A 72,089-nucleotide genomic window follows, 5' to 3' on the forward strand; every position below is an offset into this window, starting at 1 on the left:
CAATTTATTTATAGAGTGTGATATAAAAATTTGAGTATTTATAAGTAAATATTAAAATTTTAATAATACTAATATTTTTTATATATAATTATCTGTAAAATATTGTTGAGAAGTTATAAAAGATACATATAATTTAGTTGTTATGCCCATATTTCGAGCAACAATATAATCATGACACGTGTAAAAAGAGGTGGATAATAACCCGTTCGCAGTTGAAAGAATGTAGAATGTTGGTTAACTCGCTTTAGAGAATGCTGGTTACAGACGTGTTTATGTCTTTCCTCAATTAATTAAAGACGAGTAAAAATGCCAACTTTCATTAGACAAACCAGTGAGATTAAACAACTGGCAGAAGATGTATATCTCAGGAGATACACAGTACAGAATAATCAAGAAAGATGATATGTGAGTTAAATGAAATAGTATGAAGGTTCCCATGCTAAGGAGCACAAAAAATACAATCTTAAAAGCTTAAAACTTATACAAGAAGTTTCCTAGCTTCATCATGGACTGCCAACGCAAGAAGAATGATCCAACAATTGTCTCGCATAAATCGTCTTGTCACCATAATGCACGAGGCAAACAACAAGTATATCCTCTCGACAAAATAATTATTATAGATAAGGATAGAAAAGGGTTACCAGCAGTTAATTCATTTATCCCATATGTTGTAATTGTAAATATAAAACGTGGGGATAATTCACGCTTTATGAATAATTTTTTTAGACAATGCCAAAGGAAAAAACTGTCAGATGAGAAATCATATTAATAAGGGCAAAACTTATAGTGCATGGGGGGCCAAATTGATTTAGGGATCACCCTATAAGAAATTCACCATTTATTGCTTTCCTTAAATTGTGTACTCTGTAACACAAAACACTTAGAAATAATAATAAATATTTGTAGACTACGTAGATTTAACTACGAAACTACGTAAATATCTTTTGTCAGCCTTATTATTATTTATTAATACTTTAATAGTTTTATCAAATTTATTATTTTAATTCACAAAAATGTCTTATTTATTGTTAACAAAATTCTGAGTTAATAATTTAGTGCTTTTATTGAGAGCCATTTTTCTAAAATATAACCTCTAGAAAAACGCATCTCCCAAGAAAAATATAATTTTTTCCTTAATGGAAAACACTCAACAAGATGAGAATGTCAGGCAAGAAAAGACAGTGCATTGTCTAGGGAAATAACCTAAAGGAACTCATACCCATGAAAGACCAAACTAAGGAAGGGAGCCTACCTAGAGAAATTTTGAAAGGGATTTTAATGAGGAAGAGATTCTAGAGAGAAGGAATTTAGATGCTTATGACCCCACAAGGTACGTCCCAATTGTGGAGTTAAAAAATTGCCAACTTTGGTGAAGACTCGCTGAGTCGAACTAAAGAAATGAGTGGTTGCTGCCACAAGAACAATTCCAAACGATGCACCAATTGTTCAAGAGGAACAACCTTTTAGACGATCGCGAGGAAGACCCCGTGGGTCGCGAGCAAGAAGGGCACAAGGACCCAATATCACAGAACATGAACCAAACAACCCTTCTCGCCCTCAGGAGCAACAACGAGAGGAGATGAGGGAGGTTCATGTTGATAGAGAAGGTTTGCAAAATCAAAGTGCCACCACTTCTAAGGAAACGCGACCACACGGCCAGCAGTCATCTCATGGAAATCATGAAAAATGTAAACGAGCAACCACCTAATCGATTTGCTTGTCCTCCACGTCCACATCATGGACCCAGAAGGAATGAAAGGGATGGTATGTATACCTATCTAAGCAGGGACGGAGTTATAAATGTATGTGAAAGACGAATACCAACTTGTGATGAACTTCAAGGGTCTCAATCAAACACGGCCAAAAGTGGGTCGAGAAGGAGCTAAGGGCAAAGTCAATCATGTAGATCATGCACATGGGAAAATCCACCGCGAGGAGAGAGAACTCATCGTCATGAATATCGCAATGAATGAGAAAGCGTTAGCAACTTGCAAATTTATCAATCAGAAAGTGTTTCACCAAGTCTATCGGTGAGCAATTACGATGAAAGGCAAGAGCGATGCCAGGATGTGCATAGACTTGGCCTTCGAGAGTAATTGAATCAAAGATGTCTTGACTCGTTACCAACTTATTCTGGAATAGGCACTGTTAAAGAGGATCAATTAACGATGAGACAATGTTGTAGCGTAAAGCTAAAAGAAAGAGCAACGACTCGTCAATTAATGGTATAATAACTAAGGAAGTCAATGAAAGAAAAATTGAAGATTTGGACCCAAGGATTATTGATGAACAATCACAACTTGGGCCTGTGGAAGAGTTGGAAGAGGTGATACTAGATCCCAACGACCTATCAAGATAGTGAAAATTGGTAAAGGGTTGGGGGAAGAATTGAAGTAGCGATTAATTTGCTTTTTAAAGGCAAACCAAGATCAATTTTCCAAGAGCCATTCAAATACAATTGGGATTAACCTAAGTGTCATTTGTCATCATCTTAACATGGATTCTCATTATCCACCAAGGCAACAAAAGAGACGTCTTCTAGACTCAGAACCAAATCCTTTAAAAGAAGAGGTTAGTAAGTTGTTGACTAATAACTTCATTGAGCTTGGGTTTCAAACCTAGTCTTGGTCTCAAAAACAAACGGCATATGGAGAGCTTGTATAGTCTTCTCTGACCTAAATAAAGCGTGCCTAGAATATTGTTTCCCTTTGCACAGGATCGATCAGCTTGTCGATGTCACAGGCTGGCACAAACTCATATTATTTATGGACGCATATTCTAGGTATAACCAGATAAGAATGCACATCGATGATCAAGAACATATAAGCTTTATAACTAGCATGGGGCTTTATTGATATAAAATCATGCCATTTGGATTAAAAACAGCGGAGTAACTTACCAACGTCTCGTAAATGGAATGTTCGAACATCAGATTGGCCAAAATATAGAAGTTTATGTTGACAATATGTTGGTAAAATACATGAGAGAAAAGATCATGTAGTTGATCTTACAGAGTGTTTCTCAGTTCTGAGAAAATATAAATGAAGTTGAATCCAAAAAAATGTTCATTCGAGGTGTCTTCTAGAAAATTCTTAGGTTTCATAGTGAATGTGAGAGGAATTGAAGCAAAACTTAAGAAGATAAAAGCTCTACTCAACATGCCTTTGCTAAAGTAACTGAAAGAAGTCCAATCATTAACCAAAAAAATGGTTTCATTAAATAGGTTCATCTCGAAATCAACAGATAAGTGTCTACTATTTTTCAACGTGTTTTGAGACAATAAAATGTTTGAATGGACAAAAGAATGCATTGAGGCATTATAGAGCATTAAGAGACACTTATCAACTCCACCGGTATTGTCAAAATTGGTAATTGTCAAGATCTTATTTCTATACTTATCAGTATCAGAAAATACAATTAGCACAATATTAGTACGAGAAGAGGAAAGGCCCAATTACCAGTATATTAAGTAAGTAAACGTTTATTGGGATAGAATCTAGATATCCAACCCTCGAAAAACTCACACTAAGTTTGGTCCATGCCTCAAGGAGACTTAGACCATATTTTCAAGCACACCTAATCCATGTTTTAACAAATCAACCATTAAGGCAAGTTCTCTCAAAACCCGATGTCGTGGGACGATTGATAAAATGGTCAACTGAACTAGGACTGTTTGATGTATCTTATCACCCGCGAGCAGCCATCAAAGGGAAAGCCTTGTCAGATTTCTTAATTTAAGGGATAAATATTAGAAAAAAAAATAAAAGAGATTCAAAATAAAAAATTTTGGAAATTATTCGTTGATGGCTCGTCCAATGGCAATGGCTCGGGGACATGTGTAATACTGGTATAACCTAAAAACTTTAGGTTTCATTATGCGCTAAGGTTTCAATTTCCAGCTTCAAACAACAAGGCAAAATTCGAAGCGATTCTAACAGGTTTAACGATACCTAAAGTCATACAAGAAAACCTAGTTTTACTGGCGCAATTGGTCAATTGCGCCGACAAAAGTTGTCAGAATAAATGAAATGCTGATATTGGATTCAGCAATAAATTTTACCGGAACAATTTGCGCCGGCAAAAGGTGCTTAATACCGGCGTATTATTACATATGCGCCGGTGAAAGATCAACAATGAACCGCCAAATGGCGCGAACACATTTCCACTTATGTAATAGTTTGCGCCGGTAAAAGTTAGGAAATTTTGGTGGGAATCTTGACCGCCCACGTGAAATTTTGGGGCGAAAAAATCTCGCGTGGAAAGTGGTGGTAGGTGGGATTACTTTTACTGCGCCGGTAAAAGTTTTTAACGAAACGGTGCGTTAGGGTTTAGGGTTATATGACCACTTTTACCGGCGCAATTCAATGTGCCGGTAAAAGTGTTCATATATTCCCCTTCGAGCAGCAGACCCAATTTCCCTTTTTTTTTTAAAAAAAAAATTCTCTCTAATCCTCCTTCATCCCTCTCTTTCAATCTCACTCATTCTCACTCAATCTCACTCAATCTCTCTCATTACTCTCAAAATGTTTGATTTTTTTTTGGAAAAAAAATCACCACCGTCGGCCACCACCACTGACCACCCGAAGCCCCACCTCCTCTAATTTGTGTAAGGTATTTTTTAATTTTGTGATTTTAATTTTTTTTATAATGTTTATATATAGGTATGGATTAGTGTAATAATGTGTATGTATATGTGTTTATTAGTGTATGGATGTGTATATGTATGTATTTTTGTATGTATGTGTATGTATGTTAATGTGGGTATAAATGTATATATGTGTATAAATATATGTATGTATGTATAAGTATGTGTATATATGTGGGATTATGTATATATGTGTATGTATGTATGTGTATGTGGATGTGGGTGTATGTATATATGTATGCATTTATTTGTTTGTGTATGTTGGTGTATGTATATATATATATGTATATGTGTATGTGGGTGTATGTATATATATGTATATGTGTATGTGTATGTGGGTGTATGTATATATATGTATATGTGTATATATGTGTATGTGAAAGTATATGTAAATATGTGTATATAAGTATGTGTTTATGTGTGTGTGTGTATGTATGTATATGTGTGTATGTATGTGTATGTGTATGTGTATATATGTAAGTTTAAGTGTAAGTGTAAGTGTAAGTGTATGTATATATATATTTATGTGTGTATATGTATGTTCATATTTTAATTGGGTTTTATTTTTATGAAATTAGGTCCTTTTTACTGGCCCGAAGCACCGCTTCCTGCTTGTTGTTGTCACTTTTGGACTGCTTCAGGTTTATTTTTTTTTCTTTATATTAGTATTGTAAATTTAATAGTTTTGTTATAAGTTAGTATGCCTATACATGTTAGTGAAGTAGGTTCTGTGATAAAATTTACTGCAGTCTGATCGGTGGTGTGATTTATTGTTTTTCATATGTTGTTATGGAATGTTTGTTTGTGCTATTCATAGGTTTTGAAAATTTTGGGTTTACGCTTTTTAAGCCGTTATGCTGCCCAAATTTTGGTAGATAGTTAAATAATGTAATTTTTTTATGTAAATAAATTAAATAAAAATTTATTAGATAATATATATCATAAAATGTCAAAAGTATGCAAAAAAAAAAAATTATTTTAAATTTATAAACTTTATAATCTTTAATTTAAATAAATAGAATATAAAAATATAAATTAGTATATATTAAAAAATATAATAAGTAATCAAAATATTTGTTTTATTTTAAAAAATTTGTAATCTTTAATTTAAATAAATAAAATTGAAAATTATAAATTAGTATATATTATAAAATATAATAGGTATCCGGTAGGTATCCGTAAGTTCTTGAAAAAAGAAATCTGGGACACAATCATCGAGTTGTGAATGTATTTCAAACAATTATGCTCAAGAACACTTAATGTTTCGGATTTAGAAAAAATGCAAACAAATATTCTAATTATTTTGTGCAAGTTAGAAACATTTTTTTGTAACGCCCCAATATTTGACCTTATTTTACAAAATACTATTTTTGATGCATTAATTAAAAAGATTCAAAGATGTTTGGAAAAACACAGTGGGTTTTACAATAAATATGCAAAAAGGTGAATGATCATTCATATTAAAAAACAAAATAAGTAGTTGAGTCCAAAAAAAAATAAATTTGTAACATCCCACTGAGCTCAGATTACTTTACTATAAAGAAAAAAAAACAAAACCAAGGCTCCACCGGCGTTCTAGACTGTTTGCTCGTCCATAGCCCCTCGCAGTATACATACCAGAACTGACCCAACTCTTCAACAAATCGTCTTAGTCATGCTCACATTCCTCCCAATGCCTCTATTAGATCTTTAGCCTTAACTACTATTGGGTTCTCTGGAACATCAACCATTTGTGGGTCAGCGGAACACACATCCTTAGCCCCCACCTCTACTAGTCGTTCCTTTCACATTGATTCTAACTGATCTTCTAGTTGCATGTGTGAGCTCTTAAAAGAAATGTTGATTTAATAGAAACAAAAGAGTTCAATTATAGGGAGAGAAGATTCCATGAATATATCTAAACTTAATGTTGTCAAGCTTAACTAGTAATATTCTATTTATCAAACAAAGTCTTATGAATTCCTAATATAATTTATTCTAAATTTTCAAGAAAGGAACACTGTCCTTCCTAGTTTCAATTCAAGACAATAAAGAAAAATAAAACCTATTCATATTCTTCATAAAAAGTGTAATCAATCATAACAGGTAATATACTCTTAATTTCTCTAAGCACCCACTACAGATGAGGCACTAATTCTAGGAAACATATTTTAACAAAAATCTATGCATCACATATAAAACTATTAATGGCAATACTAAGCATATTAGAACTAACACTTACGTTATAGTGAGAGGGATCTTTTCAGTCTTCTGTATGTATAATGTGAGTATCCTTCGGGCTAAGGAACGATCGGCTCTGATACCAACTGTAACGCCCCAATATTTTGCCTTATTTTACAAAATACTATTTTGTAAAATAAGGTAAAATATTGGGGCGTTACATTTTTCCACCGACTTTCTTCGACATAATGGTTCACGTAGTTATGCATCTCCCTAAAGAAGTTATACTAGGTGGACCGGTGCAGTACAGGTGGATGTATCCCATTGAGCGGTCAATGTCTGTGTACAAGCAATATGTCAGGAATCGTGCCCGTCCGGAAGGCTCTATTGCTGAATCTTTTGTGGTTAATGAGGCATTAACATTTTGCTCAATGTACTTCCGAGAAGTGGAAACTCGATTCAACCGTCCTGACCGGAACAATGACATTGTCCAAAATATGCCAACTCGACAATTTTCTGTATTCAAACATGTTGGCCGACCCCTCGGTATGAGGACAGTCGACACCTTACCCATGCAAAGCAAGCGTAAGGCGGAGTGGTACATTTTGAACAATTGCACAGAGGTTGAGTCGTATATCAAGTAAGTGTAAATTCCATAAACACAAACACACAATAGTCGACTTCATCTAAAAAATTCTTAACTTACTAAGTGCATTATATTATATAGTGAGCACAAGGAGTTGCTTCAAGCAAGGGATGTAGGCAATATTGAAAAAGTGCAAGAGACTGAGTTCCCTGAATGGTTCAAAACTCGAGTAAGCATTGTTGCCTCTCAATACTCATAATCTTGTTCTCAATAACTGTTCAACTTTTCTTAATTTAATATTTTTCCTGAAATGTAGATTAATGAACTACGGTTGAGCAACCAGGGTGCAGTGTCAGATGAGTTGTATGCTATTGCTAACCCAGCGAATGCAGCAATTTATTTTTATCCAAGGTGCATAGTAAACGGTATTAAATTTTTGGTCAAGGAAAGGGATGATAACCGCAAAACATAAAATAGCAGTGTTATGGTGCCCGGTGAAGATGGACAAAATTTTTACGGCACACTTGAAAAAATTATGGAGTTCACTTATTTAAAAGACTGCAGTGTTCTCTTATTTTTGTGTAAGTGGTTTGACACTAATGGGAGTAGAATGGATAGTGACGGTGTTATTACTAGCATTTGCGTCAACCGAGAGTGGTACCAAAATGAACCGTTCATACTTACATCTCAAGCAAAATTGATCTATTACATTCCTTATTTAATAAACGGTAAAGACTGGCTGATTGTAAATGAGTACATACCATGAAATGTTTGGGACTTCCCTGACACTGATGGGGAGACACCCTTTGTACAGGAAAACAATTCAGCTGAAACCGAGTTCGTTGTCCAACTTCCACAATTGGATGATGTTGATTATATTCGCCATGATGTCGACCCAACTGAAGTTGTAAACATCCATCGTGTGAATTCATAGCCTCAACAATTAGATGATTTCATTGTCGATGATGACAACGAGGGTCTAAATACTGAAGAAGACAACTCCTTAGAATTAGAGAGTGACAGTGATGATAATGCTGTATATGAAACTGATGATGAGGATGATGAGTTGTAATTGAAATAGTGTTTTAAATAAAATAAAAATTACAACCCTTCTTCTTTAATATGTTTTGAATATGTTAGTTTATTTTAAATAAACAATATGTGTTGTATATGTAGTATGTCTACACCAGGTGGCAGCAGTTCGAAAAAGAAAGGGATCAGAGGTAAATACAAAGGCAAGAATGTTGAGGAGGAGCTCTCCAAAATACAATCTGCCAAGTTACAGATTGAGTTGCATGCAGAGACTGGCACCCCCGTTGGCAAAAACGGAAAAATATTCAATAATATGGCTAAATGGATGACTCGGATGTCTATCCCCATCAATAAATTCAAATGGAAAGATGTCAGTAGAGCTGACATCAATGCACTCTGGGATAGACTTGAGGTATGTTGTAATATTTTTTTTTTAATTTTTAAATTACTATACTCTTATTAAATTGTAATTAATGTATTAATGTGTAACTTTTTGCAGACCAAGTTTGTCCTCCCACGAGATAACCCTACATTCGTAGACTACGGTGAGTACGAGATGTCAAAGGGTTTACGTGACTGGAGGGCAGACTGTAAGAAAAAGTTGATACAAAACATTGAGGAGCTTGGACAGGAGAGGGCCGACATGTCACCTCCTGAGGGAGTAACTCAGGAGGTTGGAGTGACTGCATCGCTTACTGGAGCACAGACAAACAAAATCTACATTTTTTAAAATTTCTAATTTTAGTAATATTTAATTTATATAGTCAATAATAAATAATTAATTGTTAGAAAAATTATTAATTTCAGGCGAGAGCAGCGAAAAATAAAGAAAGTCGGGGTAAGATGAAACTTCAAGGAGGCTGGGGCTCGAAGCCTATTGTTTCACATGTTGTCGAGGGGGTAAGTTTATATATTACTATCATTCATTTAATTTTTTCTAGTAAAATAACAATTCTAATATATTTTCTCTTGAAAATAAGAGAAAATAGGCTAACCCCGACACAGGAGAACTACCAACTGCGGTGGAAACTTTTCAAAAGTTCCACCATAAAGGCAACAATTGGCGCAACGAGTTCGCACAACAAGCTTACGTAAGTTTACATTTTAATTCAATTTTTATTTATTTCTTTCAATTTATTTTGTATTAAAATTAACCATATAACTTATTTGTTTGTTTTAGGAGCAAATGGTTGAAATAGCGGCAGCTCAACCAGCGCCCACTGAAGATGAGCCCAATGAGCCTGCTGTCGATCCGACACAGTACCCCCGAGACTTACCTGTTATGACGCAAGTACTCGGGGAACGATTGTGACAGTCAGTAGTCCCGTGATCCGTAAGGGGAAACACCGGGTAAGCTGTGCAATCCCACACCGCCTGGGGAAGGTCAAGTGGGATGATTCTGAGACTGTGTAGGTATGGGACTACACAGTTAAAGAGAGCTTAAATGGATTGATTGGTACTACCTATATCAACAAGGTGCATCTTGTTTTTCGGTAGCCCATCTCGAAAGAACTCCACAGTTAAGCGTGCTTGGCCTGGAGCAATTTCAAGGATGGGTGACCTCCTGGGAAGTTTTCTCAGGAAGCGTGCGAGTGAGGACAAAGCACGCTGGAAACACTCGTGTTGGTCTGTAGGGTCAGTCATCAGCCCATGATGCAGCCAGAGTGACATACTCGTGTATAAGAGCCATTATTTCCGTGGGTGTAAGGACCCAATGGAGGCTTGAAGCGGGGATGTTACAAATGGTATCAGAGCCTTGACCCAGCCGGAAGTGTGGTCGACGAGGACGTCGGACCCCGTAAGGGGGGGTGATTGTGACAGTCAGTAGTCCCGTGATCCGTAAGGGGAAACACTGGGTAAGCTGTGCAATCCCACACCGCCTGGGGAAGGTCAAGTGGGATGATTCTGAGACTGTGTAGGTATGGGACTACACAGTTAAAGAGAGCTTAAATGGATTGATTGGTACTACCTATATCAACAAGGTGCATCTTGTTTTTCGGTAGCCCATCTCGAAAGAACTCCACAGTTAAGCGTGCTTGGCCTGGAGCAATTTCAAGGATGGGTGACCTCCTGGGAAGTTTTCTCAGGAAGCGTGCGAGTGAGGACAAAGCACGCTGGAAACACTCGTGTTGGTCTGTAGGGTCAGTCATCAGCCCATGATGCAGCCAGAGTGACATACTCGTGTATAAGAGCCATTATTTCAGTTACCCAATTTACATATTTTAATTTGATTATCAAATCCTAAATACATAATTATACTAATTTTTGTTCATTTTATTTTGTAAATTGAAATTATCATCAAAATTGATAACTAGAAATATACAATATTTAACAATTTGTTTTATTCCACATTAAAATAGTTTATGTATTTAGATTTATTTAATGCAATATTACATACTTGTACCATATATAAACTACATATATTAAAGAGTTTGGGGCACCAACCTGGGTTAGAAATTATTTAGAAATGAAAGAGCAGCCCTATTTTTCTGACTAATTGACAATAAAAAATAAAGGAAGATCGAAGAAGATTATTTGGTATTGATGAGACCACGTTGTATGGGAAAGTGGGTCCATTATTATTATTATTCTTTTTGGAAACTTTTACTTTATTTAAATTTAAATTTTATCCTTATTCACATATTAGTGATGTGTAGGTGTGTCAACTATCAATTTTGACCACATCTAAGTTTAGTTTCAGAGAAAGTGAAGTGAGCCTAAGTCCTAACACCTATCCTATACCATTGACCATTATTTCATTAGGGCAACAATGGTGTTGCTTATTTTCTAAAACAGGTGTGACCATCTCTTAATATAGCTACAATTTGCAACCATATATATATTTGCATACACATATGGCCCGCTTGGTACGCAGGATTGGACTGGATTGGACTGAAAAGGATTGGACTGGACTGGACAAGATTGGATTATGCTGACACTACTACAAATATATTATATATCTTCGGTTTTCATATAGAAAAAAAATAAAAACCGAAGATAGATATTGATACAATCATTTTTCATCAATTTTTGGTTCCCACTCAACTAAAATTTAACTTTATCTTCAGTTTTTTCAAAAAAGCGAAGATAAAATGGAGGATGGCGTAACGCGAAAATAATTGAAGACCTATGTCTTCGGTTATAAGGGAATAACCGAAATTAAAGGTATTACTTAATATATATGCTGAAACTGACCCTTTTGTCTTCCTAGCTCAAACCCTCGTATTAAGAAACCGCCGTTCCTCAACATCCCCAAAGCCCAAACACCGCCATTCCTCTCTCGTACTCAAGGACCATCTCCTTTTCTCCATCATCGGCTTCTCTCTACGGTCCTGTTCTTCTTGCAACAACCACTGACAGACCATTGGACCCTGCAATCTCCGGCATTCCATAGGGTCCTAAGAACCCAGTCCCAACCCCGTGTAGCTTCGGTCTTCCTTTGCTCCAATCCTTCTAGCTCCTGCCGCATGATTTCCAAAATGTAAGATATTATTATTGTTATTATTATTATTATTATTATTATCATCAGTTCCCTTTCGTTTTCTCTCTCATCCCTGTGTGGAAACCCCCATCAGCGTCACCCAAACCCTGAAACCCCCATCGCCCAACTCCTAAACCACCCTATTGCTCTCTCTCAAGAGAGAAGTTGTAATAATTGTTTGCATAAGTAGAGACTAATGACAAATAATTAAATCTTAATTGTGTTATATAATTAAATTGATTTTTTATTTCAAATTAAACGTTACAATGAATTTATAATTATTTTAAAAAAAAGTACTCTATATTCAAATTTAAAAAATAAATACAAATAAATAAATAAAAAATGAGCAACCTTACGTCTTCGGTTATTTTGTATTAACCGAAGTTGTAAGTGACCCTATGTCTTCGGTTATTACATAATAACCGAAGAGATAGGTCATATTTATCTTCGGCTTTTTTGTAATAACCGAAGACGTAGGGTCTTCCCCCCTTGCAAAAGTGGTATTAGGCTCCACCTATGTCTTCGCTTATTACCTAATAACCGAAGACATAGGTCCCACTTATGTCTTCGGTATTTTCGTAACATATGTCATCGCCTCAAATGACTTCGCTAATTATTATATATAAAAACCGAAGAGAAACTGACATAAAAACCGAAGAGAAAGGTGCTTTTTCTAGTAGTGTGAAAGTAATCCCGTGTTTAGTTTAAGAATGGACTGGACTATTTTATTTATTTCCTTTTAGAAAAAAAAAAACTTAAATTAAATAAAAACATATAATAATAAATTAAAATTAAAATATATAATAATAAATAAATATAAATAAATAATTCGTAGCAAAAAAAAATAATATATCATATATAATTAAGAATATATCATAAATATATAATCAAATATTTTGTCATATTTTTTATTTAATAAATAATTAAAATAGTAAAACAAAAATACTTGAATAATATAAAATTGTTTATCTTAAACACTAATTTAATATAAATATTAATATTTTAAAATATTTATATAAATTTTTTAGTAATTTAAAAATAATATATAATTTTATTGTCATATTTTTTTTTCTTAGAATCAATTTAAGTAACTATTATTTAATTAATAATATTCTAAATTTTAAAAACTTATGTATAATAATTCAAAATTATACATTTTCACTAATTTTAATGAATAAGTTTTTGATAAAAAAAAATGTATAAATAAATGTGTGATAATTATTTCCTTTAAATTCTAATTAAATTTAAAATACATTAATAAAATTTAAATTAAAAAAACGATAAAAAAAAAATCTCACCTGCATGGGATTATTTATCCCACCCTGCTGGATGGGATAAATAATCCCAGACAGAAGAGGTTAACTGGATTAGTTATCCAGACTTCTAACATGCCCAAACACTGGATTGGACAAATTAGCCTATCTAATCCAATCCAGTGCTGCGTACCAAACGGGCAGTATTATCCCGTATTACACAGCAGTAGTGCATTTACTCTTAATTAATATGATGTGACCAGGTCAAATACCACGTTAAATACTACTTTATATTTATCTAAATATCTAGTTATATGTGAAACGTGAGTAGTAACCACTCATCAATTATAACTTTTTACTAAGATAAGATTGAGTAACCACCATCCTATTCCTATAAATAGGAGTTCACTCAAAGAGAAAAGGGAGAGGCAATTCTGATTTACAGAAACTTTACCGAATTGTAAACACAACCAAAACTCAAAAATAATATGGACTCGTGGAGTATGTAGATTTTAACTACAAAACCACGTAAAAATATATGGTATTTATTTATTATTTTTGTCTCTTCTTTTCTTGAATTTATTCTTCAATTAATAATCTTCTTAAATTAAGTTAACAAAAAATCGCGTCAACAAGTTCCTTGAAACCCTCCCACTACGATGAAGTACCATGACTTTCTATTTAGAAGCATCAATGGTATCATCCTCTTCAGTTGTGTCAAAACAAATAAGGCAGTGGGACCATCTTATATAGTATAAGATGATGGAACACTATGGGTTTGAATCAAATAGTATCTCCTATACTTTGCTACTTTATTTTTAGATTTAGTCATGTTTTTAGAGAATTAGTATTTGTTGACACAAACACTTTCTTGTCTTAATGACCATAGAGTGGTCCACCCTTAATCACTTCAAAATAGCTATTAAACATGCAAACTTTAGTTAGCAGTTATAACTTTTCTTAAGTTCACAGGGCATCCCTAAATCTAGTAATAGTGTACACTAAGTATAAGACCATTGCATCGTTTTGAGATTGTCTTGGGATCTGACTTAGATAGAACAACATGGAATGTCACTTGCTGTCTCTAAGGTATATCCCTTAAAGGACTCAAGTCACTTACTAGTCTATTTATACCCCAAAAGAAGCTTCTTTAAGTACATAAATGAACCTATTCAGTTTGTAAACTTTCTCTTCTTGTCCTTCAGCTTGAACACTTCTGGTTGTTCCATATAAATGGTCTCGTCAAGCATTTCATTGAGGAAGTCTGTCTTAACGTCCATTTCCAGATCTCGTAATTGAGAGCAATTACTATGGATAGGAGTATGTATATGGATTTGAGCATGGCAATTAGACTAAAAGTTTTTTCGTAGTCCACACCTTCTCTTTGGGTATAACCCTTTAGAACTAGTCTAGCCTTGTAGGTTTTGACTTTTCCATCTTCTCCTCTCTTCTTTTTGTAGATCCATTTGCACCTAATAGCTCTAAAGTCACTTGGTGCCACTACAACTTCTTAGACTTTATCGTCCATTTCTTAGTTCATTCCTTCTAACCATAATTATTTAAAGGTCAGTGGGTTTTCATCACTAGTATCACCAACCACTTGGTTGATTTCACTGTCTAGATCATAACAGACTGAGTTCCTTGAAACCCTCCCACTACGACGAGGTACTGTGACATTCTGATCTGGAGAAACAATGATATATTCCTTTTTGTTTATGGTTCAACAAAAGAAGTGGGATCTTCATCTACCTAAGTAAATGTAGATGGAACATTTTTAGGAGTCAATTATGATGTCATCTCTTCTAATACTATCTTACTGTAGGGTTTGAAGTTTTAGATATATTCCTTCTCGAGAAAAGTAGCATCGTTGAAATAAAAACTTTCTTATCTTGATGACTATAAAATATTTCTCCCTTAGTCTCTTTAGGATAGCCAACAAAAATATAAGTCTTTGTTCGAGACTCAAGTTTCGATTCCTTTTTTCTAAGGACATGTGTCGTGCACCCTAGATTCTAAAATGTTAAACTTGGTTGTTTACCATTCTAATGTTCTAGAGGTGTTTTTAGAACTAACTTAGATGGAATGACATTAAGAATGTCATTTGGAGTTTCTATAGCATATCCTCAGAAGGATACCTCCCTAAATGACGATTGGTCCTACAATCCAACACGAGTGTTTCCAATGTGCTTTTTCCTCACTCACACGCTACCTGGGAAAACTTCCCATCCCAAGATTACTCAAAGTTTATTTCCCCTTACAGATCACGAGACTACTGATTGTCGCAATGACCCCCTTATAGGGTTTGGCGTCCTTATCAACCACACTTCCAGTTGGGTCAAGACTTTGATACCATTTTTAATGCCCTCGTTTCAAGGCTCAATTGGGTATCCATCCACTGAATCAATGGCTCTTATACACGGGTACATCACTCTTAATGCTTCATGGAATGACGACTGGCCTTAAAACCCAACACGAGTGCTTTTGGCGTGATTTTTCCTCACTAGCACTAGCACGCTTCTTAAGAAAACTTCCCAGGAGCTCAACCATCCCAAGATTAATCCAAGTCAAGCACCCTTAACTTTTGAGTTCTCAAGTGATAGGCCACAAAAAAAAAATATGTATTCTATTGATTAGCTAGTATCCATTAATCCATTTTAAGCTCTCTTCAACTGTGTAGTCTCATACCTACACAGTCCTAGAATCATCACACTTGACCTTCGATCCCCAAGTAATGTAGGATTACACAACTTACCCAGTATTTTGCCTTACGGATAACGGGACTACTAACTATCACAGAGATGTTTCATGTCGATAAGGAAGCCTCTCCGAGCTTGGTTGAATTCTCCAAATCCTAAAGTTTCAAAGGCTTAGGCACTTGAGGAAGCCTCTCCCACTATCAACACATGGTCTTCAGTCAAGATGCTTCCACATCGAGAAAACCTCTCCTTGTAAAGACATGGCCTACTGATCGAAATGCTTCAACATCGAGAAAGTCACTTCCAACCAAGAGATGTTCTTTTAGCTGAGATACTTCACACCATTAAGGCAGCCTCTCCTGATCAAGATACGCTACTACAAATATCAGAATTCGCGACGGTCCTAAAAACGATTTTTTTCGGGGACCGTCGCTAAAAAAATTAAGTAACTATTTAAAATCGTCAAGAAAAATTTAGTATTCCCGACAGTTTAAAATCGTAGTAAACAAAATAGGTGACATTTTATAATAAAATGTGATTTTTAATGGACCCTTATAGGCGACGGTTATAACGGTCCATTAAAAAATTGTCACCTACTTCTCGCCACATTTCCCACGTGTGCACCTACTTTGTTTTTTCTATTTTCCACACGTCCACCTATTTCTTCTCACCTATTTCTTCTTTATTTCTCACACCCTAAAACGAAAAATCTTAACTCTCCGAAACCCCACCCACGCCTCCGCACCATCGCCCTCCTCTCTCGCCGTCTTCCTCCCTCTCTCGATCTCCCTTTCTTCTCGTCTCTCTCATCCATCGATCTCCACCCACCCCTCCTCCCGTCGATCTCCCTCTACTCTCCCTCGATACATCGGACCACCACCACCACCTCCCGTCAGTGTCCCCCTCATCTTCGTCTCATACGTCGGATCACTACCACCTCACATTCGTCTCCCTCTCTCTCTTTCTCTCTCTCTGAGCTCAGTATAAGTTCATTTATTTATTTATATACGTTTTTATTTATTATATATTTATTTTGTTATTGCATAAATTTAATGTGTTTTAAAATTAGTTGTTATTGTAACAAAATTAATTAGTTGTTTTATTTTAATTTAGGTAAAATTATAAAACTAATGCAGGAAAAAAATAGAAGAAAATAAAGATTTTTCTGCCATTAATGACAGAAAAATCTGTATTTTTTTCTTTTTTTTTTTCACATTCCCGACGGTTTTAAACCGTCGAGAAACCCACATTAGCGACGGATTTGACCGTCGCCTATTCTGCTCGCTTTACGACGGTCGTATAGGCGACGGTTATAGGAATCAACGGGAATACTTTAAACGACTGTTTAAAAACGTCGAGAAAACTCATTTTTGTAGTAGTGATATAGTTTTTCTGATTAACTCGTTTTTCGCATGAAGTCTTAATGTCGCGTAGCTGTAGGCACTTGAGAATAAGACTAATGTCTCCGGGCTTGTTGCAATTATCTCCAATAACTAATATTGGCTAGGCTTAGGTACTTGACAATAATATCAATGTCTTCGAGCTTGGTGCAATTCTCTTCAAACCCTAATATCTTCTAGGCTCTGTCCAGCTATCTACCATTTCAAGAGTCATCGCTACTACAATTATACCTCCACAGAATAAGGAAACTATATTTGAAATCTTCATTGATCAAAGGCCGAATAAACATTTTGGAACTATATGTTATCCTCATTTTTATCAAATAGTGACACATATTAGGGTTGTACAAAAAAAATTGTAAACCGCCCAAACCGAATAACCCGCCCAAACCGAACCGAAAAAATCGATAAAAATTGAAAACCGAAATAACCCGAAAAAATTACAACCCGCCAAATCTATTAATTGGGCGGGTTGAAAATAGGTCCAACCCGCCCAATTAAACCGAATAACCCGGCCAACCCGATTTTGACCTTTTTTTTTTTTTTTACTTTTTAGTTTTTATTATGTATAACATAAATGATTAAATATGTAATAATATAAAATTATATACTTAATTGTTAGTTTCAAAGTCATATATATTGTATTGTGCTTTGGTGGAATTTGATAATTTTAATTTATCTTTTTAATTTTTGTTGACTTTGAAACTAAAAAAAAAAAAAAAAAAGCTTGGCCGGTTTGGACGGGTTAACCCGACCAAACCGTTAGTCGGTTTACATTTTTTTTTTTTTTAATTTGGCGGGTTGCACTTAAATTTTTGCAATCCGAACTTTAGATTGGGTTAGAAAATATATAGGATAAACTGCCCAAACCGAGCGATGTACAGCCCTAACACATGGGCACACCCACTAATTGGTACACTTCTCAATAAAATTGATTTGACATGCCAACAAACTTTTCCAACAAAGTTGTAGAGACAAAATTAGACAAGTCCATATACCTATAATCAATGGTTTAATTATATCTATCAAATGTATTTTTTTCCAATTAATGAAGCATTTAGATCAATTAAATACTCCCAGGTCACATGCAAGGGGCTCTTTTTTCCTTCTCTCATTAGTATTAAATTTGAGAGAAAATTTTATATTGTTTCTCAATACAGGTGACTAAAGTAACATAAATCTTATTAATGGTATACACTCTTTGAAAGGGGTATACTACAAAAATTTCGTAAAAGATGTTACATATAAAATAAAATAAATTGTAAATACACATATAACTTTCTTAAAAAACAAATAAAAACTAGATACTTATCTTCATAATGTACGTCACCACATTATATTGCTCGTTGTTTGGAGTTATGATTCATTCATAGTATTGTGTTTTTTTTTTTACAAAGTGTTTTTAGAGTGTACTCCTCAAAGTTTACATATCGTACTTGTTTAAGATATTCACAAAAGTTTTAAAAAATTTAGAATAATTTAAAATACAAAATATATGATTGAAACAACTTATGTTATATGCATAAAAAATAAAAAAGAAAATCACGTATACAATAAAATTGTTTGAATCTTTTCGCCATATTAAATTATTTTAAATTTTTTATATACTATTATATAAACAAAAAAAAGAAGAAAAAAAACTAAGCTTAAAACAATCTGAATACCGAAAACACAAAAAATGTGCATTGGCACACTCATTTTAGGAGGTGCACCTTAAAATTTCACGATACTTTTTTTATGTTGATGCATAAAAGTTTTTGTGTTTATTTAATGAAATTATTATTATTACTTTGAGAAAAATAAAAAATTTCATTAATAAATAAATTAGATAACAATTCATTACATAATAATATAACATAATTAATAATTTAATGAAATATTAGGTGTTTTAATTTCTATAATAATCCTTTAAATGATAGCTAGAGATCTATTAATTAATTTGATGTTAATTATATGTTTATTACTGGACACATGCATAACACACATGACATATGGCTAGTTTATATTCTCATGCCTATAATTTTATTTTTTATTTTTGAATGTCATTCTATAAATTTAAGTATATGATTTTTTTTTTAATTTAATATGGTTGACATTTTTAGAAATTTGATATAAAGTTTCTCTAACTAATCAAATTATAATATTCTTTCAAAAAAAATATCAAAATATAATATAAAAAAATATATTTTTTTATATATATGGCTGTTAAAACGAATAATTTCATTAATTGTTTGTGTATATATTAAGGTACTGAATTAATTATAAAAAGTCAAAAAAAGTATTCCATTTTATTCTTTATTTATATATTTTTCTAATAATATTTTTTTTATGAGAATTGCTAAAATACACTATTAGTAACTAGTTTCTTTTGAGGTGTTATATTGTTATTGGTATAATTAAGTAGCAAGTTCCATATAATTTAAGAAAATAATTTTTAGAATATATCGCTAAACTAATTGTAAGGTGTTACCTCTAAAAGGTGTTGGACACCACTATTGCCTAACGCAGTGAAATTAAGTTTCAAACAGTCTATTGCATACATGCTTCTTTATCTTATAAATAAATTATTTGAACCATGCCTTTTATTAGATATTTTAAATAACTACAATATACATCATTAATCTTTAAAAAAAAATGAATAACAGAACTTTAAAATATATAATATTTTTTATGTAAAAAAATATATAACATTTAAATGATATAAAAAAGAAATATAGGAATTTAATCTAAGAGGAAGAAAAATACAAATTTGAATCACCTTATGGTAGTGTAAAAATACAAACTTAAAAAGTAGAATTTATTAGTATTTAATTTTAATGAATTAGTAAAGAAATGGTTATTTTACAATTTCTTTTTTTTTTTTTTTTGCAAAATTAAAATTAAAACTTATTTCCTTTTCACCCTATTATTACCCAAATTTTTCATCATAGGATGAAATAGCTATAACAAATTACATTTTGGGGAGGTTTAATGTTATGAATTTGATTATAAAGTATATTACAAAATTTACAGATGAAAAATTTGAAAAAAAAAAAAATTACAAAAATAAATTAACACAAAAGAAAATATATATCTACGCCTTGAATTTTATTATATACAAAAGTACATTTTCAATAAAAATAGTAAATTATCTTTTTCTTTTTCTTTTCTTTTTTTGTATTAATGTATGTATACAAAAAAAATAAAAATATGTTAACACAAAAAAAAAATTATATTTACGCCTTGAATTTTATGATTTATAAAAATACATTTTTAATAAAAACAATAAATTGTTTTTTTTTATTAATGTATTTATAGTTGTCATGACTCGTGAGCTTGTTTTTGTAGATGTTGTTTGATTGTTTTATAGTTAATTTATAATTGCCGCAAAGTTAATTTCTCTCTTTAGTTATTTTTTACTTTTTGTTAAAAAAATATATTTTTGTAATCCAAAACTTCACAAACATATTTATATAAACAAAAACTTTAGGTCATAAAATTTTAAATAGAACATAAAAAAAAATATTTTTAAAAATTCCCCAACATTATATTTTTGAGCAATGGAGTTTAACTTATTTTGTTTTAAATTAAAAAGAAAAGAAAAATACATTCTATTATTTGATGTATTTTGACATCTAATATTAAAAATTGTTTGATCAATCTAATGGTGATAGATATTAGTGAAAGTAGAATTGAATGATCTTTATTATTGAACTAATGATATTAGTGAGCTGAATACAGGATCAGCAATCAACTATTTTTTTTTTTTATTTAAGCGTTTATATATTACAATCATGTATAACTTGAGACTCGAACCCAGGACCTCCAACACACACGCACTCTCCTAACCACTTGAGCTAGCCTCAAGTGATTTGATCAGCAACAAACTAACTAACTAACATGACAACATAATAATTAACAGTATCTAAGAATAGAGGTGAAGAGAAAACATGTTATTTGATTAGATTTTCCAAAATTACCCAGCAAACAAGAAAAATTAAATGTTCCAATTTCATTTATCTTATGGTGAAAAACTTTACATGTGAAACAATAGAGTTTGAAAGTTCATTTTCATGGCACAGTACTATTATGGGTACGAGCCTATTGTAATTCCTTTTGACCTCAAACAGAAAAGTAGACCCTACGAACAAAATAAAAAATAAAAATTAAACCGTGTCTTCTTCTTCTTCTTGTTCATATATTTTTTAATAAAAGAAAACCTTAATTAAACCGTGTGTATTATTCCTTCTTGATGGACACACGTTTTAGAAATTTATATTTTATAAGGTTAATTATTCTTTCCAAATTCCAAGCTGGACTCAGTTATATCCATTGACATAGAAGTTTCCATCCAAACCCTCTACATAAAAACTTACTCTTTCATCATCATCATCTTCATCTTCATCTTCATCTTCATGTATATATATAGACCATTGTTTGATTAATCATTTCACACTTCAAATTCTACCATTAGACAAAAGACTTTGATTTGAGAAAGTTAATCAAGGCTGCTAATTAAGCACCTATTTTAGTTATTATTATATATTTCTTCTGGGCATTTTGGTTGCATTGGAAATATAAACAATAATAGATTAAGAGATGAAGAAAGTTGATGAACAAAGAGATGATATTAATCATGAGAAAAGATTTGGTCTTCTTCTAGCAACAAAGGACTCAGAGTACGTGAAAAACATGTATGGAGGTTACTTGAATGTGTTCATGGCAGCTTTTGGAGAAGAAGGAGAGAGATGGGACTTGTTTAGGGTTGTTGAAGGAGAATTTCCTGAATTGGAAGAGTTGGCTAAATATGATGGCTTTGTGGTTAGTGGTAGTCCCTATGATGCTTATGGCAATCAGCCTTGGATTATCAAACTTTGCTCTCTCTTGCACACTTTGGATTCCATGGGCAAGAAAGTCCTTGGTATTTGCTTTGGTCATCAGGTATATAATTAATATAGTAAATATACATAACACATTTCATTTAACTCCATAGTAGAAAATATATATAAAAAAATTTCATTTTCAGGTGATATGCAGGGCACTGGGAGGGAAAGTAGGGAAAGCTGATAGTGGGTGGGATTTGGGGATAAGGAAGGTGAAGATAACAAAAGATTTGGTGCCATTAATAAGTAGATATGTAAAAGAATTGGAAATGGAATTGGAATTGGATGATATCCCAGCTTCTCTTTCCATTGTAGAATGCCACCAAGATGAGGTTTGGGAGGTTCCTTTGGGTGCAAATGTTATAGCATATTCAGACAAAACTGGGGTGGAGATGTTCACCATTGAAGACCATATTCTTGGTATTCAAGGTCACCCTGAATACACCAAAGACATTCTCAATAACATCATTGATCGCCTTCTCAACAATCACTCCATTGAGGTAAAGAAAAAAAGGGTTGCAATTACTTTTACTATTGATAGTTTTGTTAACTAATTCTTGGGACTTTCAATGTATGATTTCAGAGAGGTTTGGCTGAAGATGCAAAGTTTAAGTTGCAAATAGGTGAGCCAGATAGGAAGTGCTGGGAAAAGATCTGCAGAAATTTCCTCAAAGGAACATAAAATTCACCTCATTTTCTCTCTGCTTACTTTTATTGGTTATTTTTCATCATTAATTCTCTAACTTGACAAACATAATATGGTCAGCATTGAGAAAGAGATGGTAACAAACAGACAAACACTTTAACTTCTGTTGATTCCTCAAGGCTAATGCCATACAAGAAAATCTAAAACATTTATTCCTTATGTATACATATATAGCAAATTGGAGAATATTAAGAAGCATTTTAAAAAAATTCAGTTCTACATTGTGTATTGAATGAGAAGCTTACTACCTTTGAACCAATTCAGTTATCAAAGAATAGAATCAAATCATCAATAATACAAATCCTAGCACTCTGTAATCGTTAAAATTTGAAACAATACCAACCTAAAAAGTACATGGCAATTCTTAAACTAATGAAAAAACAGTGATGACTGATCACAATGCTGCTTCTTAAGAAAGTGTGCATGAAACTTTTGAGGGAACTCGTATGCTGATGCAAACAAAAACATCGTCCAATCATAGTTTCATTTTCATGCAGACAGTCAAACAATTTTTATCACCTCAAGATCAATGGGAAATTAGACATAACGGAAAAGAAACAACGAAAAAGAAAGGTAGGGTAACCAAAGCAATAAACTGCGTAGTTCTTGTATATCATTATTCCTTATGGTTACAGTAGTTCTAAAATTACAACAAATTGCAAATGAATTGCAGAAAATCAATGTGAAAACTTGCTAGCATGTGCTGTCTTTTGGTGTATTCAATACATGAAAATGGCCATGCCAGATGGGAGACTAAGATACAGGTCAATTTACTAGTTCTATTACAATTTTTAAGGGCCTATCAAAAGGAATAGAAGAGAATGCATTATTACAATATGGTATGATGCTACATGAAAACTAGACTTCAAACAAAGCTAAAGCTCAATGGGATAGACAACTACCCGAGCCAGCATTTTATTCCTAATTCTTTTCTTTTGTTTTCATTTCTCCCGCAATGATTAATATAAAATTGATAAGCCCCGAAAGAATTAAATTGTGGATGCAAACTATACAGTAGTACTTACAGTAGCTTCTATGAAAGGCATTGAAGATCTCTTGCGCTTCAAACCCCAGTCACTGAGGACATCCCTGAAGATAAGGGGGTTTGGTGATATCTTTGCTCGCCTGCCTTGTCTTTTTAATAATTCAACCTTATCTATTTTCTTTTTGGTTCCAAGATAGCCTTGGCAATTGGTAGCACCACAGTGGCACCTCACCTCAGGTCCAAATTGCACAAATCTGCACAAGTAAAATAATTAAAAGACATTCTCCTTAGCTTCAATAGCAAAGGTAGTTTTATGACTACAGATGTTTTTCCATTCCAAAACTTAAATTAGAAAAAGCCAAATGAAAATTCAAATGCAAAAGAAATGTCCCAGGAAACAGTTTAGCATGTGTTTGTTTTCTGTGGATATAATTATAGGAAGAGGCAAAAATGACAATACTAATGCTGTTCCTTATTACTAAAAGACGTCACTGACTAGATTTCAGTGAAGTTCACCAATGGTGAGATGGAAAGTATGTGGTTCCATTCCAAGATAGCAGTCATACAATCATGAATTATCAACTTTGTAAAGACTCCACTGTACCTGTAATCATATGTCAATGGCTCTCCAACTTTTATCAATCGAGCAGCAAATACACCCACGCGTGTTTCCCCATCAACCTGCCTGAATAAAATAGTAGTCAAATCGCATTTTTAATGAGAAATTTGAGTTTGTTACTAAAACAGGATTTCTTCCACTACTTCCAGAACAATGAATTAAACAAGTTATTCCAGTAACCAAAAGACATCAAAGGCCCATCATCAGATTGTACTAACCACTTTTCCAGAATACAGTTGGGATTACAACTGTGGTTTAGAAATCTAGATAAGTTCCCTTTAAAAGTTGCATCTATTGTGAAGTCTTTTCTAATTTCACACATATAGAAATTATGCACGCCTTTGTCTTTCATGTTCCACAGCCTTTGTTCACACAAAGCATCATCAATAACTGAAACGCCAAAGATCTAACCTTAGAAAGAGCTAATAGCTTGTAAATTGTAATAATAACAATAATTACAACCAAACAATCAAAAATAATATAAGCAAACATCCAAGAATTTCAATTGCCAGATAAGATAAATCTTCAATGTAATAAAAAAAATGAAATTAAGACTGCAGTTTTTCATACTTGAGGTGATCGTAAGCATAGCCTAGTGGTGTCACACCTCTCCTCACAAGAGGAGGTCCAGGTTTGAAGAGACCACTAACCCCAGAAAGTAAAGGAAGCCCCAAAGACCCTGGATATCCCATAAACACCCCAGCATAAAGCCATTGAGCACTTCCATACATGCAATAAACTATATGATAAAAATATTTATAATCCTAATTGATATTAAGAATTCAAATTTTCGAGTTAGAGATTTAAAGTTTGTGACAAATGTAGCTTTTTATACTCAAGAGGGTGTTAAATTGGCCAGGTAGTAATCAACATATAATCTAAAGGGCACAACTTTATAAGAAAACTTTCTTAAGACAATATGTTGATCTTAAAAAAGAGTGAAATGGGAAAATGAGTAGTACGCTTCATTATAAAGTATGACAAGCAAGGCAACAAATAAAACACCATTACCTTCACCAATATATTCAATAACAAATTCATCTTTGTTAATAGATTCCGCTGCCTCTACTCCCCAACCACAATGTTCAGTCTGTCAAGAAATTACTTGTTAACCTAATAGCTCGCAAAAGTATAATTTAGAACCTATCTCTCACAACATACAAAAGAAACCAAAAAAGAAAATGAAAAATCACTAAAGCATTAAAGTCTCTCTAGATTGTTAAGTGGTAGAATTAACAATCACCTTAACAAGTTTGATCTTCTTTTCCTTACGAAAAGGCCTGTTTGTGCAATTTCCCGAGCAGCGACAAGCCTTTGAGCAACTTATGCATTGAACTCTATAGATGATTACATGTGTTACAAGTTATAACTCAGAATTGAAACAACCAAGTATCTGGAATATACATGATACTTGTTCACTGAGTAGTTTCAAATTTCCATTGTATGGCACAATCTTAGAGGATGAACAATACATTTACTTATCATATAGTACAAACTTCACCTAACCAGCATACCAGTAAAATTTGAGACAGAAACAACTGGACAGAAGAGAAGTTCATTGTAACATTTAAGCGCGTAATAAATGTTAGGCTAAAAATCTGTGGCTAATACATAGCCGAGATTGATTTCCATTATGACACAAACATAAACAATACTGAACTTTCTACATAAGAAAGAACTACATGCACCAAAAAGCTAATTATTTTTACACATTCTATGCATTATAAACTTGCTTCAAAAGGCTTCATTGGTGAGCACACAAAGACATACTCAAATAGCAACACGTTTCAACAATACGAAGCATTTAATTTAAGAAGAGCAGTTAGCTAGCCAAACAAAATTTATTAGCTACATTGAGAGTCACTCACATATTAATTAACTGAAACATAATGACTGCCCCAAAAAAATGATTCAAAAATCACCTGCAAACACAACTCTGAGAGCATTCAGAGCTGCAACTTGTGCATCCAGTGCCATCATCAGCATCATCACGCTTCTTCTTCACAAGGTAAATGTCTAACTCACATTAAGGATGATTCCCATTCTAATATTTACCATGAACCATGTATCAATACTTTAACCAGTAAATGACACTTTAAAAATTATTTGACATGTGCAGTATATACTTCTGATATTCAACAAATTCACCAAATGATTGATACTAAATGCAATGGATAGCAACAGATACAAAAAAACAGGATACTACGCCTAATGTGCATGAAAGGGGGCGGCTCCATCTTATAATCAGTGTCTTTCCATGTACAGTCAATTTTGAACTCCTCATCAATGTAAGGCAGAGGCAAGCGACAAAACACCTCCTAAAATGTCAAAGATAAATGAAGTGGTATGAGCAGTCATTTCTAAGTAACTTTTCTTGCACATAAACACCACTAAAAATTGAAAAGTCATTTTTTTTCTTAGCTTTAAGAAAATAAATTATTTTGAAATGATGCGAACTTAGCCATAAGAACAAAGTTTATATCACTAAATTCTCTTTGCTAATGATATTGATGCAACTCTTGGAAGCATTTAATAGTTTGAAAAACACAACAAGATGAGAATGTCTCAAATTTGTAGTACCCTAAAATTCACGGTTTGTCATGTGCAAGATGAGAATTCACATACCTAGATCCTGTGTATAACACAAAGTAAAACTAACATACTTTAGCTAAAGCTAACCTCTATGTCGCTTGTTGAAGCTGCATTCTGCCCATTCAACAAAAAAATCAGTCCTGTCATCCAGCCTAATCAATGAAAATACAGACGAAGAATAAAACTTTAACAAGAAGTTAAGGACTCCATGCTTATGAAGGGAAAAAAAAAAAGTCAACCTCAAAAGCATTTGATCCCTTAAAAAGTAGCTGTATATTTGTAGCATCATCATAAAATCACAAACATAAGTCCAATGTAACAACAGACATGCAAAATAAAATTCACAATGTAATTAACATAGAATTTACTAACCCAAAATATATATATGTGTGTGTGTGCATGTGGGTAATTAAAATTCAGACAAGCAAATCAAGAGGAAAATAATGCAAACTTACAGAGTATATGGGACACATTATTAATGGGATTTTGTTCCAGTGATATTATTTATATTTTCAAAAATAAGCAATCAATACATTACTAAGAAAGGAAGGAAAGAAGAAATTGACCTCCCGACCGAGCCGCCAATCTGCAGGGTGCCTCCAACAAATAGCTTTCCCTTTCTGGTCTTTCAAAGAGATGACTTCGTCTGGCCATGCTGCACACTTATCGTGTGAAGCCATTGTGCATTTAACACAACGCCAATTTGGTTTCTTCAGCTTGCAAAGAAAGCATACCTATGCAGCAAAACAAGTAAACTTCATGAAAATTTGTTCAGCCTCCTTAAAAACAAACATATATGTAATGGTATGAGCAGTCAACATAAGTCACTGGCGAACAAAGGCTCATATTTCCTAAAAGATAATAATAATAATAAAAACTCTTCCTTCCATTGAATTGTGCATGATTCAAACATGAGATAAAATAAATGCATAAAGACATGTCAGAAAGAAAAAAAAAAACAATGATAAGCGAAAAGAAAATGAAACTTACATGTTGCACAGATACTACTAAAGAAAATAATTTGTAAGCAGTTGGGCAAATTAAATGACGCCCAAGAATGCCCAAAACAATGTATCAGAATCAGTTTAGAATAAATGTGTTCAGTGAGATCAAAACATTTGGTTGTGTGCACTCATGTATGTTTCTTCTTACAAAATATAAACAACAGAATCATAGCACAGTGATTGATATGATAAAAAGACCTGAAAGCAATGAAAACTATTATAAGCATTGTCATAAGAACTTACATGTCGTGGGCACTTGAACTTTTTCACATTATATGTTCCTCGCTTGTTCTTCTTCACACATTTTATGTGATAACAACCACGACAATCAGGAACTGAGCACACTAACCCCTCTCCAGGGTATATAAAAAAATGACAAACAACACATTCAACCTGAGATCAAATAAACAGCATATATATTCATATTCAATCTCAATCCTGGTATACAAAGTTGTTCAAAACAGTGACAATATTGTGGAAAACAAAAACATCAGAAAAATCATTCAAAGAAGGTAGGCCTTTAAGAGAATATAAGCCCTAGACCTACAAAGATTCCTAGAATTTAAAAGATTTGGAAATCAACTAAAATCTTTAAATTAATCAATAAATTATCACTATAATCACATCAAAAGACCATTATAAGTTCAATAAAATCAAATTTTCCCAATTTTTCCAAAAACCAAAGATAAAAAATAGATCAAATTTATAACAAATGATCACTGTAATCACATCAAAAGACCATTATAAGTTCAATAAACTCAAATTTTCCCAATTTTTCCATTAACACCAAAGATCCAAAAAATAATCAAGTTTATAACAAAGTATTACTATAATTACATTAAAAATAAAACATTATAACTTCAATACTCAAACTTTTTCCAATTTTTCAAACAACCAAAAAAATATCAAGTTTATAAAATCTTCTCTTTCCCAATTTTCTCAGCGACAATAGAAAATTCAAGAAAATTGAAATACCATTTTGTTCTCGCCAACAAGAAAAGGCAGGGAACAACGAGACTCGGGAACACCAGATTCCTTCTTCCGGCTAACCCAATCTCTCACATGGTCGTGCAAAGCCTTAGCAGTGGAAGCTTTCTTGGTCCGATTGGTTCGCTTCAATGCCTTAATTGCAGCGTCATCTGTGACCTGACCTCCAACTTCAATCTGTATACCTATAGTGGCCTTGACTGAATTGGAGAAAGGAGAGGAAATGGGATCGGGAGGGCAGTGGGTAAGGGCGATAGAAGCTGATAATGAAAGATTCCCGAGGTCGGGCATGGTTGTTGGTAGGTTGGATTGTGAAGTAGGAAGCTAAGGAAACCCTAGAAAGGGAAATTTTGCAGGAAGAAGAAAGAGAGGGAAAATTAAAACCATGGAGAGATTCAGAAATGGTGGGAATTTTGGGCGGGAATGGAATTTTTCTTTTTATCTTTTTTTTGGTCAAATATTTTCTGGTCAACAACAAAAAAAAAAAATAGTGAAATTACATATACAAGTAGAACCTCTATCCAAGAATACACTTAGGACCAAGTAAATTATATTCTAATTGGGAGGTTATAACTAAATAGAGTTACACTAGAAAAAAAAATTAAAAAACTTAAAATTATCAATATAACAATAATAACAATAAATAATCATTAATAATATATCATAATAGAAATATATTAGAGTAAATATAATTCCATACATGTATTAGAATTTAAAATAAAATTATTAATTTTACATAAATAAATTTACAAAATACATGTATATATTTTATTAAGATGTAATTATTCTTATATAGAGGTATATTTTGTTAATACGGGACTTAGAAAATGTATAACTAATTACAATTTAGAGGTTATTCTTATTTATAATTGGCCCAAATTGGGACTTGATTTTTTTATAACAAATTAGAGGTTATTCTTGAATAGAGTATTCTTAAATAGAGGTTCTACTGTATACCCCTTTTACTGTGAGACTGAGATGGGAGTTCCACTATACTTGTACAAGCTTTTATGTTATTTTTTTTCGCTAGGAAGTACAGCACCTACTTGAAGAGTTGAACGCTTTTATTTTTTTTTTTTAATAATGGTTGAATTTCATTAAAGAGTCTCTGCTAAAAGTACGGTCATCCTTAGAAAGAGAAGATCGCGCCAAAGCATACGCAACCTTATTAACATACCGTCTAACAAAAATAAAAGAAACAATATCAAAATCAGCAACCAAAGTCATACAATCATAAAGAATATGGCCATAAGGAGAAGCCATATTTTTGAACTTTTGCAAATTACTAATGACCCTTAAACAATCCGACTCAACAACAACATGTGACCATCCATTTGCTTTACTCCAAGAGCGAGCTTCCTTGATTCCAATGGCTTCAACAATATGAGGTTGCAAAGCACCTTCTCTAGATAAGCTTCTGGCCCCCAAAACCCAACCCGCAGCAGACCTTGCAATCAAACCCAGACCATACCGCCCTTGGTCGGCAAAAAGTGCACCATCCACATTAACTTTGACAAAAGGGAAATCAGGTGTTGTCCATTGCTCCACAGGTAGTACAGTGGGCCCTTTTAAGCTTACATCAGTGACATTAAGCTTTTGAGCATTAAACCAATCAACATAATTTAACTAAGCCATTGCCACTACCTCCCCCGCATCAGGGTGTTTGGAGCTCTAGACCAAATCGTTACGATGAGTCCAAATTGACCAACAAACCATACCAGCCTCAGCCGTACTCCACGATGCCAAACCCGCTTCAAACCAACTTGAGAACAACATTGCATCAGGCGCCACAGCAGTAATTGGAACCCTGCTCCAGCAACTTTGAGCAAAAGAGCACCGCACCAGCACATGCAAAGTCGTCTCAGGAGCAGCAAGACAGAACGGAGATGTTGCAGCAATTGGAACATGTTTTATGGAAAGATGAAACCGAGTTGGGAGACTGTTGGTAGAAGCTCTCCACATAAAATTAAGAACCTTTGGAGGGAGCTGTAACTGCCACAAGAGCCGCCAGAACCCAGAGCTATCTGGGATATCTCTGTTGGATTTCATTGATTGAAGCAGAGAATATGCACTCTTAACAGTGAAAACCCCTGACGCATCATGTAACCAGTACCACAAATCATAACTCATATGACTACTTAGCGGAATTTTCCACACCAAATCTTGATCTCTAGCAGTGAACACATCAGCTAATACTTCCCAATCTCATTCAACCAGCCCGACTTTCATTAAAGAGCCGACCGACTTTCCCACAAGGCCCGGATGGACAGATGCAATGTAAGGGTTCATCTTATCAGGAAGCCAAGGCTCAGACAAGATATTAACGGTAGAACCATCACCCACCAATCGTCGAACCCCAGCCCGAACTAACGCCTTGGCCTCAAACACACTTCTCCAAATATAACTCGGATTACACCCCAAAGTCGATGTGAGAAAATACCCTGACGAAAAGTATCTAGCCTTGTAAATTTGCCCCATCAAGCTATTCCCACAAGTCAAAAGCCTCCACCCTTGCTTAGCTAGTAGAGCTAAGTTGAAGACCCTTAAATCTTAAAATCCCATACCACCATTGCTCTTGTGTTTCGTGAGCTTGTCCCAGCTTAGCCAGTGTATGCCTTTATTCCTGATTGACCTCCACCAGAACTTGGTAATAGCTCGCTCAATGTCCTGACAAATTCCAACAGGAATGAGAAACACATTCATTGTACAGGCCAGAAGAGATTGAACAACTGATTTAACAAGAACTTCCTTTCCTGCACGAGATAGAAATTTATTTTCCCAAGACTGGATCCGCTTCTGAACTTTGTCCCGCAAATAACCGAAGATGACATTTTTATTCATGCCAACAGTACTCGGGAGCCCCAAATACATACTGTGCTCAGTCGCTTCATGGATGCCCAGAGTAGCACAGATGGCCTGCCGCAAATGAGATGAAGTATTAGTGCTAAAAATGACAGAAGACTTCCCAAAATTAACACGATGTCCCGTTGCAGTAGCAAACATCCAAAGCAACTGAAGAACCCGATTCATTTCACCATTGGTCGCCTTACAATACAAAAAGCTATCATCCGCAAAGAGCATATGAGAGACACTAGGCGCTCCATTAGCCACTTTACAACCATACAGCCACTTCCTCTCTTCAAACTTGTGAATAAGAGCAGAAAAAGCTTCAGCACATACCAAAAAAAGATAAGGAGATATAGGTGTTGGAAGTTATTTTACCAGGAACTTAGATCTACTCACAAGTATGTTGATTTAACAACCTAAATATGAACTTCTAAAACGATGGAAAATTAAACACATAAAAGTATCAGAAATCTTACATTGGGTGCAGCGGAATATATGTCTCCTCCCACTCAGATCTCTAACCCTTGATTCCTTTCTGTCGCAGAGTATAATCAAGATCTGAGCCTGATAGTCCTTCTTTGTTGTTTCTGAATTCTACACAGCCTTCCTCACTATGATTGAGGTATTACTTGATGTGTGTGGGCACTACTCTAACACTTATAGATTTCGAAACAGTGAAGGAATAGAGAGAGAGAGGGTGGCGGCTCAGAGAGAATTTTGAGTGAGAAAATTCTGTCAGAATAATGTGTATGTAAAATTGAAGCCTTTGTCTTCTATTTATAGAAGACCACCCAGGGCTATGGTTGAATTAATTGACATTTAAAATTGAAAAATCAATGAGAAAAGGGAAGCATAATGGCCGACCTAGGCATTGTGGAAACAAGGCTTGCCACTTTTCCAACTTTCCTTTTCCTACATTGATAGTTTCATGTTTTGTCAAAAACTGCCAATTCCATTGTTCAACCACATAAATGTCAAATCTAATTATTTAATAATTAAAATTAATTATCAAATAATTTATTGTCATTTATTTTATTAATAATAAAACTAATTAAAGTTTCCTAATTAATAAATATGCCCTTCAAAATCTCTATTTACTATTTTGCCCTTAATAAGTGATAAATTATCAAATAGACACAGTCTATCTTGAGAATTATAATTGATTAATTAAATTCAATTAAATGAGTCTTACAAGTAATATTATCTCAACTAATGGGGGGACCATGGGTCTATATATCCGAGCTTCCAATAAGCAGATCTAGAATTTACTACTTAAATTCACTGACTTATTAATTCTTCGTTGAATCCACACATAGAACTTAGAATTGCATTCTCAGTATATAGAATGCTCTATATGTTCCACCATATAGACACATCATTAGTTATCCATTGTTATAATCCTAATGTGATCAATGATCCTCTATATGGATGATTTACACTGTAAAGGGACTTAATTACCGTAACACCCTACAATGTATTTTATCCTTAAAACACTTAACCCTGTATAAATGATATTTCAACTAAGTGAAATGAGTACTCCATCATTTATTTCGTTTGGTTAAGCTCGAAGGAAATCACCCTTTGCTTACTATTCGCCATATAGAAGCTATAGATTTCATATTTATGTTAGCGCTCCCACTCAATCATACTACCGTGTTCCCAAAATGTACGTATCACCCTGACCCAAAAGTAGGCTTAACTAACAAATCAAAGAACACGAATAACACTCTTGAGATTGAGCCTAACCATATCAGGATTTCGATCATGTGATCTAGGATCAACTTAGTGATATTGAATTGAATAGATATTTACGGTAAGTTTTATAAATCTATTTCAAAGTTCAATATCGGTCCATTCCAATGCATACTCCATGCATCTAACCTGAGCTTTACTTTAACCAATGTTCTGAAAAGAACATAGCATTTCTCCAAATGCAAGTAAACTTTGTTGGAGATTGTCATATCAGTAAAACCCAGTGTTCTGATAAATCTAGGAATCCTTTATTCACATAGTCATGTTTACTTTCCACTGTGTTGACAACACAATAAACATGATCAAGTATGTGAAAGGGGTTTGGATGAATTTATAAATCAAATAGACAAACAATTGATTAAGTGAACCAAAACATACACAAATGAATGAAAAATACTTCTGTTACTTTATTGATATTGAATAATCTGGATTACATTGAAATAGAGTTTTATTTAGGGCATAAAACCCAACAATAGGGTCTCCTTGTCGTAGGCCTCTACTAGGCACAATAGGCCCCATAGTTCGGCCACTACTCACAATCCGGTACTGTACCGAGGACAAACAGGCAAAAATAAGACGAATCCATTTATCAGCGAATCCCAACCGAGCAAGCATAGCACACAAGAAATGCCAATCCACTCGATCATAAGCCTTACTCAAATCCAACTTCAACGCCATAAAACCATCCTTGCCCACTTGCTTCCGCTTAAGATAATGTAGAATTTTGAAAGAGACCATAATATTATCTGTAATCAACCTACCAGGGATAAAAGCGCTCTGATGCTTGGAGATAACCTCATACAGTAATCCCTTCATTCTGTTAGCAAGAACCTTAGTAATAACTTTAGCCATGACATTGTAGAGAGAAATGGGGCGCAGCTCACTCATTTGCTCAGGGTTCTTCTTTTTTGGAATTAGCACAATATTCGTATTATTCAGCCCTACCGGCATTTGTTCGGTTGCAAATAAATATTTAACTGTATGGATCACATCACTGCCAACAATGGACCAATATTTCTAAAAAAATTTCGAATTCATCCTGTCAGGACCGAGGGACTTATCTGGATGCATTTGAAGAGTTGAACGCTTTTATTAGTTCCATTACAAACAAAAGACAAGTCTACATTACCTTCCTTTTCTAAGAGTTTTTTAGTATTTTTTTTTTAGCATGTTAATTGTTGTAGTTATTTAAAATTACGTATAAATTTTTAAAATTTTAATTAGTTTCTTTTTTTTTTGCAATGAAAATTTTGAATAATTTTTAGTATTAAAAATAAACTTTAAATATTTTGTTACATGCATAATTATATTTTCTTATACATGTAATAAGAAATTGTTTGAACGATAAATTATTCATAATTTGCCAATTATGTAAAACGTCAATTGGTATATTATGAGAGATGCAAAAACACAAACATCTTAGGAATTCATCTTTATTGTACTACCATCTACATTAAAATAATCAATTAAATTGGTAAAGTGTGTTTTTTTTTCAATTAACTAGAATAAGAAGGTTAGAGTGCTTATAATGGTACATTTAGAGAGTTACAATGTCATTTGATTTGTGTGTAATTGGAGGTAATTACACAATTTAACATGTTTGTCTGACTATGTAATTACACTGTAACCGTGTAATTGAAAGTGATTGAGGAATTCCAATCACACTCTTATAAAATATTAAATTGGAAGTGACGTCACTGTTGATAATCATTATTGACGAATAAGGCATCCTCCACTGACGAAATATTTGTCCTCGTTAAAACATATAATTCTTGTAATGTCTCCGTTAATGAGAAATTAATTATATATTAAATGTACTTATTTTTTTTAATTAATACACATATAATTATAAATAATAATTATATATTACCAATAATCTGCTAATTATATTTGTTAATTTTCATGTCTTTACGTATATTCTTTCGTACATGTAATATGAATGATTCATAAATAAAGAAAAGAAAACTACAATGAAGGAATTAATTTATTGAATTGATCATCACAAGGAGAGAACTTGTTTATTATTATAGAAATAAATTATCATATTATTGCTTATTTCTCTATGCATCTACAAACAATATAAATGACCCAAATATTGAGTTAGCTAGCCTATAAACTCTCCCACAATAATGACTACATAAGAGTGAAACATATGAGAATGATTATCACTTGTAAACAATCCTCATACCCTTCTCTCTAAGGCCTTATATTATTATTTGGCCAATATAGCTAGGTCAATCTCTCAACTGATCGATTGCATATTAACAATTGAAAATAATAAATTAACAACAAATAATAATTATAAAAAATATAATTAAGCGATCTCCATGCATTTATTGAGGCTCTAATCGTACGTAATTAATTAATCAAATGAAATCGCAGGGGAACATAGGCTGCATGAACGAGTTGAGCTCACTGAATATGCTATCATCCCCATTCACAAAGCTTATGCTCGAAGAATCTTGGCACTGTTGATCCTCATAATATGCTTGCATCTCGTCAGAAAATGCGCAAGAGAGTTGTACATGATCGTGACGATCATCAGACTCAGGCAACAAAAGAGACGACGTTGGAGGAGACGAAGACAAAGGCGGGCAATTATCATTACCCGTCGAAGTCATCTCCATCATCTCCTTAAACTTAGATGATTGAAGCAAGAGGCCTAGGGCTGACGTGGCAGTGGCAGCCGGACGAGGCTGAATCATCTGTTCGGACGAGATTAGGGTTTCCCCCATAACATTGCATGAAATGTTTTGAAAATCATGGAAGAAACTACTACTTAACCCTAATTGATGATCATCTTGTTGTTGTTGGCTAATGAGAACATTTTGATCATGGGTTAATAAAGTGGTAGCCTCGTGATTAATAATATTAGGGTTTGGTAAGCTACTATTAATTAAGTTTCCATTGATATTATTATTATTATTAATATAAGTGGTAGTGGTAGCATTAGTGGTGGTAGTAGTAGTAGTAGAAGTAGTGTTAGGTTTCAACCATTTGATGTATCGGCTAAGGTCAAAGTTAGTGACTGCATTAAGCCCTCGGTACTCTATTGCTGCCATGTCGTATGCCGTTGCAGCTTCTTCTTGTGTAGCTGAAAATATAAAATAATTAAATTATAATTAATTTAATTAATGTTAATTAAAATGTAATTTTTTTTATATATATATAGTCATGATTATGTTAATATATAATGGGGTTGGCTAAACAAATACAGTATAAGGTTTGGTGGGACTTTGGCCAACTAACTATAAATATATACTGACCGATATTCTCTTGATATCTATCTATAAAATATAAGTAAAGCTATATATATAGGTTTTATAGATACTATATATAAATTGTTTATATATAATAACTTTCCTGTGCAACACGTAACTAATAATTAATATAATTAATTTAATAATAATATTTAAAAAGTATTATATAGCTGGTTTTTGGTTGAGCAATAATATTAGATAATCTCCAATTACGTTATTAGTTGCATGGCATTGTTGAGACATGTTAGTTGTTACATTAATTTACATATATTGGCATATCTAGCTATTATTTAAATCGAACCATATATATATGGATATGACATAGTTAAATATAATTTATTTATAGAATTAATATTTTTTTATCAAATTTATAAATATGTATTTGTTATATAATTAAATACACATTTCACATTATTCTTAGCCTATACGTACATAAAGATATTTATATGATAATTATTTGAATGTAATTAGAGAGGATGTAAATGTGTAATATATAATTACCATATGTACCAAGATATAGATATTTGTTGCCAAAGACTCGCCCAATTCGAGCTTCCCATCTTCCATTGTGATGATGTCTATTATTTCAACCAATGAAATTAATCACCAAAATTAAGAATATTAATTAATTAATATGCCAATAATTAAAAACATAATTCGAAAATGAAAAAAGAGTATATTTTATAAGCCACTACCAATAACTTAAAAATTTAAATATCAGACAATAAAAAAAAATTTCAAAGTTTTTTTGTGGTAAATGCCAATTAATCCTAACAATTTTTTTTTATTGTAATTATAAACTTAAAAAAAGTATTTCTACAATACATCCAATTAAAATGAGATGTACTGATGCAACTAACTGTTTTGGTATCTATAAAAATTTTTTAGTCTAAATTTTTTTATAGTTATTTAAGATATTTTATAAAATTTTGAGAAATTCACAATAATTTACAATATAAAATTCAACGTTAATCCATCTATTTCACACGCGTATAAAATAAAAAGTCACACGTGTTTTCGATGTGCTAAATTTTTTTAAATTTTTTAAAGTTTTGCCAAATATCTTAAATAAGTATAATATATACGATTATAAAAAAAATTAAACTAAGTATTTTTTAGAGACCGAAATAAATAAGGAACATTGATACACCCATTTTAAGAAAGTGTATTGTAAAATTTTTCTAAAATATATAAACCGTAAGTTTTTTATTTTTATTTTTTATATATATAAAAATTAATTAAATACCTTGCAACACCTCTATATTTTGAAACTCCTCGAGAGAACCCACTACTTTTCCTGTATGATTTTTACGAGCAATTATATATATTAATGTACAAAGTTATGTCTTATATATGCATATATATAATAATTAACTAATATTCAAGCTCCAAAAATTATGTATAATCAATTATTATAATTACCTTCTAAGTGATCCAATATACTCTTCTCTAGCCACACCTTCCATGTCCTTCAATTCTTTCTCATAAGTTGATAACTACAGTAGAAAATAAATAACTAAAAATTTTAATTTTATTTGTTGATTATAAATTAATGTACTATATTACAATTTTTTTTTTAAAAATAATATATATATTTAATGTAAAGAAATTAGAGTAGTTATTAACTAATCACTTATATAGTTTTTTCTATCATCAAATAGTTAGTTATAATTAATTAATAGTTATCTACTTAACCAAAGTCAAGTTGTTTAGGTTAAATTTGGTTATAATAAATTTTGCATTACCATATTTCTTAATATTGACTAAACTAATTAATTAATCTGGCCATAATATTTTTTTTGTTATTTGATCATCTCAAATTTTATGTCGAATTGATCATGTTTTAATAAAAAAAACATCCTTAATTAGCATTAAGCGCTACAAGAAATTTTTTAATTCGAGTAGGTTTCAAAAACTACGTCCTAATTACTTATATATGGTTTTTTTTTATGTCATTACTTGAGACATATTGCAGGCCAAGAATTGATATAAAAATATGATTAATTTTCTATAATGTACTTATTAAAAATTTATATAATTAAAGATACTTGAGAATTTATTTATGGGAAATAGTAAAGAAAAAGAAAAAAAATTACTGGAAAATTGAGAATGGTGTCATGACCCCAATATTTCAATGCTGCTAAATCATATGCATGTGCTGCTGCTTCCTCATCATCATATGCACCTGAAAATTTTAATTAATTATTCAACACATTATTAGTCAAAATTAAAAATAAATTAAGTTAAATCTCCCATTAATTTATTGAATAATAAAAATAAAGTATATATACCAAGATAAACTGCATGAAGGTAGTACGGCATTAATTTCATCATCCATCACCACCAGAAAATTCCCACCAAAGAAAAAAATAATAAAAATCAATTAGATTATTAAGAATTAATTATGAGAAAATTAAATATGATAATAACTAATTAATTATAATTAAATTAATAATTTACGTACCTTGACGTCCTTTCTTGTTCTGAGATTCATTCCAACAATTCTTATCCCACAAATGAGCTTCATACCGTCCAGTCCATCGATGCCTTAATTAAAATTAAAAAATATATCCCATTTTATTATCATAAATCATTTTTTTCATTTTTTATTATAAAAACAAAAATAAAATGGAAATAAAATCATGTAAAAATATATGTATATATGATAATATAAAAATTAAAAATTACCTTGTGACACCTCGATAAATAGAGCTGCGTTGAGGAGGAGAATCTCTAGGAACACTTCTTCTTGTTCTTTTCACTTTTGGAACATGTGTCCCATTATTATTAGTATTAACATTTGCACTATTATTTTTCTGTGATAACTTCGCCATAGAAATTGAAATAATAATAATGAACTTAATATTAATAATTTGGAGTGAAGAGATGATGATGATGATGATGAATTTTATAAAATATAATGAAATGAAGGTTATAATAATCTTTTTTGGTTTATTGAAGAATATAAATTATTATGATGACTTGGTCTTCAAAAGAGGAGGGTTTTAAAGAAGAATGGAATTGAGTAGAGAATTAAAGAGATTAATTAATAATTAATTAATTAAATAAATAAAAAAATTGAGGGTTGGAAAAAGAGTAATTAGTAGTACTTGAGGGGTGTAGTGTGGGCTGTCAATGGAAAATGAGATATATTTTTGGGTACCACTGATTAAGATTGGCCGGCAGAGTGGAAGATAAGAAAGAAAGATAGTTTGTTTTAATTTATTAATTAATTAATTTAATTAATTTTGTAATAAGATATATACATATTTATATATATGGCCGACTTCTTCCGGCCAATACTAGTATCTTCTTCCTCTTTGTCTTCTTTTTTTAATTTTTTTTATGTGCTGTAATTATATATAAATCTTATTGTTTATTGTAAAAAAAATGTTGTTAGTAATATACATATATCTTGCTCATGATTTTACATCTTTTTTGTTTTATTTGAATATTGCTATTAGATATTTTAAGGTGGTAAATGATATTTAATGTAGCACGTTGTAAGAGCAACTGCAAGGAGACACCATATATGTATGTAGGGGTGGGTATCATTCAATCCAATCCAATTGAACCGAGCCAATCCAATCTAATCCAATTACCAAAGGTTCGATATCCAATTACAATGGGATTGGATTGGATGCTAAAAGTTAGATTCTAATTGGATTGGATCGGTTATTGGATGTCAATCTCAAAATCCAATTAAAAATCGATCCAATCCAATTACATTTATATATATATATTAAAAAATTATTTATATAATAAAAAATATTGTAAAATATAATAAATATTTATTATATTTTTATTAGATTTTTTTGTATGTTGAATTTGTAACACTTGATTGTTTAGTGTATTTATTTTTATGATGTTTTGTTCTATTTTATTAGTTAGAAATGTTGTTGTTTTAATTATTTAAAACTTTTAGCTACAATACACCTGTAAGAATAGTATGTTTATGAAGTACTAAACTTAAATAAAAAGTACTTACCAAAAAAAACTTAAATAAAAAGTGATACTTAGTTTTTTACGCATTTTTCTTTATATTTTTAAGCAAATATTGAAATTTATGTGTGTAATTGGATATCCAATTAAAAATCGATCAAATCCAATTGGTAATTGGATTGGATCGGATGATGATTTTCCAAATCCAATTACTAATTGGATTGAAACGGATGAGGAAAAAAAGGTTGGATTAGATCGGATGCCCACCCCTATATGTATGTATGTTGTGATTCATCCTCTAACGAGACTGCATTCAACGCACTATTTTGGACTCGTTTGGTACGCCGTATAAGGATTGTATTGTATTAAATAATAAATAACACTATATTTGGATAAAACAATGTATTGTATTAATTATTACGACCAAAATTTTTAATACAATGTATGTTGTATTATTTAATACATAATAAATGGTCCGTATTAGCTTGTATTATTATATTTATAAAAGATTTAGAGTAAACACCAATCTCTGACCCGAACCCGGACTCGGACCCAGACCCAAACCCAGACTCGAACTCGGACCCGGGACTCGAACCTGGACACAGATCCCGGACCTAGACTCGGACCCGGACCCAGACTTGGACCCGGACCCAAGTTCGGACCTTGACTCGAATTTGAGACCCGGAACCCAGACCCGGCACTGGGAGCCAGACCCAGACCTAGACCCGGACCTAGACACGGGGCCCAAACCCAGACCTGAACTCGGTCCCCGACCCGGGACCCTGACTCGAACCCGAACCCGGACCCGTAGTTAGTGTTGGGGTCGAGTGTATTGAAAATATATTATAACTTTACACGATCAATTAATACAAGTCATACCAAACATTGTATTATATTAAATAATACTAGTACAATACAATACAATACAATCCAACACAATACAATACAATACGGCGTACCAAACGAGCTCTTTGAGGTTTTTTCTACAATGCACGGTATATATATTGTGCACTGTAGTCATGATATATATTTAATTAATATTTATATATATTTATATTATTGCATGTATTTATGAAATTAAGAATTTATTTTTGGAAAATTTTACAATATATATTTTTAAAAGTGATGTACGAATGTACTCCTATTTACGTCGACACCTGACAGACTTTTTTAGTCTATTTTTTATATAGTCGTGTATATTATAGTTATTTAAGATATCCTATAAGAAATTTAAAAACATTTAATACTCCTAAAACAATATGCACTTCTTTTAAAAATGGCGCACTAATATACTCTACTTGTTTTGGCATTCACAAGACTTGTTTAGTCTTTTTTTTTAATGGTGGTGTACATTATAGTTATTTAAGACGTCTTGTTAAATTTCGAAAAATTTAGAAAAATTTAACACGCCGAAAATAAAATTCAAACTTTTTGTCGCGTGACTCTTTTATTTAGAGAGGTGCATTGTAAAAATATCTTATAATATTTTTTTTTTTGTGTAAATTTAAATGTGAATACCATAAATTATTTTATTTTCAATTATAATTTAAGTAAAAGATTATTATATATATTTTTATTTTCTTAAAAAAATTACAATAAAAATATTACAAATTTAAGCACATATTAAAATTAAAATTAGACACATTAGACATCATATTCTTGTTAATCAAGAGTACACAAACTTTATATTACACAGTAGAACATTATAAAATTAAAACATTGTCAATAGTACATAATAATAGTATTACAAACTTAAACATACACTTAAAATTAAAATCAAACACACCGAACACACTAAACGGAAAAGTAATAACATAGATATGAACCTTTATTGATAAAATATGATACAATAATTCAATAAAGTAGAAGACTATTTCCTGATCGAGATAGTTATAATATGAACTATAAACTTGCGAGTCATTTTTAGCTCTTTCACCTTGATCTTGAGATCGTTGGCCTTCATCTTCAACGCCATGTCCCGAATATTGAGATGCTCGATATTGTTATCCCTTATATTATGATTCCTGATATTGAGATTCCTGATATGGATATCCCTGATATTAAGATTTCTCATATTGAGATCCTTCTCTTTGTTCTCCAACGTCTTCAAATGTTTGTGCTTTCATTGTAAATTCATATTTTTTTTGCTTTGAATGTACTGATGAAACTCTGAATCAGATATAGAATTTAAATTCGTGAATAAAATATTTTAGTCAACCATTATTCTGTAACGTTCATTTCTATCTTTGTTTCTCTTTTCAATAACTTGAATGAATTCTTTATTTTGTTCTATTAATTTGTTGAATCTACCATTACCTAATTATTTTTCTTTTGCTTTTTTCACACCACATGGTCAATCTGTTGGATAAGTATTAATTTTCTCATTGTTCATGTTTAGATCAAATGAACTTATACCGGTGGATGTTGATGTTGGAGACTAAAAATTGTGAGACGATGATTTGGATGAAGTGAAAATAAGACTTTTGTGTTGGAATCTATGTGGTGCATTGATGTTCTCATCATTTGAAAACTTATGAATATCTTTGAGGATGTGCTACACACGATCAAATTTAAAGCCTTTGTTGTATTTTTTATCTTGGGTTAATAACATCTTCGTTTGAATTAATTGTTAGAATATAAATTAAGTAATAGCGTCAATAAAAATTAAAAATAAGATAGTAACAATAACTAAACTATAATAACAAACACTTACAATGTCTTCTACTGAAGCACCACTTGGATTTTTATTTTTAATTTGGTTGATACATTCCCTTAATTTTGTAACAACACTATTAATAGTAGACATTCGAATTTGCAAAAATCTTATTGGTCGAGGTTTATTACTAAATTTTCTATATTTGTGGTACTGTGATTCAACTTTTGTCCAAAAATTATTACTTATTTAGTTTCTTCCTATGATTGGATTTTTCAACATATGCATGACACAAGTGCACATCTTCCTCTACTGAGTAAGAAGAATCGCGAATGAAAGACATTTTTGAAGAAAATGTAGCTATTTAGAAAATATGTTGAAGAGATGTGATCAAATTGAATCAGAAGTGTGAGATATAGGGAAGAAAAATACACTACAACGATTGAGATCATGGTTAAATAATTTCAGCGGCCAAAATTAAACCGTGAGATTTTTTATCTTCTAATTTTAGATTCAGAAGATAAGGATGTGATGTAACAACACACTGCAATAGTTGAGATTGTGGTCAAATTATTTCAGCGACTAAGATTAAACTGCGAGATTTCTTATCTTCTAATTTTAGATTCAGAAGATAAGGATGTTTACACTATAAAATATGGATATGATACATGATATAAGGTACACCAAAAATATATACAGTTTAACTTTAAAAAAATATGAATTCTTATCCTGGTAGTTCATCTTATTTATCATCGTCTTCTTTAGAAAATGAATATTATGATGATATAGAAATGCAAGTGGTATGTCAAATCACTGCTAATAATAATTTTTACATCGCTCAACACGAAAAAAACCAAGGCTCACGTCGGGGCTCGATTCTTGGTTATATAGTTATTAACTGTGACTGAGAAAATACTGATCGTAATCTTTTCAACGACAATTTTATAGAGAATCCTCAATTTACCAATTTGATGTTTCACCGAAGATTTCGAATGGGTCATCCTTTATTCTTTCGTATTTTGGATGCTATACAAAGACATGAAAATTACTTATTCCAACAAAGGGATAGAATGGGAAAACTCAAGTTATCAGGCTTGCAAAAAGTAATAATTGTATTTTGAATACTAGCATACGATGTGCCGGCAGATGCTACCGATGAATACATCAAAATAGGAGAATCTATTACTTTAGAAAGCTTGAAGCAATTTTGTCATGCTGTTGTTGAATTGTTTGGAGCCCAATATCTCCGATCACCCAACGCTCATGATGTTGCAAGACTACTCCACATTAGTGAACGTCGAGGTTTTTCAAGAATGTTGGGAAGTTTAGATTGTATGCATTAAAAATAAAACAATTACTAAACTGCATGGGGAGGACAATATGTCGGTCGTAGTGGGTCACTGATTATTATTCTTGAAGCAGTAGTTGACTATGATCTCTGGATATGGCATGCATATTTTGGCTTACCAAGATCTTATAATGACATTAATGTGCTGGAGGTATTCTATCTTTTCGCTAATCTTGCTCAAGGTATTGATCCACCCACTAATTATGTTATTAAAGGAAAAGAGTACAACATGTGTTATTATTTAGTTGATGGTATACATCCAAAATGGTCTACTGTTGTTCAAACTATCCATGATCTACATGGTCCAAAAAAAATTATTTGCAATTAAACAAGAAGCATGTAGAAAAGATGTTGAATGTACATTTGGAGTATTGTAGTCTAGATTTGCAATTATTACTGGACTGACATGTATTTGGAATAAAATAGTTTTACATGATATAATGACTTCATGTATTATTATGCTTGCATAATATGATAACAGAAGATGAACGTGATCTAAATGCATCAATTGAAGAGTGAGCCGAAGTTCCAAGTCCAAAAATTGAGATGGTAGAAGATGATAATGCTCGGTTTCAAGAATTTTTTGCTAGACATAGAAAAATTAAGAATAAGAAAGCTCACATTGAGCTTTGAAATGCATTAATCGAACACTTATGAGACGAATATGGTAACTCACAAAATTAATATAATTTAATTAATTTCAAGTGTGTGTTTTAAGTTTGATTTAATTTAATGTAATTTCTTTCATCATGAATGTAATGTTTGTTCTCTAGTAATGTAATATTTATGTTATTGCAATATGATTTTTTTACAGTATTATTATCTTTAACCTAATCAGCAAGTTCATTTAAATTATTAGTTAAATATAATAGGTGTGGTGATTTTTGTTAATCAATACGATATTAGTTTTTTTATTTATTAACAAATTAATAATATAACAATAAGGAATATTTTTTTAGTGTAATTTTTGGTGTTGTACATTGGAGTATAAATACTTTTTAATGTCAAATTTGGTGATAGTGTAACACCAAATTTAGTATGTCCTTGGAGATGCTCTAAGCGGTTAGCAATTTCCTATATTATTTATTTAATCAAATGTGTGAAAACTAATAGTAAATTGCACTAATAATGCTTTTAGTCAACGACATTGAGTCTTTAAAGTGATGAGATTTTAGATAATAATTAATATAGTTAAGCAATAAGAACAATAGAATTTATAGAGGTTCGATCCCGTGATTATAGTAATGTCTTACTCCCCTTTTACTTTTATTACTATCGAAGAATTATCATGATCACAGGGAGCTAGCCAAGTGAGTTTCTCAAAAATCCTTAGAAAAAAGTTTACATTATTTTTACAGCATAATAGCTCTCAAAAAAATATCTTTCGGATTCCCAAATAATGAAATGATTCTACTATTTATAAGAAAAAAATACATGAATTAGGTTTCTCAAAACAATTAGGAATAAAAAAGGAAATTAAGTTAGCTTCCCGTAATATCTCTATTGACGCGTGCCAATCCCAAAAAATAGGAATTTGATTTGAGATATAAATGCAGATATATTTATTATGAAAAATACCCTTAAAGATCTGTTTCATCCGTGTTATCCTGCTCGAAAGATTTGGTTTCACTGGGTGATGAGGAGCTCGAACAGTCATGTACAAGCTCTGTCCGGATAATACATGTTGAAGGTTTAAACTTAGTCAGGTTCACATAAAATTATTTGGACAGACTGTGAAGGAAAAACACTCGTCCAAGTTTTGAAATGCTCTTCACGTGTCACTCCTATTAAAAGCCACATCACCTTGTGCGAAAATTGGGATAACATTTGTCCCCAAGTTTACGTGGGAACCATTTGCTCGTATGTGGACTTACTCGGCCACTCAGTTTGCTCAGATGGGTGACACGTGTTCGGCTCTCATACTCCATCTTGATTTGATGTGTTCTGACTGCAAGATATGAATATCTGGCCATCCCTCCAAATCTTAGGCATTTAGTGCTCTATCTTGAAAAATGGTCCTCGATAGGTGCAATGACGACTATTGGATACCGCGTGCATGACGATTGTACTCTTTATTTTTCTTGTAGTACGGAGCGAGATGGGAACCACCTCCATTAAATCCGATTTCTAATTCCTCAACCTCTATTTCATCCTCTGTGAACTCAGCCGTCTCAACACTAAGCACCTCCTCCATCAATTTCACCTTTCGTGGTTGTTCTGATGAAGTTGACCCTCTTCCCTTAGGAACCTTCTCTCCACCCTCTCTTTGTACTCTCAAATTCTTGCCTCTCTTTGAACTAGATAGCTGAGAAGTGAGTTTGCGAGGCCTATGTCGACCTGCCATGGCTCCAGTAAAAACTAAAGGCGAAACCCTTAGCAAATCTCACCTCTTTTCTAAAAGTTACTTTGTTTTAATTTTATAATTAGATATCTTAGCTTAAAAAATATATCCTGATAATAATAATAATAATAATAATAATAATAATAATAATAATAATAATAATAATAATAATAATAATAATAATAATAATAATAATAATAATAATAATAATAATAATTGTTATCGGAGGAAATTCGACAGCACCAAAAAGTGCAAGTATTTGAGCAAAGTAAGAACGCCACCTACTTACAGTTATGCGAGTACTCACTTAGAATAACGAGTACTCAAAGTTTAGGTTACGAAATAGACAAAGACTAGAATAGAAAAATAAAGAAGACAAAGAGGTATAGTGGTTCAATTAGAGTTTTGTCTTGTTAGTCCACTTTTGCAATAGTTTCAGCTTAGTTTATTTAATTTAGATCACCTTTTTATATAGAAAGTAAGTGTCTATTAATATTACATAACCGATTAGACATGATTGTTATTACAATAATTGTACAAATTAATTAAGACAAACATTTAAAGTATTAATGTAAAAATAATTTCATTCGTTCTTGACTTAATTGCAGCAATGTGTGCGAATTACTAAGTCGTAGATTGTCTATTCATATTCAATGTTATATTATTTTTAATATAATAATATGTAGATTAAAATGTGGTACTATATATATATATTATTATGTGATTAATATATATTAAGTGTATGGTAAATAAATGTGTAACCTATAATTTTAACCTACACTTTTGTAACATACATAATAACTTGGAGAGGAGTTACAATTTGTTATCACTTGTAACTCATGTGTTGATCACACATTATTAGTGTAATAAAAGGATTTTACACAATTGATGATGGAATTCAAATGTTATGAAATATAGTTGTTACAAACTATATTAATACTCATTTATATGAGAGATGAGGTGTTGTGCATTTTGAATTCTAAGTGTGATCACCTAAACACAATATAAAGAGGTCTAAGGTGCTCATTTTGAAGAGAAGTTTTCTATCAAGAAAACACTTTGCTAGAAAACCCTAAAAGGCTTGATAATTCCCAAAGCTATTTCCTAGAGAGTTCCCTTAGTGCTTAGAGATATGAGGAAATAAGCTTTTGGACAAAGGTGTAATACCTTGTTCAAGTCATGGTAATCCCCACTAATCTACATTAAAGGTTGTAAGTGAGTATATATATATTTCTTCATATTATATATATGTGTTATATAATATTGTGTAATCTTCTTATTTCTTCTACCTTTCTTATATATATATAAAGTGTATATATATTATATATTATGTCTTGTAACATTTATTTAATCTCTTTGTTAGTCCTTGTATTATATTGCAATAGAGTTGTAATATTTTGATTTTCTTCTATTTTAATAAAATCTCTAATATTCCAAACACGCAAGTTTGAAGATTCTATGGTATTGAACTTGCATAATGGGCATTTGGGCCTATTTGGTTTAATTAATGAATGAATGCAATTATTCTTGGTCGCATATTCGAATATTCCTAGCATTGACAATTTAGAACTTGCGAGTTCTTAACAAGTCATCAAACACACTAGTCATTCGGACCAAATTTATGTAAAGAGTCGATTTTTACTTATCACATGAGAAATGCTTGCTCATCGTATAAAATTGATATGTGCGACTAATATTAATTTATTTTGGTCTTACTTATCTTTTGATTATGTTGGGTATATGCGACTAGACTTTGTCTTGATTGTATCTTCTCGCAAGTTCAAATCATGTGATATCAATTTTACGAGAGCTATATTATTGACACATCATCCTTTTTTATTGAAAATTGGGTCCACATGTCAACTTTTACGAGACTGTACTTGTATTTCTAGGCGAAAAATTCGCATTACAATACTTTTTTTTGACTATTATGTGTTTTGTCAAATTATCAAATATAATCCTGTAGAAATCGATACTATAGAGCATGATGACCAAAATATTTTGATTGAGTTCGGATTCAACGTGTACTGAAAAAAAAAAGGAAAGAAAAAGAAGAATTGGGATTCGATGGACTATTTTTAATCTCCTTGGGCAAAGTACATATTAAAAAGAAGAATTTACCATGAAATTAAACTTAAAGAGGAGATCTAAAATAATTTTATATATATACTCTTTATTATATGAGTATATTTTATTTTCTCTATATATATCAATATATATATAGCTATTTATCCCCACCTACTTTTTATTAATAATGAGTTTCATATGTTAAAAAACTTGTACATTTGTGGGATCACTTTTCATGGGTTCGGTAAGAGAGGAAGGTCGACCTATACATTATAAGGTCATCATCATATACATATATATGACAAATTGTCTCATTAATTGGTTGTGTAGTGATACTAATTATTAGTTATGAAGTGTTTACCTAAATTACGGAAATTATATTTGGATAAAAAGAATTATTAGCGTATATGTAATACGATATTTTTAAAAGATGTTAGACATTACTGATACCCAATAGCAATGCTCTTAGTATTGTACCTTGATTAATTTACAATAATATATATAAATTTATAGCTTGCTGCATATTAATAAATATATATCATGTAGTTTTCAATTATGTAATCAATTCAACTGTATGTGAGTGAATGTGTTTTCGAAAAATAAACAAGTAATATAAGTTTCTGTTTTGAAGTTTTGTGTTGGGTTGAATCTTTCATTTTGGTTAATTAATACGACACGTACATTATAGTAAAGACACAAATTAATTTGTATATACAGCAAAACTCAAACAAAGAAATATAAATTATTTAAAATTTGTGGAAAAAATTCCAATAAGAAAATTTAAAGTACCATATATTATTGTCAAATATTTTAGGTTTACTTATTACTTTTGTTAGGTAGTTGAGATTTAATTAGTGACTACCTAAGGAAAAATGCACTACTAATTAACTAATTCTTTGCTGACTAATGTGATATTTTAAAATAAATATTATTACAAAAATTAAATGCTTAATTAAGGATTGAACATCAAGGTCATCACTACTACAAAATTGACATAGACCAGACCCGATCCTGAACATAAAAGAGCTAGACATGTGCTTAACATCAATTTAAGGGTTAAAAAAAAATTCCCCTTTCAAAATAATTTATTATTTTTTTACTAATTTTAAAAAATATCACATTTAGTTCTAAACAAGGGTCCAAGAATATATTTACTTTTTCTTATGACACACTAAATTTCAGAATTTGCCCTGCATAGAACTTGTGTGAAATGTTAATCGGATAACCGAAATATAAGTAAATAACATTTTATGCACAAAAAATGTGAGTTTTACAATCGATGATCATATTACTACAAAATTGACATAAAATAACTTGTGTGAGAGTGAGACAATAGTAGGATAACCGAAATCTAAGTCATTTATATATTCACAACATGACCTATATATTGTCAAACCTCCTATAAGTTCTCTTCTCCATTTGTGTTATAAAAACTACTATTACACAATTAATCAAAATCCCTATTGTACTATATATATCTATTCTTAGGTCATCAAAAATAGAGTTTACTTGGAAGAAATGCAACTATGCAAGTCAATTTCTATCACTATCACTTAATCAATATAATAGCTATAAGAAAAATCATGAAAAATTATACATGGATCAAATTAATTTTAAGAAAAAGAAAAGACAGAGGTAATTATAATTTTAATTTTTTTAAAAAATATCCCCATCATCATTTTTCTTATAAAAATAAGAGTATTTTGTGGTTAAACTCTCTCAATTATATAAGTTTATAACTCCACTTGCACTTAATCTTCTAAGTTAAAATTTTAACGGTAAAATCTTACAACTGATAGCAAATTTAAAGTATCATCTATTTTTCCACAGTTAACTATCAATATAAATTACTTACGTGTACACTTTTATACATGTGTCACATTTATATTGGTACACCTAATATAATTATTTTAAAAATAGGTGTACCAAATATAAATGTGTCATGTGTAGAAGAGTGTATACATAAACAATCTATATATAGTGATACTTAACTGGATGATATCTTAAATTTACTATGTTTGGAGAGTTTTACTGCTAAAATTTGAATTTAGAAGTTTAAATGCAAGTGAAATAGCAATTGAGAGCCACCAAAAACTCTAAAATTTATAATTTATTACTATTTCAGGGAGGTTTGATTCATTTCATTTATTGTTATTCGGTTGAATTGATAAAGAAAATTATTGGTACTATTTCTTCTTGCAAGTACCAATATTTATCCAGTTTTATCATAATTAATGAAATTGAACAAGAGTTGATATCCTTCAAAAAAAAAAAAAAAAAAAACAAGAGTTGATAAGTGGTTGATAATATACGTGCAGTAAATAATAATTAATTATAGACATTAAGTTAATTAATTAAAGCTTCATTTTTTTTATAGATAAATGTTAACATCAATCATTTTATTTCAACCAGCACATACATTAATCTTATTTAAAGTTAAAAGTTGTTATCCATGGTGATTAATATAAGTTCAAAAGTTTTATTTATATTTTTTTAAGGATTTGGATTTTAGAATTAAAATTATTTGCAAGAAATCCAAAATAGCATATAAAACCAAAAACGAGATTAAGTAATTAATTAAAGTTTTTGCAGTCACATCAATAAATAATAATAAAGTAAGAAATACAGTTAGTTTGTTTTTATTTGAAGCAGCTTGGATATTTTATAAGGTGAGTTGTGCTATTTTGGCCGGAGTGGCTCACAATGAGAATATTTTTTTTTTATTTGTTATTATTATTTTTTATTTTTCATTTTCTGAAAAAACATATTTGAAGATTTTATGGCAGCTAGTAGGTGTGCACATAGATTGAGTTGGGTTGGCTCTCGGTTAGAGGTGTTTTAATGGATTAACTTAATGATTGCAGTTTGAAAAAGTTATAAACTATTTATTTTTTTAGGCTAATTATGATTTTTGCCTCCTAAACTTTGATATGTACCAAATTATGTTCTCTGAACTTTTAAAGCCGTTAAAAAATCCTCCCGAACTATTAAAATTTTTAGATTTAAGGACTTCTGTCTAATTTCATTCAATTTTACTAATATGACGATTATCCATATACTAAATCTTGCCCCTCAAACTTTGATATCTATTAAATCATGTCTCCCGATCTTTCAAAAGTACGAAATTGTGCCTCCTAAATTTTCATCCACATCAGACTTTGTTTAGTAAAATTGAACAAAACTCTTTGAATCTAACAATCTCAATAGTTCGGGGGAATTTTTAACGACTTGAAAAGTTTAGGGAGCATGATTTAGTATATATCAAAGTTAAGGGGGTAAAAATCTAAATGAGCCTTTTTTTTATTGTACAACCTAACCCTACTTAGTATAATAATATAAGGGGGGATTGGATTGAGATGAATATTTAAACTTTAATATTTATGTTACAAATATGATAAAATATTTAACCTAGTGCATACAAAAAATGAAAAAAAAAATATGTAAACATATATATATATGTGTGTATGTATGTAAATATAGTGCTTTAAAAAAATTTAAAGTGATAGTGGTATTATTGTGTAGGTAGCAAAGTTAATAATAATGACCGATTCTCACGTTAGACTTGTTGGTGGAAGTAGTAAGATAATTAGAGACTACGTGTTAGTGGTGTGTTTTCGGTTAATTAACATTATAAGGTTATCATAATAATATAATTTATTTATTAAAATGTAAAATATATATTTTGTGAATGTAAAATATATTTTATGTTTGAAAGTTGTCTCAAATTTAGAACGTCTATCAAGAAATGAGTTGGATTGGGTCATATAGAGTTAGAGTAGGGGATGGAATGTTCATTGGACCACATCCAATATTTTTAGGCTATTCAGATTCGATCCAATTATATATTAGATATTAGATTTTACCATATTCAATTCGATCCAATTAATTTTATCTAATCGATCAAACATCCATTAAATGTTGGATTTGATCGGTTCTATCCATTGGATGTATTTCTATTGCATTGATTCAGATTTATCAGCATTTTAGACCTAGTATATTTTGAATCGGATCAGATCTATCCAATTTTTTAAATGCAGGTCCAATCCAATCCCAAAGAGAAAAGTTAATTTTTATATATGTATATATTAAGTGTAACACAATAAAATTTAATTACTCATCCAAACTAAATGAAAATACTGAGGAGTTTGATTAAATGTTAGATGTATTGGATTTTCGGACACCACACCCAACATTCGATCCGATCTAATTGGATATTCAAAAATAACTAACATCCAATCTGATCCAATCACAATTAGATATTCAATGTTTGGCGGTCAGTTGTAATTGAACCAGTCGGTTGTAATTAGATTAGATCGTTTTATGCACACTCTTCAAGTGTGCCCAACCCATAATTACATGACATATCACTTTTGAGCCTAATGAGCCATGACCTACTCTTAACATAACCCTTTACTATAAAAAAAAAAAAAAAAGTTAGGTTAGCCAAATTAATTGGTTTAGTCTATATTTTGTGCACCCCTAGCAACTAGCTAGTAAGACCTTCTTTAATGATTGTACTACTTTGACTAATTTGGTACAAAATCTATTACCATTTAGTGCAACAATTTTTATAATTTACACTAAATATCACATTAAATATATATATATATATTTTACTTACAAAATTTCACATTTTATACTTATATAACTATGCATATCATTAAAAATAATTTATGATTAATTTTAAAACAAATTAAATTAAAAAAAAAAGTTAAAACTTAAAAGTAAAAGAAAAAGTTATGCATTCAAAATTTTCTTATTAATAGTTTGAAATTTAGTACATATTAATTTAGTTTATAATTTGATAATTTGGTAAATTGTTAGAGTAGAATAGTGTGAAGATTTCACCACTATTTTGGTGGGAATAATGCACTATCCTTAGAAATGCTATAAAAGATAATAATATATATTTTACTAATGCTTTATATAAATTCGAGTGATCTAAAGTATGTATACATTATTTTAATTTATATTTTGATTGTTAGGTATTTTTTGGTAATTTAGTTGTCAAAATATTTTTTAATTAATGTGCATTTTATTGAGCTTTTAAATTGTTTTTATTACATTGATTTTATGCATTTTATTACTCTTTTCTATCTTAAGAAAGAATTATTTTTCAGCTGGACTTTTCTTTGTTTGGAAATTTCTTGTAAGAGAAGAAATTTTCTTATGGAAAATTGTCTAATTTTGGGAAACTTGACTTTTCTTTTTTCTAATTGATGATTTCGATTTTGCCTTTATTAGAACAAACCAAATTATCTTTATTTGGCAGGTTTGAAGTCTAAATTCGTGATCTTGGTTCAATTTGAAAAGTTTCCTTTCTTGTCTTGATCTGCTACTGCGAAACTCGATTCTGATACTGCAAATAAGGAATTTTTTAAGAAAGTTTTGTACAGATGGAAAATCGTTTTTGTGGCTGTCTCTAGGGTTGCTATGTTCTATAAATAGGACCTAGAGAGCAGTCAAACGTTTTCATCTCTTCAAGTCTCATATTTTCATATCTTTCTTAGTGAGAAGAGTGTTTCTTTTGTAAAAACCTAGAGTGTTCAACTAGGTTTTGGTTTTCTTATTATAATCTCATACTATTCATAGAATAGGTTGAAGAGAAGCTTTGAACAAGCGTGGGTCTTCGGGAGAAGACTTTTCCAAGTCTCATTTCGGGAGGAAGTGAGCATATATCTTCGGGAGAAGATTTGTTTAAGCCTTACTTCGGGAGGAAGTAAGTACACATTAATAGCTGAAGGGAGTTCACTACTTGGTGTGTTTCAGAGATCAAATTAGCAAGGTGGATTACAAAGGGTTGCGGCAAATCACTAGAGGGAGTCTAAATTTGTTTAAGTCAATTGCTTTTGTAATATTTGATACTTTACTAATTGATTTCATTCTCTGGACGTGGCCCCGTGGACTAGTAGTGTTTGAAAGAACACTGATACCACGTACAAATCTCTTGTGTCAAGTGATTTAATTTTTTGTAATTATTTTTATATTCTGCCAGTTCTGTTTTGTTTCTGCAAAATTAGTTTCTGCAGTATCAGAATTACTTTTTTGTTGCTGCAGACGTATACAGTTTTATATACAGTATATTTATGTATTAATTATTAGCATTTGCAAAAACTCAATTTTTCATTGATGAATTAAATTATAAATTTAATGAGTAATCATTATTTTAGTAATTTACTCTAGGATATTTATATATAATTTCCCCAGTCTTGTTTTTTCTTTTTCTTAAATGAGAAAAATCGATATGTTCTCACGATTTAACCTTTTCTAATATCATGCACAACATTATCAAACAAAAATAATTTTATTTTGTTGCTTTATAAACATATATACCTTTACTAATTAATAATGACATTTGAGAAAATGTCTCAACTATTAAACACCAAGAGCAATAAATACTTTAAAATGGTGGGGTGAGGATTTATTCAAGGATAACAACTGCTATCAACTGATCCTCAATACAGTTAGGACTCCATAACCACCAAATCATACTACTACTTGTCTTTAAAGCAAGTTTGGCCAAGACATGAGCAACACTATTACATAGTCTCTTACAATGAGCAATACTAACAACTTTGAGCCTATTATTGCTCATTATGATAACACACGGTACTGTTCATGCTAAAAAGTGACCAACACCAACTCGCTAAATTGGCGAGATAAATAATGAGTTTTAGTGAAAAATTTAGAGAGACACAAACAATTTATAGTAGCTCCCTCCCCATGTCGCGATGGTAATAGAGTTACGTCTACTTCAAGTTTTTATTTCTCACGAGATGCTAATTACAGCAAGAGATCAAGTGTTTAAGCTCTGGTTTCTAGAGAGAGAAACTAGATAGAGATACTCTGACCTTGTGGATAATTTTTTGAAATATTAAAAATAAGCTAGGGGAGCTCTCCTTTTATAGGTGAAGGAGGTCCTTGAAAATAGAAAAAAATAATTCAAAATATGAAAATATCTAAATTGGCTAATTTTGACTGTAGATGATAATCTAACGGTCAAAGTTAACTTCTGAGGTTGATAGTCAATTTTCTGAGCCCATGTCAGGGCAGCAAGACCCGCTCCAAGTAAGCAAGAGCTTATTTTCGTAACTCTCTTGGGGTGAAATTTGAGGTCGATAATTTCAGAATTGCGATTAAAGTGTGAGACATTACTTGATAGAGCATTGAAATATCTTTGAAATGCAAGTTGAATCGCATCAATCAAATCAATATTCAGTGAGTTATGGTTTATTTACTAAAGGCAGTTCATAACCTAGTGTCCAGGTTGACATCCTAGCGCTCAAGTTGACCTATGACGTCAACTTGGATGCTGGGTGAGTGGGAAAACGTTATGGGGATGTAATTTTTTATGCTTAAGTGATATTTTTACATTAATTAGTCTGGATCTATGTTGTAGCAAGGCTGGTCACTAGTTCTCGAAGATGTTGCTAGTCTGTAGAAATAGAGGAACTCTTCATTTTCGAGTAGTTTTCCCATGTTAGAAATGAGAAATGCAAAGTTGTGAATTTGACTTCTTTGACTTCATGGATCTTAGTTATTGTGGAAAACTAGATGAACGGTCAAAACAAAATTAGAATCGGATAAGCAGAATCCAGTGCACCAGGCCATTTATCAACTTGGGCGCTCGATGCTCATTTCAGAGCTTCTGGGATGTCGTTTTGATACTTCAAAGGTTTTAGAACTTGAGGACGAGGTCTCCTACCCCATTTTTTACCATTCCAAAGAGAATTCTCATATCAGATTTGCCATTTGAGTGATTGAAACCAACATACCGGTTTGATTATCAACCTGGGCACTAGGCCCAGCACCGGGCCAACCTGAGTGCTGGGCTCAGCTTTTGAGGCCCTCAAGTTTGTAGTTTTCTCCCTAAATTTGCTTGCATCTTCATTATTTCTAATGACAAAAAAAATACTGAAAAACCGTATTTTTGCAAATGTCAATTATATATAAGAAAATATAAAACTGTATGCGTCTGCAGAAGCAGAAAGTAATTCTGCTACTGCAGAAACTCGTTTTGTAGTGACAAAACAGAACAGGCAGAATATAAAATATTTGCAGAAAAATAAATAACTTGACACAAGAGATTTATACGTGGTATCAGTGTTCTCCTGAACACTCCTAGTCCACGGGGCCACGCCTAGAGAATGAAGTCAAGTAATAAAGTATCAAAATTACAAAGACAATTGACTTAAACAAGTTTAGACTCCCTCTAAAGTATCTGACTTCTTGAAACACCTTCAAGCCCGAACTCCCTTCGTCTTTGAAGTGTGAGTGCTTACTTCCTCCCGAAGTAAGGCTTCAACAAGTCTTTTCCCGAAGACCAAGTGCTTACTTCCTCCCGAAGTAAAGCTTTATCAAGTCTTCTCCCGAACACCAATCTCTTGTTCAGTCAAGTAGTTCTTCACAACCTCTAGGACAGAGTAAGAATAGAAATAACCAACTAGAACCTAGATGAACAACTAGGCTCTCACAAAACAAAGAAAAACTCTCTTCTCTCAAATAATATAAGTGCAAAAAATGATTAATGGAAGAGCTGATCCGAATGACTGCTCTCTAGGCTCTATTTATAGAACATAGAAACCTTAGAGACAGTCACAAAATCGAATCTATAGCTGTACAAAAAACTTTCCTAAGAAAACACGATCTGCTACAACAGATTCGGATGCTGACGCAGCAGATCAGACCAGAAACGGGAAACTTGCTATAATCGGGTCCGATCCTCTATCAATGCTTGATTCCTGCCAAAAACAGATTAGATATTCTGATTGTATCAAGATACAATCGAAATCAATAAGGAAAAGGCAATAATCAAAGTTTCCCTAAAAAAGACAACTTTCCAAAAGAGAATTGCTTCTCTTTTAAGAAGTTTCCAAACAAAGGAAAGTTCAGCTGAAAAGTGCAACTTTCATAACAAGGAAAAGAGCAACTACAAACCGAATAAACAAGGTAAGAAATCGGTTATGAATGCACAAGAATCTTACCATAAAAAGGAAAAATTATTTTGTCAACTAACTTGCCAAAAAAGGACTTTACAAATACCTAAAACACTTTTTCAAGAATCTGATTGGAAAAGTTACATATTGGCAATATGTCAACTTGGTCCCTGGGCCCAGTGCCAGGTGTCAACCTGGGCGCTGGGTCCCAGTTTTGACCCCTCAAAAGTTCTGTTTAGTTACCGAAAATAGTTGAATCTTAATCTTTAGTTAAAATGAAGAACATGCTTAGAAGAGTTCTCGAAATACATCATCGAAATCGGCCCAGGTGGACAAAATTCCAACCTGGGTCCTAGGCCAACCCCAGGTGTTGACTTGGGTGCTAGGCCAGCCTCGGGTGTTAACCTAGGCGCTGGGCCTTGCTTCTAGCACCCAAGAATAGTTGTTTCTTCCCTGAAAGTACATATTTCCCTATTTTTAATGAAGGCAAAGATGATGCAAAAGTAGGATTGTCGATCTAATACTTGGAAGTCGCTCTGATTGACAAATTGTTAACCAGGACGTTGGGTGCTCAAAAATGAACTTTCTCCAAATCTGATTATGATGTCTCAAATATGTTCGTGGTATGTCTAGTTCATGGCCCAATGCAAAGTTTGATCCATTTTCACTAAGACGGTCCCAAAAACTAAAACCCTAGTTAAGGATGCGAACCTGGGTGCTGGGTGAAACCGTAGGTGCCTAGGTTGACTTCGGGGTGCAGGTTCGTGTAATTTTAGCACACAGGGCCTGGATTTGGTTGCTCCATGTCTTCAATGTATATAATGTCAAAAGATAGTGAGTTAGAAATGAGTTATTGAAGTCTGAACTTCCATCCTAGAGTTCTTAAAGTCAACCTGGGCGCAGGGCTAGGGACCCTTCCCAAGTCGACTTGTTATGGCTCAGAACTACTCAACTCCAAGATGTCATCTTTCTTCCCACGTGTCAAATATTGACATCCATGTCATCAGAGCTAGTTTTGGGGTAAATATTTTCTCCCAAGTAAACTTTACACTTGTGTGAGGTTAACTGAATGACGTGAACTACGCTCGTTTGTGTTTCTCTCGAAACTATCAAATGGGCATTTGTGCACGTTACTATTTGAATTCTCACATCAGAACTTTTTTTTTTTTGGATTTTATTGAAATATCTGCTAAAATTACAATACATACCATCACATGAAAAAATGAGTTATAATTGTGTCAATACAAATAGAGTAATTTGCGCCATAAATACTTAAGTTTAACTTCCGGTTGTACATAAATACTTAAGTTCAATTTTTGACGTTAATAATACTTAAGTAATATTTCAGGAACTCCATAGGTACTAAGGTACCTGACCATTAAATGTCAAGTTACTATCCACGTGTCATTTTTTTATTAGTATATTTAAACTACTTTTTTTAAAAAAAATAAAAATTTAATGATTAGGACCAATCAGAGATTGCCACATGGCAATTTACTTATAACACTTAACAACCAAGTACCTAAGAAGTTTCAGAATTATAACATAGATATTAGTATAGCTAAAAATTAAACTTAAGTATTTATTTACAACTGAGAGTTAAACTTAAGTATTTATACCGCAAATTACTCAAACAAATACAAGAATAATAGCCATTAATGACCGCACTATTAGTAACAATCCAAAGTCCTCACTTTAAAGTGAGAGTACCAATGACGACATTTAAGGATCGTCACTGATAAAAACTATTTTTTTTTTTTTGTAAAATAAAAGATCAGTGGCGACATAAATGATTATTGACGATAATATTATTGTTGAAAAATTTATCAACAATAATTTTATCGTCAGTAATTATTTTTTTCTTTTCGAAAAAGAACTGCTGGATTGAGCAAGAATTTTCCTTCCAAACGAATCAACGACGACAAAGTTGCCAGGGATGGACTGACACATTATCGTTGATTAGTCCATCACTGACAACTTTGTCATCGTTGATGGTCGTCTTTGATGTTTGGGCTTTTAAAAAATAAAACATCAAACATTTCATCTCCTCTTCATTCCATTTCTTTCATCTCATCTAAACCCTCTCTATGTCTCTTTCTCTCTCTGAAAAATAACCACTGCCTAAAGCCTCTCCTCCGTTTGAAGCCTCGCTAGAACACCTAGCTGGAGACCTTTTCGGATCGCGAACCACTATAGTCAACTACCACCACTCCCACAGTGGCTACAGGCAGTGAAACCCCCAAACCCACTTGCTCTCTTTCTTTCTCTCCCTCTCAGTCCATTGTGCGGCACCTCAGCCATGGCCTAGCCTGGCCTTGTCCGTCATCGACAACTCAAACGAGGACCGCCATGGTCCTCTCCAACCTCCAAAACTCAAAAGCCCCAACCCTCTCGCCAGATCCATCTTTTTCTTTTTATTCTACAAGATATCTCATCTACTTTTTTTTGTTGCTTCCTTTTTTAGATCTTCCATCGACGACGGCGGTTGGAGTTTGAATCGGGCTTGCATTGTCAGAGTTCGTAGTGGACACTTGGAGAGACAGTCTGAGCTCGCGGATTAGAGATTTAATTTTTCTTTTTGATTGTATTTTTGGTTTAGGTTTTATTTTTTTTAATCTTTATATTTGGTTTCTTTTTTATTTTAGTTTGGGTTTGCTTTGGATTGCTTATCTATGTAATATTATTATTTCTTGTTTTTCTATAAAAAAATGTTTATACCTATTAATATTCTTTGGTATTTTGGATTAATGGTGTGAAAAAAGAAAACTTGTTAAAAGAAATGATTCATTCTTAGGCTTCTCATTTATCTTTTTTTATTAATTTTTTTTTGAAGGAAAGCATGTATCAAATTAAATCAAATCAGTTATTACAGGAGCACTAATAAATCTAGGACAAACATCTGTCCACAAATCAACCCCTATAAAACTAGTAACAGACTTTACTAGTGCGTGGGACACACCATTCGCAACACGCGAAATGGCACAACAAGAACCACCACCAACAACAGCTAGAAGAGAAATAATCTCTGCAACAATTGGTTTAAACATAATAATAGAATCTAGACAATTAATCTAAGAATTAATCACAGAAGAATCCGTCTCCACTCTCACCAACTTGTACCCTAACATGGACGCCCACTGAAGACCCACTCGCATAGCAAGAAGCTCCGTCACCGCCACCTGAAACTCCCCGATACCACCAACTGCCCAGGCCGCCCACACCTCTCCCCCCCACACACACAGATTACCCCCCCAAACCCAGCAAACCCCCTACCCAAAGTGACCGCCGCATCAATGGACAACACAAACTCGCCCACTAAAGGAGGACACCATCTTCCTAGCCTGGTCGCACTGCACCTCAGCTGTGCCTGCACCAAACCAGCAGACCCAAACTCCACACCAGAACCCCTAACACCCCCATTGACCCCTAAAACCCGACTATTCCCACACACGACAGCCCCTTGAAACTCATCCAAGGCCTCCTTAGCTAACTCTACAATCCCATGCAATCTCATTTATCTTTTTGGACAGGAAAAATAAATTCTATTTTAAATTTTTAAAAATTATAATATTAATTAAATTATAAAAATATAAATTAATTTTGTGTATCAATATTTATTACAAAATTAGTTAAAAAAAACATAAATATTTAATAGAAATTAATTTTTGTAAAAATATCAATTTATAAATATTATATATTTTTTAAAAAAAAAAACTGAGCCTTTTGTTTTTTTTTTTTAAAAAAAAATAAATATCCATATTATTAAGAAAAATTTACACCGGGAAGTGTTGTTTTCATTTTAATTAAGAATTTGACATTATTTTAATTAATACAGTTTATAACGTTATATATTAAATTTTGAAGTGCCACATATACTGTTTAAATTATTTTGGTATATTTTGATAGTACCGCCTCTTTCTCTTCCCAATAGCACCTTCAAGTCCTGAAAGTCGGACACCCTCTTCCGCCTCCTCTGTCTAACATTCAAGATCGGAGCACTAATTGAAAAAAGTGTTTCAGTCATCTATCATATCCATGACACAATCGGTGCTAGAATTCGTATCAATGACACCCATTACTCCTCCTCCGACGAACGAGTTATACTCCCCCTCTGACAAACAAGTTATACTCATCACCTCCGAATCTACTCCGCCCATGTCGAAATTCGATCACTTGGATATTAATAATTAACAACAAGCGGAGTAATAGCTCTAGCCCTACCGATGGAGAAAGCTCGTCGTCAACGGCTTAGTTGGCACTTTCAAAGTTGTTAGAGAAGATGGTTATGGCGGAGGAGAAAGAGAATGAGAAGAATGATAGGTTTAATGTATTTTTTTTTATATTTTATTAATAAATAAATAATATTTAAATTTAAATAAAATTTAATGTATCAAACAATTAATAAAAAATATTTTTTTATTTTTATATTTAGACATTATAAGATTAAATAAAAATAAATTTATTTTTACAATTTTTTTAATATGTTTATAAAATAATTTGTAAATAAATTGAATAGTAGACTTCATATATGAGTTACATTAAAAAAAAAAAGTAACCTCAAGATATCTTTTTTTTTTTAAAAAAAAAAAAAAAAGAAACTTCAAGGTATCTTAAACAATAAAATAACATAATATAGCCTAAAAATTCAAAAAAAAAAATTATTTTTAATATTAGTCGTCTTTTTTTCTTGGAGACAGAAAAATATATATACATTTCTTACATATTAAAATGGTTATTTTATTATTTATATATGTATAAAATTCTAAAATTTTTAATGGAAAAGCAATAAAATTTTTAATGAAAAAGTTACCAATTGATATCTTATTCACATCAAATTTTTAATGAAAAAGTAACCAATTGATATTTTATTCACATAAAAAACAACTAAATGGTTACTTTTTTCAAAACTCCCAAAAAATGAAAATTTCTGAAAACGAATTTTTTTTTTAGTTTTTTCTATTTTCAGTAATTATTTTGAATTTCGATATATATGTTGATGTGACACAACGGTATTTTGTGCAAATAATTTTCTTAAAGATATTTTTGTAAATAAAATTAATTTTAGGTATAGTATTAAAAAAACCTTATTATCAATGACGATATTGTCGTAATTGATACTTACTTTTACTGACGACTTTAAATTTCATCATTGATACTTACTTTCACGAGTTATTACCAATAAATTTTTACTCACGATAAATCGTTATTGATAGTCATCAGTCACGAAAAAAATACCTTTCACTAACCAAATCTGTACTGTCCTCATTAAAATCTATTTTTGTTGTAGTATGAATCTCAATGATGTTCTTATCGGTAAAGATAAAAAGTGACACCACCGCTTCTTGTAATATGTTATTTCATGATCTATGAATGAATGGAGTAATTCATACATTAACAAAATCTGTAATAGTTCAGATTTAGACAAATATTGGTGCACAATTTTTAAGTTTTGCTGTACATATGTTTTTTTATTTGATGAAATGATTCTTTCTGAGAAAAAAAAGTGACACCACCACTCTAAACTCTCATACTAAATGATTATAATAATATTATTTATAAATAATTAATTATATACGATTTAATTATTAAGTTTTATTCAATGGTTGGTTGTGATCAATTTTATAGTATTTAATAATATTAATTTTTGTTTCTAAAATATATTAATTATTGAAAATTATTTCAGCTTCCACGAGCACTTTTGTAACAAAATAAATAAATAAATAAATAAAATTGAAGCATTACACAAAATACAAAAAGGACATAACCAACTGAGGAGAAAACAATACAACAATTATAGTTTATTCAAAAAAAAAAATAAAAAAAAAATACAACAATTATAGTTTAGTAGGTATTTTACAAATTACAATCAGTCCAAATAATATATTACATATTATGCCAACTCTTTTGTCAACGTTTACATAAAAGTTTCTAGGATGAGCAAATTTTATAATATTTCTAAAATATACGAATTGGACAATACAACTTTTGAAATTGCGTTTTATAATTGTAAAAAGAAAAATAAAATATTCATATATTCATTTATTATGTTAGTTGCCATTTAAAAAATAGTGACTGCTAATTTTGTATTCTGTATTTTTCTTTCAAAAAAAAAAAAAAGTATTTTATATTGTTTATAAATGTTTAATATTCTGAACTCAAATCAAAAATAGGTGTCAAAATTACAAATTTGTGATGTAACGTAACAATTTTGTAATAGTAGATAACACAAATAGATATTATTACACTAATAGTACATTTAGTATACAGTATTTATAATATAAATAAATTAATAAAAAAATATAGCAAAATTAACACTTGTAATTTATTGTTTATTAAAATTATTTAAAAATGAGAGAATAATGATTTACATTGTTTACTTTATCAAGAAATGTAATCAAAATATTTAAATTAACTAAATTATCTTTTTAAATTAAATTATAATATATGATAATTATTTTGTAAAGTCATATTTTAAAAAATAAAATTGTCATTATATCTTTTATTAAATAAAGTTCTTCCTTTTTTAATTTTAATAAAATAAGCAAATGTAAGAAAATGATATTATTATTGATTTTTATTACTTGTTAATAAATATGTAAATATGTTGTAAGTAACGCAAATTTATTAACTTTATTATCCATTGAGATACAACTTAGCATTTTTATCTTATTATTACCACCTGTAATAAAAATAATTACTAATAGAAGTGAAATTTGTGAATTAATTAATCAACTAACTTGTTATTATTATTGTTATAGTGGACCCTTAAAAAAGTAATGAATAGATATAGTGTGGTATCCAAACTAGAACATTTCTATATTTTTGTTTGGTCCCACATGGAATCCATATAGGAGCTCTATGAGTTGACTAAATTTTCGTATCCATTGGTGAGATTCCATGGGACCTAAGGTAGATGGATATAGATTACAAGTATAGTTTGTTAATATCAAAATTTATATGAAAAATACTAAACTACAACATATAGAAAAAAAAAAAAAAAACATATGAATACCCAAGTGCATACACAAGAACTAACTAAAAAAATACATATATCATATTTGAGTAAAAATCTTCCAACAAATGTGATTGCAGACTATAATTTCTCTTGTTAGAATAAATTTTGTCTACGAAACTTCATGCATCTAGGTGATCTAAAATCAAAATTGCATTGGGGTCTTCATTTTTCAGATTATTACGAATATCTTCCTCTTTAGATTCAATCGCAGATCCATGCCAAGGCTAGGTCTAGCCTTACAGAAAATAGATTTATAATCTAATAATAAAGTTGTGTTGAGCATCAAATATGTGGAATTCGACCTTGTCACGCAATCAACTAACAACCTTTTAGTATATGCCACATCTAGTCGAACAACAATTTATTTAAATTTTTCATATCTTTTTGGCGTGCCTAACATTGTCTTTAATCTTTTCAAAACTGCCACCAATAAGAAACGACCATCTTTGACTATTAAATACAAAATATATGCACAACAACGCATATGAAGCAACTTTCACTTCAAAATAAAACTAACTCTCAATTTTTTGAAGATCAATCATTCCATTGTTAATAATACAATTATAGAGACACTGTTCTAATTTTGTCTTCAATTTTCCTTTCATTAAGACAAGAAATTAGAGTCCCAACAAGTGTTGTGCATTATGAGAGCATGAAACATACTTAAAACTCAAGACTATGCAACTTCCAATGAGTCATAGGTGAAATGAACAGTCACAGCTATATATCCCTTCTTTTGATGGTTAACAGTCCACATATTAGTGGTTATAACTATTCTACTCTTACTTTTCCTCCAAAATATGTCTGCATTTTTCTTTCTCAATCTTATATATTGGTGTAAGTGCATTTCTTGACACTATTTTGAACGTGGGGCAAAAAGTATTTGAATACAATAAAGCCACTATACTCAACCACCACTAAGACATATTCAAGCAAAATTATCCTTTGAGCCAATTTGGTTCTCCCTAGTTTAGGATCAAAGTTGCAGGTAACTGAAGGACTTGCATTAGGGTTTTTGACAAGTTGTTCCTTTCTTATGGAACATCTATCCATGTGACGAAGTAAATGCTTAGTCACCTTACTACTTTCTCCCACCAATTTCACCCAGCAGTGATTACACACTGCTTTCATTTTAACATAAATACTTTGTAATATAAAGTGTTCCTCTACCCTCATTTTCAACTATTCTATCACTATGACAATATGACTCTGTAGTCTGTACTTCTTCTGTATTAATTGATGGAACAAATTCAACATCTTCAAAATTAGAATCAGACATCTAACCTACATTAACACTACGATCCATATTCCCAACTATATCAAAATTAATGTAAGTAAAAAGTATAAATATATCTATAAAAAACCAAGCAGCATTTCTCCTATTTTATTAATCATCTAGCTACTTCAACAATCAAATAGCACAAATTTTCATCCTTATATCACCGCAACACACAGATTTCACAGATCTTACTTCACTAAGTCACACAGTTTTTCAACATTACGCTATTATGGATAAATATATAAAATATTCAAATAAGTTAAGTAAAATGTTAATTATAGAAGAAAAAAAAACCTCAATAAACAAAAACAAGCTTTGTTAATTATAGTTTTGCTCTAACTGCAGCTGCAAGGTCAGAGAACAAGTTCTCTGCTGAAGTTGGCTTCTAGTACTAAGTTATCTGCAATTTGCAAACCAAACGAATTTAAGAATTCGGTAGTTTTTTATTGGATTAAAACTGCTCAAATTTCTCGTATGAGAACAAATTAAAAATTAAAAGGCACAGCATTATAAACACACAACATTCTTGAATGAAGCTATCATTTTATGAAGGATATGTTTGGAAGTTTGATTTTAGTGAAGAAAAAAAATAGGGAAAATGTAATAACACAAAAGTGTGGACGAAAAAAAAAGTCAATTTTTCAAGTTTGATATGAAATTTTTTGTTAATTTGAGTGTATTTCTATACAATTTTTCTTTCCATACTAAAAATTAGAATTTATTATTTTTTATTTTTCACTTGGTTTTTTCCTATAATTTCTCTACTCCCTTTTTTCCAACCAAAATCCAACTTCCAAACTGAGCTTAAAGCAAAAGTAAAGTGGATACTACTATTTTGATAAGGATTGACAATATGGAAATCTTGGTCTCAATGTCTCATCTACCAGTCTTTCACAGCAACAAACAAAATTTATAAAAAGATATTTGACCCACCTGAATTCTAATGTTATTCCAATTCAAGTCTCAAATTTGCATCACAACTAATTGAACTTGACAAGAAAGTTGAGAGTTCTCAAAGAAACATAGAGAAATGACAAAAACTAGCACATATGACATCTTAGCATTAATAGACCACAAGATAATTGACAAAGAAAAATGTTAAAAATAATAACAAGGTTTATGATCTCTCAGAGTAAAGCAGCAAGAAAAGTTGAATGAAGCTGAAGGGCTTGTGCTTATCAACTAAAGACTACACCCTTCCAGCACAGTATTATTATATATATGGAGAGAGAGAGATTTCATTAAACTTTGAACCAAATCGAAATAAGAAAAAAAATAAGATTTACACAAATCAGTGACACCCAAATCATTAAAACCAAAAAAAAAAAAATCATTTAAAAAAATTAGACAAAAACATCAAAAACAGGCAAATGGGTGTTACTGATTTCATAGGTTATACTTTGAATTCATACATAAAATATGAATTTTGTTGGGATAACTGTCATTAAAGCTAAGAATTACCTTATCATAGACGAGGAATACCGAGTTTGATTCAAGCGGAGCCACCCACTCGATTCTTCGAATTGGTATTACGACGAATGAGGCAATTGCCACCAAAGGAGAAAGTGACACCGGAGTGAGGTAGAGATGCGAGATATAGGGATTCAAGTCTTCAACGATTAGGGGAGGTTAGAGGATTAGCCGTTTAGGGAGTATTTTGATTTTTTTTTAATATATTGAAACCAGGGCAGGTTGGATCCAATACATACAAATTGCTAGTGGGGCGTATCGGGTATCCGATAAGAGATCCATTTGTTCTGGCTCAGAGTGCTCCGATCCGATCCAAAAATTCAAATCATTTTTCCATGCCTAACTAAAAAGCTTGTCTCCTTGAACTGGATTGGGATTTGGTCTCCACGTCATTATGTGAAGTTTAGAGAAGTGTTTTCTTTGGTACCAGTCTCATCCACATCACTACTTCTAACTTTGGAGCTCGGTTATCACAGTAATAAGAGTTTACTGTGATAATATTCTAATCAAAACAAAAGAACACTCATATCTAATATAAGGGTCTCTAGTCCTATTGATGAGTACTCATAGAATTGTCCCTGTTTTAGATTGTCAAATTGAGTTTATAGTAAAAAAGGAAAAGAAAAATTGTTATAAGAAAATTTGCACTTCATTATTATATAATGTGGCATTACCACAAGCACAAGCCATTATACTATCTGCAATGACTAACATTATTCTATTAGGAGAATAGCCTATGCCTATAAATATATATGTATATTTTTTTCCAAGCAAAAACAGTAGGTACAAACAAATTGAATACCTTCACAATTAGAAAACTGCAGTATATTCAAAGTAATAAAGACATGTGCCAAAAGAATTTTGGTAGTTTACTTTGATTGCCAAGGATTATCTCCATAGTAGTAAGCAGTGCCAACCATAAGCGCCACCGTACCACCTTGGACAACCACACGAGCTCTCATAAGCTTCTGACCCAACTGGGAATTGCCTCGCTTGAAGCTTATTAACCCAGCTGTGAGCACCCCCGCAGTCAAAAATGCCCCTGAAAATGTTTATCTTAGCCCATTAGAAGACTACAATAAAACAAGTTTATACTACAGAAACAAATGACAATTCAATATGACAAAATCATTCAGTATATCAGATTACCCTGATGTTACACATGTATTACTCTTGCAAATATAGTCAAAAAAAAAAAAAAACATGAATACAATTGGAGATTATACTTATTTACACTTCATGTTCAACCTCTTTCTCTCATGCTAGAGAGTTTAGCACACAGATTGTATTCAACATGGAAATCCAACATGCATTCAAATCTCACCCCTAAGAAAAAAAATTCTTCTCAATTTTATGAAAAAGCATACCAAAAGCACGTTCCACCAGAATTTTTATTAAAAAAAACTATATCAAGCCTTAGTGCAAAATGTTGGAGGAATGTGAGTCAACTCCATCAATGGATCAAAAGAAACTCCAACCGGAACAACTTTAGCATATCACTATATATACCACAATAAAAGTTATACAATCACCTCAAGAAGATTCAAAGTATGCAATTCAATGCATAAATGAGCATGTCATATATCTATTAGTAAAATTTTAAGTGACAAAAAGTACAATTTGAGCATGGTCATCAAAGTTGAAATAGACCATTCTCATCAGATCAGAGGCATTATAAAACTTTCCATGTTAGATCCAATAAAACCCATATCCAACTAAACACACATAATTTTGATGGCTCTGATGAGCATGGTATATATTTTCAATCCCTACTCAATAACATGAACCTTGCTACTCAATAACCAACTCCTAAATTCATATTCCAAACACAAAATATACCAACCAAAGAAAAAAGTACATTGCTTTGAATAATTCTCCAAGCAGTTAATTCATATATTGACAATAAATTTTCAGAATCCCATATCTATTCTATCCTATTGCTTATTCAAAACAAAAAATGGTAATTATAAATCCAAACATTTAGCCCTAAAATCCAATTGAAACTTGACTCCGTCATAAGAAAACGCCAAACTTTAATATTAAAACAATAGAATATGAAAATGGGAGAAGGTAATAATGGGTGATTTGAGACTTTACCAAGGGGAACAAAAGGGTTCCTAACCCGTTTCTTCTCCACAAAAAGATCATCGAAATCGGCCTCAGCTGAACCCATCTTGATCTTCTCCAAGAGAATACCTGTTCAACTTTTTACGAGTAAATGGAAAATGGATGTTAGCAACAATCGAATGAAGTTAGGATTTGGAATTGGGGTTAAAAGCCTCAATCGAGAATCCGAACCATGAGCCTACCTGGATCGTAACCAGATAATCTAAACCAAAGAACGCAAGATTGGAGTACAGAAAAGCCAGGGTTTAAGACAGAGATGTAAATTTAGAGCCAAATTTTGCAAAAATAAAAATAAGCTTTTTTTTTTTTTTTTTTTTTTTTTTTTTTTTTTGGTAAATATGATTTTTGTCTCTGAACTTTACATTGTTGAATTTAAGGATTTTTTTCTAATTTAATTTAATTTTACTATTTCAATGATTGTTTATGTATTAAACCATGCTCCACAAAATTTGATATCTACCAAATCATGCTCATTGAACTTTCACATGTACTAAATTATGCCCCTGAACTTTCTTCCATGTTATACTTTTTTACTAAAATTAGAAAAAAGTCCTTAAATCCAACAATCTCAATAGTTCAGGGGGCATTTTTAACGACCTTAAAAGTTCAGGGGACATAATTTGGTACATGTCAAAATACTAAACCCTAAACCCAAAATTCCTAATTAGCCATAAAGGCTAATTAGGATTTTTTTCCCTCGAACTTTAACATGTACCAAATATGCCCCCTGAACTTTTAAGGCCGTTAAAAATTCCCCCTAAACTATTGAGATTGTTAAATTTAAGGACTTTTGTCTAATTTCATTCAATTTTACTATATCGGTGATTGTTTATGTACTAAACCGTGCTCCCCAGAATTTGGTATCTACCAAATCATGCCCCTCCTCAAATTTTGACATGTACTAAATTATGGCCCCTAAACTTTCATCCATGTTAGAATTTTTTTTTACTAAAATTGGACAAAAGTCCTTAAATTTAACAATCTCAATAGTTCAGGGGGTATTTTTAACGATCTTAAAAATTCAGGAGGCATGATTTAGTACATGTCAAAGTTCAGATGGAAAAAATCCTAATTAGCCTAAAATAAAAATAAGCTTATGTAAAGGGAAGTTTGAATTAATTCCCTAAACTTATTTTAACTAATATTAGGAGAATTGGTAAATTTTTCAATTTGACCAAATGAGATTTTTTTCTATTTTTAGCAAAAATTATCTAAAATAAATATTTATATCATCCTAAAAATAAATCAATTTTTACACTAAAAAAAATTATAAAAATAATATTTATAAAATTTCTTTATTACAAAAATACAATAGAGAAATAAATTTCAGGTGTAAAATGAATACGACAGACGATTGAGATTTACACGTGAGTGGGAAGGGTAAAGTCATTTACTGACGTGCGCAGAACTACAGTGTCAGAATGCGGCAGAGACTCTGCGGCTGCCATGTTGGCAGTGTGGCCAAAGAAAGCTTGGGCGTGTAGGGCTATTTTTTTTCTCAGTATGCAAAACAACTAATTAACAACACAAAAACAATTTAACAACAATCAAACTTCAAAACAAATTTATTAAATATTAACATATTGCATTAACACAATTAAAATTTATAAATAACACAATAACACCGTACAAAAACCACTAATTGAACATATAAAAAAATATTTACAAGTTCTTTGCAAAAAATATAAAAAAAAAATTAAAATACATAAACTAAAAAAATATAAAAATTAAACCAAAATAACAATAAAAATAAAATAAATTAAAGTGATTAATAAAAAATATGCTCAATTAGAAATCAAATAGGTAACAACATTAAATATATATATATATATATATAATTGTGGGGTGCAACTACAAGCTTAATTAGAAAATGAAATTGTAAGAAAGATGATGATAGTAGGTTTGTGGTGTATTCAAACAATGCCATCAAATAGGCCATCCATGAATAAAGTGATTGAGATGTTGGAAGGAAATTTGGAAGCCTTGCATTTACCACAAAAACCTTCTTTATTTACTCCAACAGCTCAAGAAATATTTTCTACTG

At 31.6% G+C, this 72,089-nt stretch overlaps 4 protein-coding genes across 7 annotated transcripts; 1 reads left to right on the forward strand and 3 right to left on the reverse strand.

Moving 5' to 3' along the window:
• The first annotated feature begins 21,539 nt into the window (after window positions 1-21,539).
• LOC115724737 (gamma-glutamyl peptidase 3) lies at window positions 21,540-22,982 on the forward strand. Its single transcript, XM_030654072.2, has 3 exons — window positions 21,540-22,173; window positions 22,259-22,615; window positions 22,699-22,982. Exons 1-3 carry the CDS (start codon window positions 21,832-21,834, stop codon window positions 22,795-22,797), a joined length of 798 nt encoding a protein of 265 aa, XP_030509932.2. The 5' UTR covers window positions 21,540-21,831; the 3' UTR covers window positions 22,798-22,982.
• A 418-nt stretch (window positions 22,983-23,400) lies between these two features.
• On the reverse strand, window positions 23,401-29,484 carry LOC115724433 (histone-lysine N-methyltransferase ASHR3). 2 transcript variants are annotated; one of them, XM_030653717.2, is made up of 11 exons: window positions 28,997-29,484; window positions 28,265-28,414; window positions 27,584-27,751; window positions 27,105-27,131; window positions 26,629-26,743; window positions 26,348-26,441; window positions 25,669-25,762; window positions 25,437-25,515; window positions 24,644-24,815; window positions 24,411-24,491; window positions 23,401-24,060 (listed from the first exon to the last, which is right to left on the reverse strand). In XM_030653717.2, the coding sequence occupies exons 1-11, from the start codon at window positions 29,297-29,299 to the stop codon at window positions 23,829-23,831; spliced, it is 1,515 nt and encodes a 504-aa protein (XP_030509577.2). In that variant the 5' UTR covers window positions 29,300-29,484; the 3' UTR covers window positions 23,401-23,828. The 2 variants fall into 2 exon arrangements, with proteins under 2 accessions (XP_030509577.2, XP_030509578.2); XM_030653718.2 differs by having other exon boundaries at window positions 23,992-24,060; window positions 24,411-24,487; window positions 28,997-29,450.
• A 6,140-nt stretch (window positions 29,485-35,624) lies between these two features.
• LOC115695638 (AP2-like ethylene-responsive transcription factor BBM) lies at window positions 35,625-39,965 on the reverse strand. 2 transcript variants are annotated; one of them, XM_030622691.2, is made up of 8 exons: window positions 39,556-39,965; window positions 39,332-39,414; window positions 39,159-39,167; window positions 38,964-39,052; window positions 38,290-38,363; window positions 38,114-38,164; window positions 37,369-37,445; window positions 35,625-36,701 (listed from the first exon to the last, which is right to left on the reverse strand). In XM_030622691.2, the coding sequence occupies exons 1-8, from the start codon at window positions 39,699-39,701 to the stop codon at window positions 35,974-35,976; spliced, it is 1,257 nt and encodes a 418-aa protein (XP_030478551.2). In that variant the 5' UTR covers window positions 39,702-39,965; the 3' UTR covers window positions 35,625-35,973. The 2 variants fall into 2 exon arrangements, with proteins under 2 accessions (XP_030478551.2, XP_060972970.1); XM_061116987.1 differs by lacking the exon at window positions 39,159-39,167.
• Window positions 39,966-68,545: 28,580 nt separating this feature from the next.
• On the reverse strand, window positions 68,546-70,358 carry LOC115695730 (RING-H2 finger protein ATL48). 2 transcript variants are annotated; one of them, XM_030622802.2, is made up of 3 exons: window positions 70,228-70,358; window positions 70,016-70,114; window positions 68,546-68,960 (listed from the first exon to the last, which is right to left on the reverse strand). In XM_030622802.2, the coding sequence occupies exons 2-3, from the start codon at window positions 70,089-70,091 to the stop codon at window positions 68,788-68,790; spliced, it is 249 nt and encodes an 82-aa protein (XP_030478662.1). In that variant the 5' UTR covers window positions 70,092-70,114; window positions 70,228-70,358; the 3' UTR covers window positions 68,546-68,787. The 2 variants fall into 2 exon arrangements, with proteins under 2 accessions (XP_030478662.1, XP_030478663.1); XM_030622803.2 differs by having other exon boundaries at window positions 70,016-70,122.
• Window positions 70,359-72,089: the final 1,731 nt, after the last annotated feature.

The sequence above is a fragment of the Cannabis sativa genome, chromosome 6, assembly GCF_029168945.1.
Source record: "Cannabis sativa cultivar Pink pepper isolate KNU-18-1 chromosome 6, ASM2916894v1, whole genome shotgun sequence".
NCBI classification, from domain to species: Eukaryota; Viridiplantae; Streptophyta; class Magnoliopsida; order Rosales; family Cannabaceae; genus Cannabis; species Cannabis sativa.

Excerpts from the sequence above, each read along its gene's own strand:
- LOC115724737 (XM_030654072.2), top strand. The coding sequence starts at position 21,832 with ATGAAGAAAGTTGATGAACAAAGAGATGATATTAATCATGAGAAAAGA. Across the intron at positions 22,174-22,258 it reads GTATTTGCTTTGGTCATCAG|GTGATATGCAGGGCACTGGG; the intron begins GTATATAATTAA and ends TTTCATTTTCAG. Across the intron at positions 22,616-22,698 it reads TCAACAATCACTCCATTGAG|AGAGGTTTGGCTGAAGATGC; the intron begins GTAAAGAAAAAA and ends GTATGATTTCAG.
- LOC115724433 (XM_030653717.2), bottom strand. The coding sequence starts at position 29,299 with ATGCCCGACCTCGGGAATCTTTCATTATCAGCTTCTATCGCCCTTACC. Across the intron at positions 28,415-28,996 it reads TTGTTGGCGAGAACAAAATG|GTTGAATGTGTTGTTTGTCA; the intron begins GTATTTCAATTT and ends ATTTGATCTCAG. Across the intron at positions 25,516-25,668 it reads AGAAGATCAAACTTGTTAAG|ACTGAACATTGTGGTTGGGG; the intron begins GTGATTGTTAAT and ends ATTTCTTGACAG.
- LOC115695638 (XM_030622691.2), bottom strand. The coding sequence starts at position 39,701 with ATGGCGAAGTTATCACAGAAAAATAATAGTGCAAATGTTAATACTAAT. Across the intron at positions 39,415-39,555 it reads ATTTATCGAGGTGTCACAAG|GCATCGATGGACTGGACGGT; the intron begins GTAATTTTTAAT and ends ATTTTAATTAAG. Across the intron at positions 38,364-38,963 it reads ACACCATTCTCAATTTTCCA|TTATCAACTTATGAGAAAGA; the intron begins GTAATTTTTTTT and ends TTTCTACTGTAG.
- LOC115695730 (XM_030622802.2), bottom strand. The coding sequence starts at position 70,091 with ATGGGTTCAGCTGAGGCCGATTTCGATGATCTTTTTGTGGAGAAGAAA. Across the intron at positions 68,961-70,015 it reads GAACCCTTTTGTTCCCCTTG|GGGCATTTTTGACTGCGGGG; the intron begins GTAAAGTCTCAA and ends AAACATTTTCAG.